Below are 72,089 nucleotides of genomic sequence, written 5' to 3' on the forward strand. Positions count from 1 at the left end.
AAAGGAGAACATGGACTTGGTTATTGTGGGGTTTAGTTACTGTGGGAGTTGGAACATGTTGTAAGGGGGCTCTGTTGTATGCTGTAACCTTTTCCCCCAGCAGGGTCTCAGCAGGGACTGAGCTAGAAGCAGCGCACAGGCTGCATGCAGAGAGGAAGGGCTGCTGCACTGTGATCTTGTCCTATGTTTTTGTATAGAATAAAGCGTGTTCCTGGTGGTTTGTCTGAATGGGTCTGCTCTGAGGTGCACATACATAATATGCAACGCAGAGCACACCAAGGAGCCTCAGGCCTGTTCTTCCACAAGGCTTCTCCTATGCTGAGTAACCTCACACTGGGCTGGTGAATAGGAGGGGTTACATGTGCATCAAGTGTCAGTTGATGAATATGTATCGTATGTTCTAAACATTGCCCACTTTTTTAAAGCTCCAGATTTTTTTCTCCTCTCTGAATTAGGCTGATTCATGAAAGGAAAAGTCCCTTGAGAATTGACAGGCAGTCCCGTGGCTGGCCACCCCTAGATTCTGCGAAGGAATCCAAGCCTCTGAGTTCTTGAATCTCTGGATGTTTTGAACTTCTGGGCCTGAATGGAGTCCCTAGGCAGGCTGTTGTGGTACAGACCCTTGGTCTAACTCCTTTTCCTAGGAGCTGAAACCGGTAGGGTTGCCAACTGTCCAATTTCTTAAAACCAGATAATATGACATCCCCAGTCAGTCACTCTCTCCTCCCCTGTTTGCTCGCTGGTTCCCCTAGGCCCCCGGAACTCACCTGTCACCTGCAGGTTAGGCTGGGAGCTGAAGTGGAGCCTGCCCATGAGATGGAGTCGGGAGTCAGCCCTGGCTGAGAAGAGGCTGGCATGCCCCAGTGCCCCTGCCCTTAGGGAAGTGCCTTGTTAGGGAAGTGCCCTTTCCTCCCTGCATGGTGTGTGCAAGCTGGAGCCAGGCTTCACAACATGCCCTGAGCTTTGGGCCCTGTTCACCCGCCCTCCTGGATTGGGCTGGGCTGAGCCCTCATCCAAGTCGCACAGAGAGGGAGACAAGTTGGGGGAGATGCTGCAAAGTCACCTCTTCCCTGGAGAGAAGTGAGTGCCCTGTGGGATACCTGGTTCAGGCTGCAGCTCCAATGTTTGTCATGTGTGTCTCATAGTCCCTGGAGCAGCTTCCCACAAAGATGGGGCAGTTCTGCAGCAAGGTGGGCGGAATGGGAACAGAGCCAGGAAGCAGAGAGGAGGGCAGAAAATAGAACGCAATGCAAACACAATCCAGCAGTGTGAGTTGACACTCATCTGGCTCTCAGCCAGGCTGCCCCAGCTCTCTGCCGGTGCCCCCCTGCAGTCCTACATGCTGCAGTGAGTACTGCCTTGCTCCTCCCACACATCCAGCAGCCCCTTGGACAATGTGGAGGGGGCTGGCTCCATGCTTTCAGAAAGGGCAGAGCTTCTGGCAGAAGTGGTGGCCAGCCCCCAGCACTGCCCAGATGGTGCAATGCACCTCCTCCCACCACCGACCTTCACAGCCAGCTGGAGTGCATGGTATGGGACTGGTGTTCTGGCAGCAATTCTAAAGGGCCCGGAGCAATTGCCCCCCTATTGGCAGGCCTACCTACACCAGTGTCCTCCTAACTCTACTTTCTGGCATCTCTGTGGGCAGTAACCAGACTTTTAGCATCTGGTCAATACTTCTGACCAAACACTGTATAAATTCCCTTTCAGCCAAACTTTCCAGTTGAAAACTGGACACCCTAGAAACATGCTGTCCAGCTACTTAGCCCTTCTAGGTGCAGGGCTGGCCTTTCAGACTCCCCTGTACTTAACCTCACACTCTCCCAGAACTCCACTGAAAGACAGGAGCCTTCAGGTTTACTGTATAACTCTCTAGAACCTTGAAGAAGTTGTCAAACATTTACTACACAGAGATACTCTGCCCCTCATCTAACACGGTAGCTCATTTATTTAACCATAAAAGCCCAAACAAGTACAGATCATTTAGAAAGCAACAAACATACCAACTGCAGTGCCTCTCACTAGCTCACCCTTTGCTTAGGAGGCCAATCCTTGGGGACCATCTGGACCCAGGAAACATGCAGGCCTCCTGCCTAGTTGTAGCCAGACAGGAACTCCCACCTGTAACATCCATCTTACTTGCCTGGAGCATACAGGGCACACACAAAGCGGTAAAATCAGCATATTCTTTGAAGCCTTGACAGGAGGCCCGGATATGCTAGCTCACAGTGACCCTGGACAATTGTAAGCAGAGATATGAGGGTGATCGAGCTAATCGCTGACCTCGAGGCTGCGAGAACTGCCTTGGCTGGCACCTATATTGATATGAACACACACTCGTCTGCAGGGGGAGGAATCTTCCGCCCAGTAAAGAATGTCCAGTACTTGCAATTTAGTTATCTCTCTTGCAAGTGTAAATTAAGTTGAAACTCCTTTGTAAAAACTGGCGTCACAAAGACGGACCAACACAATTTGGCATCTTAGATAAGAAAGAGGATACGGGCCCCTATGGGTATAAAGATGGGTCCAGCAGCACACTTAGAGGAGTGTCAATCTACCATCTGCCTGCTGGTTGGGTTAGGTGATTGGCCTCCCGAGGTTCCACGGGAACGCCCACCTCGTATTCATTTTTCCTAGGAATTAAGGGACCGTCCCTGGCCTGATACGCTGGAGTCGAGAGGCGCAGAAGGGGGTAAAAATTGTACGTGGATGTGTCCTTTGTCTTAAGTGTACACATAGACTTAGAGCTCTTTAAAGATTAAGCTGTCACTTGGTACCATTATTTCTATTTTCTATCTTTATTTTCTCTGTAACCATTTTAATATCTGTATTTGCTAGCAGTTAAGAAATAGAGCAATAGCCACTGTAACCATATGCTTTAGAAGTCTCTTTAATAAATGTGTAACTGTTTAAGCTTTAACCTGACTCCTTCAGTTGCTGTAACAGAACCAAACACAATTTAAAAGAACTCCAGCCGGTCATAGGGGCAGACACAGGCAGAGCTGGGCATTTGGATCGTGTCGCCTCCAGGAGGCAGATCCATAGGGGCATCCGTCGGCCTTCCATAGGCTGCCCACTGCAGAGGGACCCCGGCCCTAGCAGCTAAAGACACGGGTGTAATAAGATCTCCCTGCAAACTTTGGGGCGCCCGTCGGCCTTCCCTAGGCTGCCCGCTGCGAAGGACCCTTGAGTTCTAGCAGTTGAAGACTCGGGTGTATAACACACACATACCACTCACTGCCCTGACCATCGGCTGACACTAGTACATGCTGGGCTGCTACTCCTTCATGGAGACTTCTTCCCTGGTGTCTGTGATTTTCCTTTCTCTTTCCTCCAGCCTCCACTATGTTTTCTTATTTAAGCCCCTCCAGATTCCCTACTCTCCTTGCTGTGTATCTGATAACCTTCCACTGCTCCTACTTTTCTCTCCTTTGAGAAGTATTTTTTCCATGTTGTGCATCTTCATTATCTGTTCAAAGCACCATCATTAGTATTAAGTACCTTCCCATTGTCCTCAGAAAGTACCTTCCACCTATCCTGTCAGCATACATATAGGCGCCACATATATATAGGACATAGTAATGTCAGAATACTGTTTTATCATCCGGAATTCATAAGATGTACAGACAGAACCTCCCCATCCCCAATACATCACAAGAATATCACATATCCTTTGGAAATCTCTTCATCTCAGTGCCATCTTTACTTCAGCAAAGTCATTTAAAACTGCATAAAGACTTGTTTAGTGAATTTATTCATAAAAGTGCCAGTGGAGCAGCTCTAGGAAAATAATCAAAAAGAAGCTCTTTCTGTCTTTAAATGGGCTTATTGTAAAGTCAGAATTTTAATGAATACAAAATTTTACACAGTGTCATCTGGTCATTTAGCTCGGTGCCTCTCTGGAGGCATGAGATCTTACAGTATGTGATGCACGGGTTGCTATGGCAATTTAGCATTTTTCAAGGTTTTTTTCCGATTTCTTCAGTTGCTATTAATAAATTTCCTGAAATAAAAAAAACTCCGGTGTATTAACATCTCACTTGTCTTTTATAAATTAGCTATTTAGAAGCTAATTCTTCCTTTCTAAATCTCCTATTGACTTCAATGAGACTATGGCTTGGCCCCAAATATTTGGAATTTTTAATATTATAATGCCTCCTAAATGGTGGGGGTTCAAATCACAAAGAATTGCAAATGCCATGTGTTTTGACACAAAATAATTGCACCAAGGTCCTTCACAGAGAACACCACTCACTTGGGGTATGTCTACACAGCAAAGTTATTTTGAAATAACAGAAGTTATTTCAAAATAACTTTCCTAGTGTCTACACAGCCATTCCATTATTTTGAAATTAATTTGATATAGTGGAGGGATTATTTTGAAATTGGTAAACCTCATTCCACGAGGAATAGTGCCAATTTCAAAATTGCTATTTAGACGCTTATTTAGATGCTTATTTAGAACCCCCTGGGCTGTCAGCTGGCCGGGCGCTCCGGGGCTTGGCTCTGCTTTGCCCCCCCCCATCCCCCTGGTCTGCAGACCAGGAGGAGGGGGGTGAGCAAAGCAGAGCAAAGCCGCGGAGCACGCGGGCAGCGGACAGCCACGGCGCGTCTGGGCTGTCCCGCTGCCCCCGTGCTCCGTGGCTTTGCTCCAGACACCTGTGGTACAGCAGCTGGGGCGCTGCCAGTTGGTCCCGTAGCGCCGCTCTGGGCGCGACTGGACCAACCGGGCAGCACCCCAGCTGTTCTGCCCTAGGCTCCTGATTCAGCCACTGCTGGTCAGATTCAGCAGCGGCTGAATCAGGACGCCTGGGGCAGAGCAGGTTGGGTGCTGCTGGGTTGGTCCAGTAGCGCCGAGGAGCGGCGGCGCTACTGGACCAACCCAGCAGCACCCCAGCTGCTCTGCCCCAGGCATCCCCAAGTCAGCCGCTGCTGAAACTGACCAGTGGCTGACTACAGGAAGCCCCTGCCCCGGGCTTCCTGGAATCAGCCGCTGATCAGTTTCAGCAGCAGGTGACTTGGGGATGCCTGGGGTTCTTAAGTTGAATCTGTATGTAAGTCAGAATTGGCGTCCAGATTCAGCCGCTGTTGAAACTGATCAGTTTCAGCAGCGGCTGAATCTGGACGCCAGTTCCGGCTTACATACAGATTCAACTTAAGAACAAACCTACAGTCCCTATCTTGTACGTAACCCGGGGACTGCCTGTACCTTGATTTGAGTTTCTCCGCCGTTCTCACAGTGGAAGACCAATGGGATCAAAAGCTCCCATCATCTTCCCTTACACCTCGAGGAGTACCAGCTGCCAATGGGGATAGTTTCTGAGTTTGATTTAGCAGGTCTTTGGTGCTACGAGACCCGTTAAATCAAACTCCGGAAGATCAATTGCGACAGCATCAATCTTCCATGGAGTGAAGACATGGCCTAAGCTCTCTATAACCTAGTCTGTGCTTGCAGCATGTAGGGTATGTGTAGCTATATACTGCAGTAAAAGGGTCCCGGAAAAAGGGAAAGAACCGGGAAAAGGCTCCAGTGGCAGGGAGTAACAAAGCCTTTCCCTGTTATCGCCCCACTGCCAGAAACTTGCCCCACTGCCAAGGTCTCTCACTGCAGCAAGGAAAGGCTCCAGTAGTGGGGAAACAATGGGACACTACACTGCTAAAAATAGCAGCATAGATATGGGAGGCACTATAAAAAGCCTTATACGGTATATACCTTAGGTTCAGGTGTGTAGGGCACTCTGCCCGCTCTATTTTCCTGAGCAGTGCCTCACTAGCTACATGTGATATCTGTGCTAGCTGTATATGCAGTTTCTATACATTACATACCACTGCAAGTGTAGACAGCCTATTAGTGAACTGCCCTACTGAAGTCAGTGGAACTGTGAGCCCAGGATTTAACTATAGGTATTTTAAATACAGGAATTGGGAGATCTACATCAAATAGTTACTCCGGCTGTGTCTAGACTACATGGCTCCATCAATGGAGCCATGTAGATTAGACAGATAGGCAAAGGCAAATGAAGCCTCGATTTAAATGATCGCAGCTTCATTTAAATTTACATGGCTGCTGCGCTGAGCCGACAAACAGCTGATCAGCTGTTTGTTGGCTCAGTGCGCTAGTCTGGACGCTCCCCTGCCGACATCAAAGCCCTTTGTCGGCAGCCCCGTTATTCCTCGTGGGATGAGGTTTACTGGGGCTGCCAACAAAGGGCTTTGATGTCGGCAGGGGAGCGTCCAGACTAGCGCGCTGAGCCAACAAACAGCTGATCAGCTGTTTGTCGGCTCAGCGCGGCAGCCATGTAAATTTAAATGAATCTGCGATCATTTAAATCGCAGCTTCATTTGCCTTTGCCAAAAAAACAAATCTACATGGCTCCGTCGACGGAGCCATGTAGTTTAGACGTACCCTCTGTGACTGACAATATGCTGGTAACCAGTGTTACTTGCTTTTTGACACACATCAAAACTGGCTACCCACCACAGGTTACTAATATATCAAGCCCAACACTAGTAATTATAAGCTTCAGAGGGGTAGCCGAGTTAGTCTGTACAGGATAAATTTAAAAAACAACAAATAATATGGTAGCACTTTAAAGACTAACAAATCACAATGGACACAAATCAGATATCCGTAAAGTGAACATACAGAAACCTGTTGGTGAACACTTTCATTTGCCTGGTCATTCATTAAGAGATTTTCAAGTTGCTGTTTTATTATACAGGCAGTCCCCAGGTTACATGGATCCAACTTACATCGGATCCCTACTTACAAATGGGGTGAGGCAACCCCGCACTAGCTGCTTCCCCCCAGCAGACCAGGGAGACGCGAAGCTAGCACCCCCCTCAGCAGATCAGGGAGATGAGGAGCAGCTTTTCTCAGCAGACACCTCAGCTTGAGAATAAAGGACTGAGGGAAGTGAGGTGTGGAAGAATAAAACTGAGCTCTGGAGAAATGTTTGGCTAGAGTTTCCCCTACAATATGTACCAGTTCCGACTTACATACAAATTCAACTTAAGAACAAACCTACAGTCCCTATCTTGTACGTAACCCGGGGACTGCCTGTAGTGTATGTGAATAGACTGGGTCTCTTCTCCCTTACACCATTGTATCAGGATTAATCAGGATTAATTCCATTACTACAGTAATATTGATAAGCAGTGCCAAGTAATACATTATTTGTGAGCCAGTGTCTGATCTTGGTTCCACCAGGTAAATCAGAAAGAATTCCTATTAGTAGTTGTATGTTAGTGTAATATCAGAATCTTGCATCTGACGAAGTGGGTCTTTGCCCATGAAAGCTTATGCTCCAATATATCTGTTAGTCTATACAAGACTCCTTGCTGCTTTATCAGAATCTTTGTATCTTTAGTCCATCCATCCTGTGCTTTTCAGGACATTGGGCTACCCACGTTCTCCATGCTTGCTTATCAACTACCATGTGACCTAATCAAATTAAATTTCTCTATGTCATTGATAATTCTACCCTCCCAAGTCATCCTAGGTCTCTACTCCCCTTTCTTGTTGGATTTTCTGGTTTCCAATCAGAGCCATAATCGGTAGTCCTTTATGGTACTTTCGGAACACATGTTCTAGTCATTGATGTCTTCTCTTACAAATTATTTGGGATAGAGAACTCACTTTAGCCATTTGTTTGACCTCATTGTTTGTTTTTCTTTCCTCAGAGCTTACTCCTAATATTCTCCTCAAGCACTTATGATGAAACACATCTAATTTCTGATCATCTGTTTTCTTAAGTTGCCAGGTTTCACTGCCTTATATTGCTATGCTACAACGATGACTAAGTAGACACTTAATTTTCTATTTAAGGATAAAGTATTAAGTTTCCAAATGTTCCTAAATTTACCAAAGGCTGCGTTTGCTTTGCCAATCCTTATTCTTATTTCCTCAGAACATGTACCATGTTGGCTTATTGTGCTTCCAAGATATTTGAATCCATGTATCCTCTCTAGCTGATCATCGTTGATCCTGATGTTTAAATCCATATCTCCAATTATTAAAATCATATTTCCAATGGTTTTACATTTCTTTACATTGAATCATAGTCCTACCTTCTCCATCATTTCTTTAACTTCATTTGTGCATGTTTGAAGTCCTCCAGCATTTTCATGTAGAAGAGCAATGTCATCAGCAAAATCAGGATTGAATAATCTTCAATGATTCCCCCTTAAACCATATTGATTATGGCCTCAAGTGATGTAGGAATAATCAGTGATGGGCAAGAACAAGAATGGAGACAGTATGCAGCCTTGCCTTACCCCTGTATTAATTTCAACTAACTGACTCAATCCTCCATGCATTTTAATGCAGTATTTGGTGTTAGTGTAAAATGCCTTTATTATGTTAAAGTCCTATTTCACTAAATGGAAACTATATCTCATAAGAAAGAGGCCATTTAGTTTTTGGCTTCTTTTTCTGCTACTAGCCTATGTGGGGTAATGATGAGTCAAAGTGCTTTACTGAATCTAAGATAGTTCATCGGGAAGAAACTTATCCTTCTCTCTACTGAGAAGAATTAATAACCCAGAACAAATTATTCTTCAAGAGACCTCAAGTAGTTTCTCCCACCATGTCTTTTACAGCACTTATAGTCTGACACCTGCGTCAGATATGAACACAGCCAAAAACGTGTATGCTGATATGACTGAGAGATTCACTGATAGACTCAACTCCAAGCATCTTCTTCTGTCTGATATTTTAATTAGCTGCCATCTGGTGCAAATTGGTCATTAAAACTGGTCATCATAATATTTTTATATATTTCAGGATCAATTCACTCTGTGAAGGGATATTAAGACCTATCCAGAGAGGTGAAATATATCAGTAGAAGTGCAGTCACTCCAACTTTTCCCTCTGTTGGTGGTAGATTTTTAATTATGGGCTGTGTGGATCATCCAAGAACTCTTCTCTAGCACATAAGGGTATGTCTACACTTGCAGCTTCTTGCGCCAGAAATATGCAAATGAGGCTAAGCGTGGAATATCGCTGAGCCTCATTTGCATACCTAATGAACCACCATTTTTGCAGAAGAGGCTCTTCTGCCAGAAGGAGCTGTCTACACTGCCCCTTCTTGCACAACAAAAACCCTCTTGCGCAATGCCATTCTTCCTGAAAAGTAACTGGCATAACGGTGCTGGTGCCATTGACAGTGCCATTGACAATGCCACAAGGCCTGTGTAATACAGCATCGTGGCAGCCAAGACTGGTTCCGGGAGAGGTCCCAGCACCGACGGGGTTGAGGCCAGTTGGGCACTGCGTGAGGCCTGGCAGCCTGTGTCGGGGCTGGCACTGAGGTAGAGGCAAGCGGTACTGGTCCCACAGGGGATGGTCCCACTGCAAATGTGACTGGTGCCGACCGATCCAACCGGTGCGGAGGAGAAGCCGGTGCCAACATGGCTCCCGGCATCGAAGACCTCGACCTCTCCGCCTCTACTGATGACGGAGGGGAGGTAATGAGGCTAATTAGGCACTGCGCTGCTTCAAAAGTGTCCGGCATCGAAGGACGATGTGAGGGTAGCTGACCTGGACTTGATGGTCGTCCAGCTCTTTTACGCCACACTCCAGCACTCGGAGACGCCTGCACCGGGGATTCAAGGCAATGGTGTAGGCCAGACCTGGACTTCCGGCTCGGAGACCTACCCCACAAAGACCTTGACTTCTTCGGCACTGAGGAGTGAGAGTGGTGCCAAGGCCTCGGTACCGAAGTCAGCGCATGGGATGGAGTGTCATGCATTGACGTCGGCGCACTGCGCACTGTGGAATGTCCAGTCGGTGCTGGCTATAAAGCCGCCTTCACGAGGAGAAACTTCAAACGAGAGTCCCGCTCCCTTTTCGTGCGCGGCTTAAATGACCAGCAGATCGTACAGGCGTCTGCTAGGTGACCCTGACCCAAACACTTTAAACAGCTATCATGAGGGTCTCCCTTGGGCATGAATTTAGCACATACAGCGCAAGCCTTGCGGCCCAGACATTCCTCACTCCTGAAGGGGGAGAAGGAAAAAAACAAAGAACTGCCAATTATCTAACTAATTTGAACTATTTACAACTATCTACAACTCTAAGAGAAACGGGAACTATTAACTACTCTAACAGAGAGATACGCTCCAACGACTGTCACGGGTGGTAAGAAGGAACTGAGGAGGGGGAGCACCGGATGGGGCAGTTATGCTCCGCCATAGCAGCGCCACTCCAGGGAGCGCCCTGCCGGCGCTACGGGTACCACTAGGGAAAACGCTCTGGAAGAAACGGTGCACGCGGTGATTCAAATGGACACGAGCAACCACGCGAAGAAGAAAGGGGATTAGGGATGTTTAAATTTTGTTTGGTGGCCCAGCTACAACTCTGAATTGAAAAGAATTATGACAATGTCTTTCAGTTGTTACAGAGGACTTGAAATGTGTTTCCCACATTAACAGTGGTGCTTTGTTAGTGTAACTTATGTGCAGCCCAACCAGGAATTTCTCTCTCCTTTTGAGGTCTTTTGGAACTGAGTGAAAGTAGCATGTGATGGTGAGACCCGCAGAAAATTCCAAGATGTAACAACTTAAGTTTTCCCCCTTTGACTCCCACCTTCCTTTACATTTTGAAGTCAGCCAGAGGTTACACACTATCTCAGAAATCTCTCTCTCTTTCCTTCTGTGTGCTCCTTTTTCTTTTTCTATTCCCTTTCTCCTGATTAAAAAAAATGAGTTTCTTTGACTGGTTTGTGCAAGAGAATGAATCCAAAATAGCAGACCTGCCATTTATAGAACTAGCCCTTCCTGCAAGTGGGATTACACTAATCAGATGGCCATGCTAAACAGTGAGAGTACAGATCCTCTACCTAACATACCCTCTTGAGGACTGTTTCCTAGTCCCTTGAACTAGGGTGGCCCATCAAGCTTGCTTGTAACATAAACACACCCTCTCCCACAATCTCACTCAAGGGCTGTGTCTAGACTGCATCTCTTTTCCGTAAAAGGAATGCAAATTAGACATATCGCAATTGCAAATGAGTTTGTTGCCAGGTGATTCCTTCCCTCACAAATCAATTCTCCTGCATAGAAGCCAGCCTATTACAAAGAGCTACTCCATTTCAATAGGAGAGCACTTAAGTCAATGACTCTATAGCCAACCGTGTATCACTAACACTTGGTGTTTTGTCTAACATTGAGACAAGCAGACAGCAGAGAAGGCAACTAACCCCTACATTCATACTGGAATGGGATACGGCCGTGGTCCCCAACCCGGTGCCCGCGGGCGCCATGGCGCCCGCCGGGCTCTTTACATGCGCCTGCGGAGCAATCTGGGCTGGCAGGTGCCAGCCCCGGGCGCATGGCCGGTCCCGGCCCCGGGTGCGCCGCGTGTGCTGGTGCCGACCCTGACCCCCACCCCCGGGAGCGCCGCGCGTGCCCTTGCCGGCTCCGGCCCCGGCCTTGGCCCCGCCCCTGGGGGCACCGCGCGTGCCCTTGCCGGCTCTGGCGTCGGCCTTGGCCCCGCCCCCGGGGGCGCCGCACATGCCCCGGCGCCGGCCCCGGCCTTGGCCCCGCGGCGCTTATGGGGGGAGCGCCGGCCCCGGGCGCGCGGCGCTTATGGGGGGGGCGCCGGCCCCAGGCGCGCGGCACTTGCCAGGGGGCGCCGGCTCCGGGCGCGTGGCTATAGGGGGGGCCCCGGCCCCGGGCGCGTGGCTATGGGGGGGGTCTCGACCCCGGGCATGCGGCTGGGGGGGGCCGCCCCCGGGCGGGCAAGTGTCCCCGCTCCCTGGCGCCCGGCGGGCGAACGGCCACGCCCCCTGGCGCCCGACAACCTGAAAAGGTTGGGGACCACTGGGATAAGGAGACATTCAGAGTGTTCATAAACTAACCCAGAATTCATAATCTGTACAGAAAGATTTCCCAAATCATCACACCATTTGTGCAGCTCCAGACCTGATTGTAGTACTAGCTCTGCAGGCGCAGGGTGCCAGAGAGAGCCAGAATATTTACTCATTTAGAATGGTTAAAGTCAGTCTTTGTGAATATCTACTAAATATTTGAGGGTAAGTCTACACTAGCTGTCCTAGTACGGACTAGGGTGGCTAATGTAGTCATTTGAACTTGCAAATGAAGCCCGGGATTTAAATATCCTGGGCTTCATTTGCATGTTCCCGGGTGCTGTCATTTTTAAATGCCCGGTAGTTCAAACTACCTGCCCACGGCTACACACGGCACGGGCTAGGTAGTTTGAACTAAAGCTCCTAATTCGATCTACCATTACTCCTTATTGCAGGAGGAGTAACGGTAGTTCGAATTAGGAGCTTTAGTTTGAACTACCTAGCCCGTGCCGCGTGTAGCTGCGGGCAGGTAGTTCGAACTAGGGGGCATTTAAAAATGGCGACGCCCGGGAACATGCAAATGAAACCCGGGATGTTTAAATTCTGGGCTTCATTTGCAAGTTCGAATGCCTACATTAGCCACCCTCGTTCGAACTAGGGTGGCTAGTGTAGATATACCTTGAGAGAATTTGTGTGTCTTTCTGTGTATCTTTATGTCCGTGAGTCTGTTTGTTCAAGAACTTCTTCTAAGCGGTCAGATCCAGGACCACCACATTTGGCATGCAGCTTCCTCCTATCATAATTTAAAGCAAAGTCAGAGTTTGGTTGTGCCAGGACAATGGGATTTGCCTAGAATACAATTATATCCCTTAAAATGCAGAGGAAGGGGTCTGCTGGCAGGCACAGTTACACTGCAGACTGACCACAGAGGGCACACTTTTAAGACCATGGCTGGCTGGAGGAAGGGCTCTGAATGTTGATGGCCACTGGTCATTGGTAAGGTTCCCATGCTGGTGTTGCTGGGTATGGTTCCCCCCTCTCCATGCTGGTCCCCAGGCTTCATAGCTGCACCCAATCTACTCCCCTGCCTTTGGCCCCAGTGTCAGACAGAAGAGAGGGGGAGGAATCCTGATCAGGTAACGCTTCCATAGGCAGCCCTAGAAAGCTGCCAACCAGCTGGGCAGTACTGCCCCTAGTTGCTGCTGCCAGCCAGCCAGCCAGTGTGGCCCCTGCCACTGTGGGTGCCCCTGAGAGCTATTGCCGGCTGGCCAGCACCACCCCTAACACAGAGTGGCCCTGGCCAACACCACCCGTATCATCGACAGTGGTCCCCACACACCCCCTGCCCTGACTCCTGCACTCCCTCTACTCTCTGCCCTGAGTCCCCCACCCACTGCCCAGATTCAAGCACCTCCCACACCCCAAGCCCCTTGTTCCTTACCCCTTGCCCTAACTCCTGCACTCCCAGGCCCACAACCCCCTGGCCTGAAAGACCTGGGCAACATTGGGTAAATCTTCTAGTATTTTCATATGCAATGTATCATATCATCTTATATGCTTTTCATCGTATTTCTTTGCAGGCTGTGCTATGAGTGATAACAATCACCATGTGTGCTCCTGAGCAAGTCTGGGTATATTATACTGCAGAAAGAGAAGTGAATAGGATAATTATCTTTTGCCAGAAGTTCATTTTTAAAATCAGAGTCTACAGTGCCCTATGTAGGTGTTCTCCAAATCAGCATTCTCCACTTATACTCGTGATAACATTTTGTACCCACTTGGCACAGTTGTAAATGACTCCACAAAATACAAGACAGATGACAAACCCATCCTGTGTTTTATATCCATAAATTATCACAATACAAAAAGACTGTTACACAGAAAGTTATACGTAGCAGGGATCTGATAGACTTCTCAACTCCATTTTGAGAACTCAGTAAAAATCTCTGACAGGATTAAAGTATAGATTGGTAAAAATAAAACTACTTTTCAATGTCAATGAAAAAATAAACAACCTCTTTAGTTTTTTCGGTAAGAATACTCTTGAATTTCATCTCCCTATTAAACTGAGGAAAGGAGAATTAGGATACTGATATGTCATAGTTCTCAGACTATGTGAGCAGACTAAGGATTATTATTGATGATAATAATTAAATTAAATTTAAATGTAGAGGACTGGGGTGGCTCTGCGGGCTCCTCGGGGTGGAAGCTCTCCTGCAGCCCCCCGATTAACCCCCCTGGATGGCAGCCTGCAGCAAGTGCAGCCAGGCTGGTGGCTGAGTGCTGTGATGTGCCGAGTGTGCACACTCAGGGCACTCCAAACCAGGACTGCTTTTCAAGTGGGGAACCCCTGAGAACTGACTGTCCGGGGTGGAGGTCGGGACCCTTTAAGCACAGCCCTCGGCTAGCCTGAAACAGTAGCTCCACGCTCTAAGTCCTATTCTGATGCCCTGCCGGCACTGCTTCCGGCCATCCTTAACCTCGGTTAAGGGTCCACTCAATGTGGACATGCTAGTTCGAATTAGCAAAACACTAATTCGAACTAGTTTTTAAGTCTAGCTGCGCTAATTCGAATTAGCTTAGTTCGAATTAACTAATTCGAACTAAGTTAGTTTGAATTAGTGCTGTAGTTTAGACATACCCTAAGTGATTTAACAATCTTTCTGTGCACATACTGCAGAAACAAAAACAAGAGGCCAACTTTCACAATCTGTCCATAACATTTACCAGCCAGACAAGGGAGTTAGTGGGATGATACATGACCTATACCAGATTTTTCCTAGGCTTGCATCGTGTCACACCTGTGCAAGTCAGATGTGACACTTTCCACTGATGACGCTAGGTGCAAGGCAGTGGTCCAGGACTGACTCCAAGTTGACACGTGGCTGCTCGCAACTCTCAATTAAGTCTTTCATTTCAAAGACCCTCTGTGACCCTTGTCACTACCACCACTCCTGAAAGCTTCAGAGCAGGGGTGTTTTCTGGGGAAGTTCAGAGGAGGGAGTGAGAAGATGATGGTTATGGACTGCTCTAGCCTGTATGAGATGGTACACTGATCCATGGCAACCTTTCAATAGGGGAAATAAAAGCCACTTCCCTTCTATCGCTGCACTGGCTTTAAGACACTTACCTCCTTTGGGATCTTCAGATACAGAGAATAATAATCATGCAACCTTCTCTACAGGTTGGACCTCCCTGGTCCGGCATCCTCGGGTTCTGACTGGACCTGGATAAGGGATTTTTCTAGACAGGGGACATCATTTCAGCCCCCCCTACCAGCTTCCTGGCTCCTCCCACAGTCCAGCTGAGCTGAGTGCTAGCTCATGGCCCCTCCCCAGCACATCTGAGCCACATGACTCCAGCCCCCCCTTGCAGCCCATCTGAGCCATGCGCCAGCTCTTGCACCACCACCCCCCACAGTACAGCTGAGCCACGAGCTGGCCGGACCCCTACCATGCTACAGCTCTGGGGCTCTCTGATCCTGAAACATCTGTGGTCATGCTGGACCCTGGATGTTGCCAGACCAGAAAATCCCAGAGTTTAGAGGCGCAATCTGTACTAGCATATTTGTTGCTAATTATAAATCTCACACTTCAGTTGATTAACATTTTCTCAATTAACAGAGTATCTTACAGACATATAAAGGTGCTATACCAACAGTTCTCTTAATTGTTTATGAACCAGAATATTTGAGTGCTGTGCATGTTACACTTTTTCTCCTCTCATTCCAGTGGCATTGTTGTCTTTTGGAAATATTCCTTATCTCATAAACTATTATCCAGCATGAACATTAATCTTTTAACAGCTTTCATAGTGATAAAGGGCACCACCAACTGTATCAAGGCAGGGCATATCCATTTTTAGTGTATTGCCAGTTCCTGCAGTGATGGATTTTTATAGCAGTCTGTGAATTCTCTGTGGGAGAGGTAGCTACTGAAAGCATAATCCACGATCACAAAAGGACAACCAAGAGAAATAAATTCATGCAGTGTTACACTTGCAAGCAGATCTGCAACTTCTTTGTCCGGAAGGAATATGATCAGATGACTGATCTGAGATAGGTGAAAATATATTCATAAACATCTCCCTCAGCCTAAGAAAGAAAGACAGAAGTCAGTGGAGGGAAGAATTAAGAGATGTTAGAGTTCCTGATTGCCATTAAACCATATAAAAGAGAAGGATACCAGATGTCTCCATGTTAGACAACTTATAAACAACCATTTCATAAGTATATGCAGTTTACTCCTGCAGTTTACTCATTCTTGTCTTTGTTTGCCTCAAGAAAATATTTTTCCTGGTAGTAGACTGATGATCCAAGCAATATACCCTTTAGAAGTCTTAAAAACATCAAGTAATAACCAATCTAGTATAAACAGGAACTAGTTATCTTTATTTTCTCTCAAAAAGCTTGTCTGAACACTCTCTCAACACATTCCAGTGATTGTAGGATAACATTGCAAGCATCTATCAGGTGCCTAATAAACAAAAATGAACAGAGCCACCTCTTTGTCTCATCCAAAGGCGACTGCCCGCAGCACAAAAGCTCCTAGCACTTTGCCAATGCATTAACACATTGTTATTCACACAGCCTGTGGAGGAGTGAGGCAATCCAGGAAACAAGCCAAAAAAAATCCTTTTAGGCTTTCCCCAAAAGAATTGTGTCTGACTTTTCCTCCTGTGAGGAAAAAAAAATCAAATTTTGACTTATCCTGATTTAGGATAAAAAAAAATTCAAAAATTTAAACATTTTTTGTTAGTGAAAAAGGCCTTTTTCTGGCCAGTTTGCTTATTACACCATCTGTTGAGTCATGTTTTAAACTGAATTTATCAATGCATACCACCATGGAGCCCTGACCTGGTAGGGGTCTCTAGGTATTAATGTAATGCAAATATTAAATCAGAAGGAATGAATTCACTGTGCAATGTATTGGCACTAGCAAACACTCTTACACGTACTAAACTGGACAGAGCTACATGTAGTTCATTTCTTAGGCTCCAATAAATGGGAGATGGGGCAATTTTCTTGCATGGTGCATATTACTCCAGTATTTGCACTGATTGCCACTGTGATCTTGGGAAACTGCCTCTGTCCTCATGTGATACTGTGACAGTTGAAACCTCTCAGACCAGTCAATCAAAAGCCCTCCCTCATTGAAACACCAGGAGGATGGAGTCTGTCAGGGAGTGAGATCTGTTGACTTTTAAGACAATAACACCCTTCTGCATGAGTTCCATTGTTTGAGAACAAATAACTGTTCTTAACTAATTTTGGGGTGCTGAGTTAAAAAATTATATCAATTTTTGCCCATGACATACAGATTTTCTGAAAACATTTTCAAAAATGCTAATATAATATGATATACATTATATGCAGTGACTTATTTTCAAGAACTTAAAACTATATGCAGCGACTTATTTTCAAGAACTAGCATGCAAAAATACCTCAAATTAATTGAATTCATCAAAATGAATGCCATCTAGCTTAATTTTGTTGAAGAGGATCGCCAAATTATTATATTATATATTATAGGAGTAACAAAACAAAATGGTTTAATTGTTTTATGTTTTTAATCGTATTTACAACGGTATTTTCTGCATTTTTTTCTGCATTTTCAGGTAATCCCCTAACATGGCATAATTTAATAATTTGGCGATCCTCTTCAACAAAATTAAGTTAGATGGCATTCATTTTGACTAATTTAATTAATTGGAGGTATTTTTGCATGCAAGTTCTTGAAAATAAGTCGCTGCATATAGTTTTAAGTTCTTGAAAATAATTATTTTCCTGAAAATCTTGAAAGTGTCAGTGAAGAGCAAGGGGAAAGATTTCATCAGGATATCAAGATGATGTAAAAGAGATATCAAGGACGCAGGTATGTCAACATGATGGCTGATTACTTCTGGTCCCTGAAAAGAAACTGATGGTGAAATGCATAAAAAGTTATCAAAAAAGCATTGATTCAGTTCCATCTAATCATTTAAAATTACTCAGTTGTTAAATTTCACACTTTGCTCATTTGTTCTTTAAACAAGGACTTACAACAGACCTTCTAAAAGAACTATAACTTATGATTTACCAAGTTTTTAATGCATGAGGTGGAATAAAAAGCATGAAAAACGTCAATTTTTTTCTTTTTGATTTGTGAAAAATCCTTACATGATAGAGCAAAATAGATACCATTTTTGAAATCATAATAGCAAAATTATGTGAAGTCACCTATTTTATAAAAACAACTGAAACTTTGTTTCAATTTGCAGACCAGTGTAATGTGTTGCTCATTTCTTCTCAGGCTTCCTGAGAGGAATTGCAAAGAGCTGATGTTTTGGTTTAATGGATCCACAGTTTAGGACTAGGGAAAGCAAACAAAACAAAACTGAATTAAACAGAAAACCTCCCCAACATGGGGTTCAACTAAGTCCTCTCCAGTCTGGTTGTGGAGCTTTCCCTCCCACAAGGGTTTTAGAGAGGAAAGATAGTCTGATGGAAAACAAGAGATCTGGATTCAATTCCCTGTTGTGCTATAGACTTCCTATATGATCATGGCCACGCCACTTTTAGTCTGTCTGACCCCAGTTTGTCACCTGTAAACTGGGGGGAAATGGCACTTCAGTGCCCCTCAGGGATGTTGTGAGAAGAACACTACAGCATTATTTCGAAATATCTTATTTTGAAATAGTTAATTGGAAATAAGTTATTTTGAAATAATGCATCTACACACAAAATGCATTTTGAAATAGCGTGTCCACACTGAGTGGATGCTGAATCGCATTTAAGGCTGGCAGGAACCAGGGCCGGCAGGGCATCCAGTCAGGAGTTACTCCGTGTGGCTGCTGCCTGAGGCTATCTGAGGCCTGTGCTTAAAGGGATCCTCCCCTGGACAGCCAGTTCTCAGCTTTCCCTGCTTCCTTGCCTACCTCGAGGAGGGACAGCAAAGCATTTTGTCTCTGCGTGCCCTGGTAGCCCTCACTCGGGACATGAGCTAGAGCTGCCCCTGGGCACTCTGGTGCTTCTCTTTGATGCATTGCTGTGATCCTGGCTGCACTTTCTGCAGGCTGCCATCTGGGAGGTCCATCAGGGAGCTGTCAGTATCCAGGAGGCCCTGCGGGAGAGCTGCCATCCTGAGGAGAACTAAGAGTCTCCCTGGTCTGCCCCACTGGGGGCTTGTGCCTCATTCCTCCCTCACGTCCTTCCACTTACCCCTCCCTAACTCCCCTTCCTGATGTCAAATAAAATACACGTATTTTCATGAACACAAACTGTCTTTATTTAACAAAACTCGGGGGGCGGGGAATTAAACTCTGGTGAGACTTGGGAAAGGAGGCGAGAGAGGGGAGAAGAGCGGGTAGGAGAGGGGAGGGGGAAACCTGAGAGGAAGGAGCTGGAAGGGGGAAGCAAGGGGAAGAAGAGGGAGGGGAAGCTCAGGGCCCAGGGTTGGGGGTGTTGCCAGACCATTTTGATTTTCATGCAAACCTGCTCCTGGGTTTGCATGTGGCCTTTGGTGGCCAGGCAGGCAGCTATCCTGCCATAGATGGCCATGTTCCTTCATCTAGTGTGGAGATCATGGACGTTGGGGGCATCCCCTCCAAACCTGAATAAGATCCATGATCTCCACCCTGGTCTAGGAAGGTGCCCACCTTCTCCTGGCAGGCTCCTGGGAGCTGGCAGACTGCTCCTGCGGAGTGGTGGAGGGCTGGCTGGCACTGGGTTGCTGGCTCATGTTTTGGGGCCACTGGGTGAGGGGCAGTGACTGCTGGCTCTGGGCTGGCAGGCTTGGAGCTGGTACAGGCACTGTGGCCAGAGTCAACCCTTTTAAGGGCTGTTATTTCACAATAACTTTGCTGTGTAGACATACCCGTATTGAGTGGGAAGAGGTATATAAGTATCTAGGCGAGACAGAATTGTTCTCCCCACCTGTTTCCCAAACCTAGCCTATTAGCTGAACATCTGTACAAGCAAAAGTTTAACTCCTTGTTCAATGGAGACAATAAAGTTTCCCTACACTTTATCTCACAGTAGTATAATTCCTAGAGAGCGTGATGGCAGATAGATCTGTTTAGACAGATTAAACAGAAGTTGAGATTATCCAAAGTTTAAGTGTATCCCCCAGCTGCACTGGCTGAAGCTTTGTTCCTAACTAAGAGCTGTCCAAGAGTGGAGCCTCTGGAATTCATCCTGTGGAGCTGCTAATCTTGAGGTTGAAGCTAAGGTCAAATGCAGCTGATAAGCAAAATATGGATGGAGCACTACAGGAGTTCTGCTTCGAATGGTGTTTACCTACTTTTGATGCCGTTATTTTAGGGTATGTTTACACTACAAAATTAATTCGAACTAACAGCTGTTAGTTCGAATTAACTTTCATAGGCACTACACATACAAACTGCTAGTTCAAACTTAATTCGAACTAGCGGAGTGCTTAATTAGAATTAGGTAAACCTCATTCTACGGGGACTAACGCCTAGTTCGAATTAAGTAGTTCGAATTAAGGGCTGTGTAGCCACTTAATTCGAACTAGTGGGAGTCTAGCCCTTCCCAGCTTTCCCTGGTGGCCACTCTGGGTACCACCAGGGAAACTCTTCTGCCCCCCTCCCGGCCCCAGAGCCCTTAAAAGTCCATGGCCTGGCTACGGTGCCCATGCCAGTTGCAAGCCTGCCAGCACCCAGCCAGCAGACCCTGCACCTGGCACGGGATGAGCCAGCCACTCACTGCCACCCAGCCCTCCCTCTCTTCCCAGGACCAGGCTGGAGGCTCCCAGGAGCCTGCCCAGGGCCACAAGAGGCAGGCGCCCGCCTGGTCTAGTGTGGAGATCGTGGACCTCATCGAGGTTTGGGGGGAAGCCTCCAACATCCACAATCTCTGCACTAGCCACAGGAACGCGGCAATCTACAGCTTCATGGCTGACAGCCCAGCCCCCAGAGGCCACATGCAGACCCAGGAGCAGGTCCACTGCAAGGTCAAGGACCTGCAGCAATCCTACTCCAGGGCATCCCAGCCAGGGGCCAACCCAGAGGCCTGACCCCACTTTGAGGCCCTGGACTGCATCCTGGGGGCTCACACCATCCACGCCCCCCGGGTGGTGATCAACCCTGGGGCAGAGGGACCCATCCTGGACATGGAGGAGGAGGACGCTGAGAGCCAGGAGCCTGCAGGGAGCCTGCCCAGGACCCAGGACCCCCGAGATACCCCACAGAGCACATCAGCTGTGTCGTCCGAGGCCAGGGAGGGCTCCACATGTGAGTGCCATCATGCTCCCCTTATGTGTATGGGGAATGTGGGGAGAAAGGGAGCCCAGGGGCCGTGCGCCTGGGCCTTGCCCACCATGGAGCAGCAGCTGGGTGTCATGCAGGCGCCCTGGACCATTTCCCACATGCCGACCTCACCTTGCAGAGGGGGGCTGGGTTTCACCCACCGTGTCCCCAGGGAGAACTGACCACTGCTCTTGTTTCACCACAGCCGCAGCACCTGGGACTGCAGGGCGCACCCGCAACAGCCACCCGCACCCAGACCAACAGACGCACCAGAAACTTGGAGAACTACCAGAAGCGGCACCTGCAGCTATTGGAGCACCAGATCTGCATCCAGGAGTGCTGGGTCTGGGAGGACCTGCGGCTGCGGCAGCGGAGCTTGGAGGTGCTAGAGGAGCAGAGCCGTGCCCTCAGAGGTCACCTCCAGACCCTGGGGGACAGGTTCCTGCCTCCTCCTGATCCAGCCCCTGCGGCCGCCCCAGCTCTCGCTCCTCCTCCCACCCCTGCTCCTCACCCACTTCCTCCGCACCCCCCGTCCCTCCTGCCACACCCTCCACACCCACTCCCCCCCGATGCCCCCTCACCCGCAGTGCTATGAGATGGGAGAGCCAGCAGGACCTCCTTCCTCCCCTTCCACCCCCTTCCAGCTCCCTCCTCCCAGGTTCCCCCTCCCCTCTCCCACCCTCACTCCTCCCTCCCCCCATCCCAGTTATGTAAAATAAAAAGAGATTTTTGTTGGCAAAACAGGTGTCTTTATTTGACATTAGGAAGGGGGGTTAGGGAGGGGAAAGGGGAAGGTGGGAAGGGTGGAAGAAGGCCCCAGTGGGGCATGCAGGGAGAGTTCAGTTCTCCTCCTCTACCTGGAAGCTCTCCCTCAGGGATTCCCGGATCTGGACGGCCCCCCGCTGGGCTTCCCAGGTAGCAGCAGTGCGGGGCTGCGCGTACGGACCAGCTATGCGGTCAGCCTCAGCCATCCAGGCTGGCAGGAAAGCCTCCCCCTTCTGCTCGCACAAATTGTGCAGCACAGAACATGCTGCCACCACGGGAGGGATATTGTTTTCGGCAAGATCGAGGCGGGTGAGGAGGCACCTAAATCTGGCTTTCAGGCATCCGAAGGCCCCCTCGACCACGATGCAGGCCCTGGTGAGCCTGGCATTGAAGGTCTGGCGGGAGGGGTTGCGGTGTCCTGTGTACAACTTCATCAGCCAGGGCTGTAGGGGGTAGGCTGCATCCCCCACCAGGCACACAGGCACGTCCATGTCCCCGACCCTGATGTGGCGGTCGGGAAAGAAGGTCCCAGCATGCAGCCTCTGGCACACGGAGGAGTTGCGGAACACCCTGACGTTGAGTGCCTTGCTGGACCATCCCACATTAATGTCCATGAACTGGCCCCGGTGGTCACACACGGCCTGCAGGAGCACGGAGAAGTAACTTTTCCTGCTGATGTACTGGGAGGCCTGGTGTTCCGGGACACGGATGGGGATGTGCATCCCCTCGATGGCCCCCCCACAGTTGGGGAAGCTGAGGGCGCCGATCCCCCGGATGACGGCATCTAGGTCGGCAAGACAGACCACCCTGCGGAGCAGCACCCGGTTGATGGCCTTGACCACCTGCAGAGGGACACAGCAAACCACGAATCACTGGGGCGCCCGGGTGGCTGGGAGTGTTCTGTGAATGGCCATCAGAGCTTTCTTGTAAGAGTGTCCATGCAGTGTGGACGCTCTCTTGCGGAAAAGCACATCACTTTTGCAATGCACTTTGAGGTGTGGACATGCTCTTGTGCAAGAACCCTTAGAGTGTTTTAAGTATAGACTTAACCTTAGGCACCCAATGCAAACCAAAAGCTTTAGGCTCCTTTGAATATCTTAGACTCCTGAGTCAGCTCTCTGTGAGGATCCCATTCAGGATGAATTAAAATAACCTGCATGCATTGTAAAGGAAGTCTGTACTAGCAGCTCCCCATCAGCATTTGAAAGGAGAAGATTAAGCCCTGGTGTGTCTGGGAGATGATACAGAGCTATTTTCGTTATGCTATTACACTGAAAGCTTTGTTATTTGGCACTCAGTTAACCAGAAAACTTTGTAACCATTATTGCCCTCAGGAGCAATACTTCTGCATCTTAAGGCACCTGACTCCTGCCAGTCCAGCTGGCACAGCTAACTGACATTATCAGCAGGTGCCTCCTTGCCCCTCAGCCTGCTTCAAGCTGCCAGGAACTGGATCTCCTAGTAGGAGGCAGGTGCAGAGCAATAAGCTTTGTTATCTGGCACATTCAGTTAACCAGCAACCTCCATTCCCCATAGGTGCCTGATAACAAAGCTTTCATTGTATTTAGTTCATCTAATGGTTGTCTGGAATAAACAGTTACTTGGACTGTTCTCACTGGTGGAATGCGATCTGGACTGAAATCCATCTACATAACCTGGGGGCAAGGAAAGTGAGACTTAGAATACAGTAAGTAATTAAAAGAGTGGAGCTATAATTAATTAGAATTGTTGATCTATATGATAGAGCAATGCAAATAGAGCTCATTGATACAATGCAACAAGGAACTTCCCCTAGACCAGGCCAGATCAAAGATGTCTCAAACTTTCACAACATAAATGCAACCGTTGTAATATTAGTTGCAATTTTAAAAAGAAAAACACATTCATGAGGGGGTACATCCCTTGAGATTTGAAAGTGGTAATTAAGAGGAGAATATCTGAACTGCTTTTGTATATATGTCATTACATAATGAGATATATTTTGGGCTCAAAGACAAACTATTGCGTGCAACATGGACTGTTTAACTGTGTTTTGCATTTCTTTGTGCTATGATTTTTAACTTTGCAGTATTAATATTGTTAATGCAGTTTTATGCTTATACTTTTAAAACATCCTATTTCTTAAAAATAACATTTAAAATATCCCAGTAAGGCTTCGAAGTTCACAATGCATCTAGGTCTTTATAGTCAGCAAGGGGCAAGTCCTTTGTTGAGTACAGTATTTGAGGAATGCTATATTTGGAAAAAATGATGCCAATACAACTTAAATATGTTCAATTAATAATTTTCAAGTAACCCTAACAAGTGTTTATTATAGAGGCTGTTTTCAACTTCACCTTTACTGGTGACTACGAGTCACTGCTACTGTAAGTTTATAGTAACATAAGCACTTAAAATATAACCCAATATACTTTTAAAATAATTACACTATAATCTTATGAGAACATATGTTCCATAACTGGCTCATAATACCTGCAATCTCTCCCTACTCCTCAAATATTTAATAGCAGATTACAGTAGAGAGCTCTTCTATTATGATATCTTTTTTTTTTTTTTTAAGATACAGCACTGAACACTATGGCTATGTCGACACTGCAGGCTTTTTGCGCAAAAACTTGCTGGGTGTCTACACTGAACACACGTTCTTGTGCAAGTAAATTTACAGTACAGCGTCGGAAAACAGGGCTTCTTCTGGAAGAGTTATTCCTCTCCTCACGAGGAATAAGCCCTCTTGCGCAAGAGCTCTTCCACAAGAAGGCAGTGTAGACAGGCAACATGAATTTCTTGCACAAGAAACCCCTATGGCTAAAATGGCCATCAGAGCTTTCTTGCGCAAGAGAGAGTCCACACTGCCATGGACGCTCTTGCGCAAAAGCACATGGCAGTGTGGACGCTCTCTTGTGGAGGACATTTTGCACAAGAACTCTTGCGCAAAACAGTTCTTGCGCAAGAAGCCTACAGTGTAGATGTAGCCTTAGGGTACATCTAGACAGCAGGGCTATTTGGGGATACTGGAGGATCCCAAAATAGCTATGCCGCGTCTTTTAAACACACCCATATTTCAAAATATTTTTCAAAATAACTGGTGCGCTATTCCAGCATCCCTGCAATTCCCATTCTACCCCTCTTTCCCCCCCATCCTGATTCCTTCACCCTACACCCTCAGCCTCCTATCATGAGTCCCCCTCATCCCCAAGCCCCTGCCCTGACTCCTGCACCCCGTCTCCAAGCAGCCTCCTGCTCTGAAAGATCCAAGCAATGCCAGGTAAATCTTCTAATGAGTGAATAATAACAATAGCAAGCTCTTACCTAGCATTTTTTCTCATACCTAGCTATCAAAATGCTTTGCAAAGAAGGTCAGTATCATTTATCTCTATTTTACAGATGGGAAAATGAGGCACGGAAAGATCTGAGTTGCCTAAGGTAACCCAACAGGCCATGGTAGGCTGTCAACAAAACCAAGGCCTTCTGAGTCCAGGTCCAGTGCCCTATCCAGTGGGAAAAATAATGAGGAAAAACAAAGGCAATGTGGCTTCATGCTTTCAATCTACTAAGTCTGAATGGTTTTGCAAGTATATGCATTTAATATACATAGTACTGAGACATACATAGAGATAGGGCCCAAACCACACACTCCCCCCTTGACTTAAGATATTCAGTTCTAAACTTCTTGACTTTGAAGCACGGCCCCCTTTCTAATTATATATAATCATTGAGTGCAGTCACTGGCATAATTGGCCATCTGTGTATTTTCATATGTGTGAAATGAATGCCAGGAAAGGTTATTCATGCTGGTACCACCCCTGTTCACAGAGAGGTGATGGATAACAATCTTAAAGACTGAATTCCAGATCAGATATAGTTTCTTGATTAAATGCAATTTTCCTCAGTTTTGTGTGTGCTATTAAAGGGCCACCGGCATGTCTGCAAAACCTGGTGGCAGGTGGGGCAAACAGGGAGACCAGAAAGATCCTAGCTTGTTTCTAGGAAAAATCCAACACCATTTGCCATCCCTGCTGTCCTGTTTTCAGTTTAGTGTTCAGTCTTGTATAGCTTCCACTGTTAACTATAATATAGTATTTCAGGGTGATGTCTTCCTGGCTACCTCTTTGAAGAAAACTGATGCGATGTATTTACCACACGTGGCATTTATGGATACAGAAACTTTCAGGGAGGATTAAAATTAAATCAATCAATCACCATCCCTACTTGAAAAAGCACAATATGGAAAAGAAATCACTGCACAGCATAGGCCAAATTTGGGTAAGGTATGAGAAGCATTTTACTCAAGAGATAACATTGTGTTAGTATAAATGGGGGTGAGTCACATGCCACAATTGAAGTCTTTGTTATCATTAGGTTTCTGCATAAAATCCATGTCTCTATACAAGCCTTTCCACAGTAAAAGTGGCTCAAAAATAGCCTATCAGTCTTCTGAAAACAAATAAGAATAATTCTAGATTAGAGTAAACAAGGACGAATGTGAAAATTGTGGTCCATACAGACAATACTAATCCTTTTCAGAATTGTTGATCTGGTGCCTTAACACTGTGGTGATAGCTGCTTTAGAAATGTCTGGATAGATGTTTCTTACATTTTTTTGCGTCATCTGCCCATCTGCACACTCAGGAAACCCCTTTGCATTGGTGCACATTCAGAGGGTTTTCTTTACACCCAGAAGCATTTGAAACTTTAATAAAATCTCACATTTTGCAGAAATCAATAGGGCCTACAGAAAATTGATAATATGACATACCACCCATACCAACCCACATCATCCTCTGTGTGAACACAAATAAAAGGCTTACATTTGCTTTCATGTAGTCAGTTCTTTTCTACATTTACTTCTCAGGAACATCAAATAAGTATGTTTCCTTTTCGCTTTGTGCTCACAGGGTACTCAAGAAGTCTACTGACATTTGAAGTGGCTGATCAATTATATTTGTTCTCATACCACCTTCTGTTGTGACCTTATTTGATCTTACAGGTCAAGCAGAATCAGTATTTGGATGGGAGAGCCTTTGATGGTACAGGAGAATCAGTAGCTGTCAGTCTTTCTCTTGAATTGGTATTGAAATAATGCCCAATTATGGTGCATCTACACTGTACCTGTAGGTCGAAATAAGATACAAAATTTGAGCTACGCAAATTGCGTATCTTATTTTAATCTAATTTCAAAATAGCTTATTTCAAAATTTGGCGCCGTCTACGCAGTGCCAAATTTCAAAATAAACCACTATTCCGAAATGTCCCTTTACCCTCATGGAACTCGGGTTACAGGGATGTTGGAATACCGAGCCCATTATTTTCAAATCTATTTCAAAATAACGGGCTGGTTCAAAAGACGTGGAATAGCTATTTTGGAATACCTCCAGTATCCCAAAATAGCGTCGCAGTCTAGAGGTACCAGTGCTATTGAGCACTGCACTGACAGAGGAATTTTGGATCTTGAAACTTTGGGCAAAAGTAACATTCTACCCATTTGGGATCCTCTAGGGTCCCTGGAATGTTTTGGAAGAGAAGATACCCTGGTCAAATTCCAATTTCCGCTAACCAGAGTTTCTTCTCCACTTTTAGTGGAGAAATTACTTATCGTGTCCTAAACCATAATAGTTTTTTGTTAAACAACTGTGTTCTATGCCGAAGGTAGCTGCATGTCAGTGATTGGTAAAGTCTAACTTTAATTATTTTTCAGGTGAAGCTTAGAAATCAGACTCTGTGTGCTTGCTCCTGACAGAGTGGACAGCAGTATAAGCAGTCCAAAACATCTTATCTGCTGGAGGAGTCAAGGCAGCTGGCACAGTGCTGAAAGTAGACAGGACAGAGTCAGGTAGATGTCTCCTGAGGAATTCCTGCTATAAATAAAAGCTACCCCAGTGAAGGACAGTAGAGGGTCCAGGGCTATACCAAGGCACAAATTACAATGGACTAATGAGGGAGTGATGAAACAAGCCCATTTTTTAAAACTTGCTTTGGAATCCTTTGAGGTAGAAGACACTATGCATTTTAAGATATTGTTTTAATCTGGATTATTTTCTGTCTTCTCACACAGTTCTAACAGAAGACTATGGAGAAATGTCCAACTAAACTAATAACTAAGTGGTAATTACTATCGTTTCCCAGAATTCAATAATATTTTTTTCTGTTAGATTTTGGCAAAAGGAGTACTTTGCCTTCTCGTGTTTAATGATATTCAAAGCATGTAAATGGTAGAACTGGAAGAAGTTTTCAAGAGATCTTACTACACTGTTGAAATTAAAATGCATAAAAGCAAAGTGACTCTTAAAGTACTTGGAGAGGGAATTTCTTGTGTTGTTTCTTAAGGTATCAGTACAATATTTGGATTGTCATAGTTTCCTTAAACCATTTGCATCTACTTCAGTGTTTCCCCAGTGTATATTTCTTTTTCTAACGTTAAACTATTTCATGTATTTTCTTGGAAATTGCAGTTTTAAACAATATACAATTTTTAATTAGTTTTAATTTTTAATTATTTCAAATCCACTTCCATAAATCCAGGCTTTGAATGCACAATGCAAGTTGCAAAATAAATAAAAAAAATATAGGGCCTGTAGTAAATGGGCTTTGGATTAGACCCAAAATGCTTTGAATTTACACACACACACACACACACACACACACACACACACACACACACACACACACACACACTTAAATTTAAAAATTGGCTAATTTGGCTTGCGGTCAGCTGTCAGTCATCTTGTAATACAGATAGAGCCACTGATCACAAAGTAAAATTGCAAGCATATACCCACAAATAGATTAAGGTGAATCACAGCAATTGTCATGGAGATTAGTTAGGGCAGGCCCGATCCTGACTTCTGTCAGAGTGCAGGGCGTTCAGTACTTTATGAAGCATTCAGAAGCTTGCCCTTCAATTAGATGCTTATGGGTTCTGAGGCTCACATTTCCTGCCCTGTATGTACATTGGACAAACATCTCAGACACTTCGCCAAAGGATTAATGCCCACAAAACAGATATCAGACAAGATCACAAAGAGAAAACAGTTTCTTGCCACTTTAACCAGAAAGGACACTGTCTAAATGACTTAGCCACCTGCATTCTGCTACAAAGACCTTTTACATCTGCACTTGAAAGGGAATCCTCTGAACTGTCATTCATGTTAAAATTCGACACTTGCCAACAAGGACTTAACAAGAATTTGAACTATCTCACCCATTACCAAGACAGTTTCCCCAATTATCACCTGTAATACCATTAACTCACAAACATCCCACTCTCCCTACCTTTAATATCATCAATTCACAGACACTTACCTTCCTTCCTCCCGCTCCCCCCCCCCCCCCCGCATCCCCCTTCTGTTCTGCAATGTGATTTGTCCTTTTCATATTTGTTCACTTTTTTAATTGTATCCTTTGGTATATATGGTTGTGACTACTTTCTTCCACTATTTGATCTGAGGAAGTGGGTCTGGCCCACGAAAGCTCATCATCTAATAAACCATCTTGTTAGTCTTTAAAGTGCTACATTGTCCTGCATTTTGCTTCAACTACCCCAGACTAACACGGCTACATTTCTATCACTATTTCCTGCCCTGTTCCTGCCCTGCCCAGTTTTCCAGATATACTGTTGTTCCTGCCCTGCCCAGTTTTCCAGATATACTGTAAATGAGAAGTGTTCTGCAATGTATAATTCAAAGGCTGTGTGCAAAGAGAGCACTACTGTGATCTACTCACTGAATTTCCCATTATTTTAGGCAAAGATTGCTGGATATTTAAATATTCCTAGAGAAGCCAGTTCAAGAAAATGCACAGCCAGTGAATTTTGAGATGAATAAATTATGGTCCCAGAAACTGTCTTTCTGCTTTCCTCCTTTATTTAACTTAGTGCAGACAAACAACTAGAGTGGAATGAATAGCTTAAACATTTTTCTATACATCCAAAGCCAAATCGACTGTGTTCATCAACCTTTTGGATTCCACATCTGACTGGCTAAGCATTATTAACCTGAACATTCATGATAAAAGACTATTAAACTTGCATGCTCAAATATTGGTTGGAAATGAATTTCAAATTGCATTTTTTTATAATAATCAAAGCTTGCAACTTTCAGTGTATTGGTTGGTCACATATGTCACCAACTCAAGGAACATCAATGTGATTTATTTATCTAGCCGAACAAAGCAGGAAATTCAAAGATCAAATTGCTGGAATTTGTTACAAATTATTTGCAGCTATGCATGGAGGAAATATTTTTGGGAAGTTTGGAAATACTTTTGAATAATGAATAGAGCTGAGAATTTTGGAATCTGCTTTCAAATATTTCACAAACAGAAAAGCAAGTGAAATGCAACCAATTATTTATTATGAGTTATACACAGAGCTCTATTCCTAGCCATTACATCACTTACCTTTTTCACGTGACAATTTGTATTTCTGCAAACTCTTAAGTTATGGTGTTACTACAGAGTTAGCATAGCCCTAGACTAACCCTCTTCCTATCTACATACAGAATATTCTTACCCAAGTTTGCTGGTGCTTTCAACCCAGCTAGCTGGTTATAGACTAGAGCCCAGGTGCTGCTTTTACCTGGCTTGGTACCTTGCCCAGTTTGCAGGGAGGATACAGGCTAAATCACTCAAGTGCTGATAGTTCTCCAAAGCCTTCCCACAGTTGCCCTTGATGCTGGCAGAGCAGGTGCCAGCTCATTCCAAGGCCCCCAGACCTCACTAAAACCTAACAGATGCAGAGTGGGAAACCAGTCTGGCTCACTCTGTTAGTGTTGTTACAATGGGCATTAATTTGATAAAAATGTGTGAAATACATGCGAGTTGCTGCATGCAATAATCTGACTTTTAGCTATCCCCCATGCTATAAGGTAACATTTAGTTGTTTTGCTCTGTAACTATAAAAGGGTATGGCTACACTAGCCACCCTAGTTCGAACTAGGGTGGCTAGTGTCGCCATGCCCAAAGTGCTTGCTGTGAAACTGGAAACTCACAGTTAGGAGGGAAGCTTTCCCAAATGTAAAATATTACTTGCCGCAAGAGGTGTCATCTCCTGCTCAACAAAAGAAGGCCCATAGACACTGGACAAGCCATTGTGGAACATCAGTGGACAAAAGACTTTGCTGTTGTTCCTCTCTTAAACAGAAGATGTGCACAAACATTTATCCCATCAGCATGAGTCCTGGGGAAAGGGAATAAAAATCCCTGTCAGTAAGAAATTGTTATATCTATGGTGCTTGGAGTTCAAAGAGAGAGTAAGTTTTGCAAGCATAGGCAATGGGGGGAAGGGGGGGAGGGGGCCAACACTGATGGGACATGTGCCCCAAATGATGTGGGCAGGAAGAGGAAGAGGCCAGCCAGGAGCCAGACAAGGGACTATGGGGGGAGGGAGTCTGGCTGCCCCTGCACTCACCAGCAAGTGAAGCAATAGTCCCAGCTCGCTGTGCTCCTCTCATCGCATCACTCGGGGGAGGGTTAGGACCTCCCTGCACTCATCCTTGGGAAGTGAAGCAACACGGCCATCAGAGCAGAGCAATCTGGGGCTGCATTGCTCCACTTGCTCTGCCACTGCTGGTGAGTGCAGGAGGGATGGATCCCTGCTACTGGTGCCAGCCCCCAGCCCCATTAGTCCTCTGGGTTGCACCACTTGCGGGAGGGGAGACAGAGCAGGGGCGGAACAAGGGCAGGGAAGAGGCCAGGGAGATTTGAGCAAGGGCAGGAAAGGGTGAAGGGGGTTTGTCCTGGTCATTCCCCAAGCTGAGGGGAAGGGTCATGTGGCCAGTGGCCCCCCTGCTTTCCTATGACCAGTCACTCATGGTCATAAGCATAAGCAGGGAGCCCTAGCATGGATTAGCTGTAATGAAAGTATAGAGCTTTCATGCTACAGCAGCTTCTATTACTTTCAGAACCTAAGACTGTAACTAATGTGTGTATGTATGTTTATCTGCTTTAACCTTGTACATAAACTCCTCCTTCTTCTTAGTTAACAAATCTTCAGTTAGTTTATTATAGAATTGGCTACATGCAGATCCATTGGTTGAGATCTGAAATGCAATTGACCCAGGGGAAGTAACTGGTCCTTTCGGACTGGGAGTAACCTGACTTCTGTTGTGATTTTTTGGGTGTAAGGGGACATCTATACAAAGGCAGGCTTTCCTGCACGGCAAGATAGAGCAAAGCATGCAAGGGGACCATCTGTGACTCCATGTTAAGGCTGTTATAGCACTTCAGGAGTTCACACTTGATAGTTCGTTGGTGAAATCAAAGTATGAAACTCAGTTTAGGGCTTGCGCTTGGGTTTATTTAGGGTTGCCAACTTTCTACTCTCACAAAACCAAACATCCTTGGCCCATCCACATCCCACCCCACTTCCAAGGCCCCGTCCCTGCACTGCCTCTTCTCTGGGGCCACATCCCCACTCACACCATCCTCTCTCCTGCTATTGCTCACGTTCCTCACCCTTCACTGAGCTGGTTCAGGTGTTTGGGGTACAGAAGGGAAGTGCAGGCTCTGGGGTGGGGCTGGAAATGAGGCGTTCAGCATGTGTGGGAAAGGGATCTAGGCTGAGGCCAGGCCTTGCCTTAGAGCAAGGTGGTTGCCTTGGGCTCCGCATCTTCAGGGCTCTGCTCTGCCCAGCGCCTGCCCACCCGGCTGCTCACTCGCTGCCCTGGCTGGGAGCCGCCCAGGCCATGCGGTGCAGCCAATCACAACATGCCACCTTGGGCCCACAAACTCCTTGGCCTGGCCTGGCCTGGCTAAGGCAGTGAGTTGGATGTGAGTGGGGGTGAGGAAAATGGAGGTAGGCAGGTAGAGCCCCCAGGCATTGGCTGGGAATGAAGAATTTGGGGTGGGGCCAGGGATGAGGGCTGTAGGGTGCAAGAGGGGGCTCTGAGCTACGGTTGGGGCTGAGGGGTTTGGAGTATGTGAGGGGGATCCTGGAAGAGGCAGGGAGTGGGGGTGTGGAATATGGGAGGAGGTGCAGGTTCCAGGCTTGGGCTAGAAAAGAGAGTTTCAGGATGCCAGAGGGGAATCCGGGATGGGGAGGGATTTGGAGTGTGCATGTGTGTGAGGGTTCTGGCTGGGGGTCAGGCTGGGGAGGAGGTATTTGTGGTGCAGGAGGGTATTTTAGGCTGCAATGAGGATCAAGACTGAGGTGGAGGATTTGGGGGGGGGGAGAGGGAAGCTCAGTGGTGTAGGCTCTGGGTGGCGCTTACCTCAAGCAGGAAACACTGGCGTGTCCCCTCTTTGGCACCTACATGGAAGGGTAGCCAGGCAGGTCAGTGCACTGCCCCATCCACAGGTGCTGCCCCCACTGCTCCTGTTGGCCATAGTTCCCATGCAATGGGAGCTGCAGAGCCAGCACTTGGGGCAGGGGCAGGGAGCAGACCCTCTGGGTTGCCCTTATGTGTAGAACCTTATGTGTAAAAAATGGCGACCGGCTGGGAAGATGCAAATCAAGCATGGGATATTTAAATCCCGGGCTTGATTTACAACTTCAGATGCCTACATTAGCATCCCTAGTTCAAACTAAGGGGCTAGTGTAGACATACCATAGGAGAGAATCATAAAGTGTCTCAGCTCAGTGCAGTGCAAAGAACCAACAGTTATTCTCCCAGAAATCTTTGGGTATGTCTAGACTGCATCCCTCTGTCAGCAGGGGGATGCAGATTAGGCAGATCGACATTGCAAATGAGGCAGGGATTTAAATATTTTGCATAAAAATGGCCTAATTTGCATAAAAATGGCTGCCACGTTTTGCTGACTTAGCACTTTGTCAGCAAAAAGTGGCAGTTTAGATCTGTTCAGAAAGAAAGCCTTTTTCAACAACTCCCTTATGCCTCCTGCAAGAAGGTTTATAGGATCTGTCGAAAAAGGCTTTCTTTCTCAACAGATCCCCCTCTAAACTGTCACTTTTTGCAGATAAAGTGCTGAGTCGGCAAAACGTGGAGTCCATTTTTATGCAAATCAGGCATGGGATATTTAAATCCCTGCATCATTTGCAATGTCGACCTGCCTAATCTGCATCCCTCTGCTGACAGAGGGATGCAGTCTAGATATACCCTTTATGAGAAACCCGTGTGAATAGAGCAGCAGTGAGGACACAGTAACAAGTATGCTTGTGCTATGAGGCTGCTCATAATCAGGCTAGTCTACCTTGGATACTCAGAGCTGGTTACCTGAATGAATTCTGCAGTGAAGACATACTATCAGTGTCCACCTATCAGTAACACCATTACACATACAGGGACCTTGAGGTGAAATCAGTGCTTCTTACAGTGATGGTAATGGCGCTGTTTTAAAATAAAGTCACTGAAGGCAGAATTTCAGAGGAAATCACAATTGAAAAAAACCTCTCTGTAACCAGCATGCCACTGAGCTGTGGGAACAAAAGAAGAAAGGCCAAGATAAAATATCTCCAAGTGGTGCTGGGGAGATGGAGAAGGGAGTTACCACCCACGCTCACCATTGCCAAGCAACCTGAAAATACACTGTACAGCCGAGTAACATGGGGTTTTGCAATGAATCTGAAGCTTCTAGCAAAGCAATCTGTTATAAGAACATTGTTAGTAGATGAAAGATGATGCACACCTACAAAAGGAATAGCTGTTGTAGGAAGATTTCTGAAAAAATTCTTGTTCAGTATGTTAAGAAAAGCATCTGTTAAGCAGACTACTGCTGGTGCAATACTGGACAACCCTGGAGGAAAAGATAATGGAAATAGTTAAGGACAGGCAGAAAATGTATCGAGTAATTCTATCTCTGGCAAATGTCAAGATTTCTCATACACTGAACAGTGCACACTGAAAAGTGATATTCTGCCCTGTGTAGTTCCAACAAGTCCCAGATTTTAATAAGTGTTGGAAAAGCTGCTTCACAACATGAATGCCTTTGAAACCCTCTCAACTTCACTTTTTTTTCTCCTGGACTTATGTCTGACCAGAGAACTAATGAATTGTAAACTATCTGCAATGAGTGTGGGATTTGTTTGTGTACCGAGTGTTGGGCCCAGCATTAATTTATAACGCATTAGCTTAGCTAAATCAAACCATCTGCTTTTCTAATTCACCTATCACTGAATGACCAAGTGTCAAATGATTGACCAAACATGCAAATATACAAAAGAGGCTGACCGCTGCAAACGGCAGCTCTTACAAGACATTTAGGGTATGTCTAGACTGCATCCCTTTGTCGGCAGAGGGATGCAGATTAGGCAGGTCGACATTGCAAATGAGGCAGGGATTTAAATATCCCATGCCTAATTTGCATAAAAATGGCCACCACGTTTTGCCGACTTTGTTGGCAAAAAGTGGCAGTCTAGAGGGGGATCTGTTGAGAAAGAAAGCCTTTTTCGACAGATCCTGTAAATCTCCTTGCAGGAGGCATAAGGGATCTGTTGAAAAAGGCTTTCTTTCTCGACAGATCCCTCTCTACACTGCCGCTTTTTGCCAACAAAGTCAGCAAAATGCGGCGGCCATTTGTATGCAAATTAGGCATGGGATATTTAAATCCCTGCCTCATTTGCAATGTCAACCTGCCTAATCTGCATCCCTCTGCTGACAGAGAGATGAAGTCTAGATATACTCTTAGAATATATCATGCATCTGACGAAGTGGGTCTTTGCCCACGAAAGCTTATGCTCCAACACTTCGGTTAGTCTATAAGGTGCCACAGGACTCCTTGCCGCTTTTACATAGCAGCGTTATTTCGGAATAACTGATGTTATTCCAAAATAACAAAGAGTGCATCTACACTACAAGCCTTTATTTTGAAATAATGTTGAGCTGGAGGACTTCTTACTCTGACGCATGGTAACCCTCATTTTACAAGGAGTAAGGTGTATCACGTAAGCACGGTACTAACAAACTTCAACAGGCCTTTATTTACCAAAGGTGAAACCTCTTTACAAAGCTGCTGCTGCACCCCTCTGTAGCTCTCACTCAGCCCGGGCTCATCTCTTCCCCCCTCCTTCTTGTTTCTTGTGCTTCCAGATTCCCAACAGCCAGTGCTCCCAGTTCTAATAATTACAAGCAGCATCTAAAACCCCACATAAGGGAAGTCGAATGAAAAGTGTTCTTCTTTTGACTTCCTGCTGTGTAGACAGTACCAAAAGCTGAATTAAACTATTTTGACTTCAGCTACGCAATTGACATAGCTGAAGGTACACAGGTTATTTCCATTTTAGCCCTGCTGTGTAGACGTGCCCATAGAGGGTCCAGAGCATGGAAGGTGAAGATTTGTTGACTTTAGTGTGGTATGGCTATAAGATGTGTGCTCAGGGAGGAAAGGAGTTAACTAAACACACAAGGAACACTCAGATATTCCCCACGCATGTGTATTCTGCTTCTCTCTGTCTTTTTGCACGGTGCATTGCGTTGCTGAACTTTTAGATAAAGTAAGGTAGAGTCAGACTAGCCACACAGGCAGCCAGGTTCAGCCATTCCTCTGTATTTCTTTATCCAAAATAGCAATTTGAACAAGGTACAAAAGCAAACAGGAACAACAGCAATACTGTCTGCTTTCTCAGTGCTCCTGGAACATGAACCCACTCCATTATTTTGGAGGCTTCAGTTTTTTTGCTGATGACACATCCAGCCCCTTTAGTCCCCTGTCTCCTCCCTCTTGTCTAATCTCTTGTTTTTCAACTCTCATATACAGGCAGTCCCCGACTTACGCGGATCCGACTTATGTCGGATCCGCACTTACGAACGGGGCTTTTCTCGCCCCGGAGCTCACGGGCGGCGGGTCGTCACCCGTGTCCTCTGGGGTGAGAAAAGCTTCTCCGGGTCTCCCTGGTCTGCTGGGGGGGTCCAGCAAAGCCGCTGGACCCCCCCCCCCCAACAGACCAGGGAAACCTGAGCAAAGCCGCCCAGGCGGCGGGAGTCCCGCTGCCTGGGCGGCTTTGCTCGTTTGCCCCGGAGCAAAGCCGCCCAGGCAGCGGGAGTCCCGCCACCTGGGCAGCTTTGCTCTGGTGTCCCTGGTCTGCTGGGGGGGTCCAGCAGCTTTGCTGGACCCCCCCCCCCCCCAGCAGACCAGAGGGACAGGAGCAAAGCCGCGGAGCACGCCCGCAGTGGGACAGCCCGGGCGCGCCTGGGCTGTCCCGCTGCGGGCGTGCTCCAAGGCTTTGCTCCCCATCTCCCATGTCTGCAGGGAGACAGGGAGCAAAGCCTTGGAGCACGCCCGCAGCGGACAGCCCGGGCGTGCTTAGGCTGTCCCGCTGCGGGCGTGCTCTGCGTCTTTGCTCTCCGTCTCCCTGGTCTGCAGGGAGATGGGGAGCAAAGCCTTGGAGCACGCCCGCAGCGGGACAGCCTAGGTGCACTTGGGCTGTCCCGCTGCGGGCATGCTCCAAGGCTTTGCTCCTGTCTCCCTGTTCTGCTGGGGCGGGGGGTGCAGCTAGTCCCCCCCCAGCAGACCAGGCTTTTCTTGCCTACACCTGGGGTAGAGCAGCTGGGGGCTGCCGGGTTGGTCCCGCAGCGCCGCACCAGACCAACCTGGCAGCACCCCAGCTGCTCTACCCCAGGCGTCCTGATTCAGCCGCTGCTGGTCAGTTTCAGCAGCGGCTGAATCAGGACGCCTGGGGCAGAGCAGCTGGGGTGCTGCTGGGTTGCTCCAGTAGCGCCGAGGAGCCGTGCTACTGGAGCAACCCAGCAGCACCCCAGCTGCTCTGCCCCAGGCGTCCCCAAGTCAGCCGCTGCTGAAACTGACCAGCGGCTGACTACAGGAAGCCCGAGGCAGAGTTGCTCTGCCCCAGGCTTCCTGGAATCAGCCGCTGATCAGTTTCAGCAGCAGCTGACTTGGGGACGCCTGGGTTTCTTAAGTTGAATCTGTATGTAAGTCAGAACTGGCATCCAGATTCAGCCGCGATTGAAACTGATCAGTTTCAGCAGCGGCTGACGCCAGTTCCGACTTACATACAGATTCAACTTAAGAACAAACCTACAGTCCCTATCTTGTACGTAACCCGGGGACTGTCTGTACTACAAAATGGCCACCCACTTGATTTTGCCTTCAGTAAGCAATGCTCTCTCTCAGATCTTTCTGTCATTAGTGATCCCTCTTTCAATGACTACCTTATCTCCTTTAACATTCTCCTTTTCATCCTATTTTCCACCTCTCCAGGCAGCTTTTTTATTGTTTCCAAATCATTTAGTCTCCTGACTTCTCAACTGCTCAAAGTCTCCTACCTGTTATTCTCACATCCATTGAGTTAGCTGTTGAGCCCATCCATTTTATTCTCTCTTCCCACTTTGCCATCTGTTACACTAACCCCAATTCTAACTTGTTCTTAACATTTTTCTACTCCTGTTCTTATGCTGACAACTACCTCTGGAGAAAATTCTATGATACTGGAAATTTCCTCTGATACAGATTTGTTCTCTTTCTAAGTAATATCTTTGGTACCTACCAGATTGTGGTGTTATATGTAATTGCTAGTTCTGTTTATACAATATGTATAGAGGTTAGATCTTGAAAAAATGCGTATTGACAGCTGATATACATTTCTTCTTAAAAGCTGGATATATCAGCAATAAAATTGGTTTCTTTCCTATTTTTTTCTGGCTGAATCTCTCTGAGAATCCTTCCAAGGAATAAGTACTGCCAACAGGTTGCTTCCCTGTAAGTGAACAAAACTTTACTAGGTGTCAAAACTTTACTAGAAGCCTTGAAAGTGAAGAAACAAGCCTCAGAAAGGCACGGGACTCCATAACGTATCTGCTCCAAAGGAATTAGGAAAACATGTATGAAGTTTAAGCACAAGCAACATGAACAGCTCATTTTCAAACATCCCAGAATACACAAAAATGAAAAAGATACTGATATCTGCTAATATGGGCTGGCAAGAAGGGTTGTGACAGTCATACTGAAGGTATGTCTACACTGCCACCCTAGTTCGAACTAGGGTGGCTAATGTAGACATTCGAACTTGCAAATGAAGCCCGGGATTTAAATATCCCGGGCTTTATTTGCATGTTCCCAGGTGCCGCCATTTTTAAATGCCCCCTAGTTCGAACTACCTGCCCGCAGCTATATGCGGCACGGACTAGCTAGTTCAAATTAAAGCTCCTAATTTGAACTACTGTTACTCCTCATTGCAGGAGGAGTAATGGTAGTTTGAATTAGGAGCTTTAATTTGAACTACCTAGTCCGTGCCGCGTGTAGCCGAAGGCAGGTAGTTCGAATTAGGGGGCATTTAAAAATGGCAGTGCCCGGGAACATGCAAATAAAGCCCGGGATATTTAAATCCCGGGCTTCATTTGCAAGTTCGAATGCCTACATTAGCCACCCTAGTTCGAACTAGGGTGGCAGTGTAGACATACCCTTAGATATGATAGCTGAAGAGAAGAAAAAAGAGTCAGCATCATATTGAAATAGTTTTGATGAGTGTCATCCCAAAAGCAACCCAATGAAAGTACAAAAGGCAAGTGAACCCAAAGAACAGCTTGTGACAGAGTTAAGTTGCCATTTAAAGACTGTGAATTTACTATTATCAGTAAAATGATTTCAGATAGGAGAATGGTTGGAACTAACCTACCAAAAGTCTGATAAATCAAGGAAATGAGCTTGATTTACATAAAGAAGTGGACACACGTGTAACCCTTTTGGGATTTAGAGAGCATTGCTAGGGTTGCCAACTTTCTAATTGCACAAAACTGATGTGGGTCCAGGGTAAAGGTTTTGGGCTACAGGATGTGGTTCTGGGCTGGGACAGGGAGGTTGGGTGTGCAAGGGAGGTGAAGGTTCCACTCTGGATGGCGGTGAGGGCTTTGGGTGGAGCCAAAAATGAGGGTTTCAGGATGCGGGAGAGGACTCTGAAATGGGGCAGGACAAGAGCTCTGGTGGTGAGAGTGGGCTCTAGGAAGGGACAAGGGACTAGGAATGAGGGGCTCCCAGGAAGTATCCGCCAGGTCCCTGTAACCCTTTGGCACAAGGAGGCTCTGTATGCTGCTTTACGTGGCTCCTTCATTGTTCCTGGCCAAAGGGAACTGTGGAGCTGGAACTTGGGCAGGGCAGCACATAAAGACCCAATACGCCTAGGGGCAGCAGGGACCTGGCAGATGCTTCAGAGAGCCACACAGAGCCAGGCAGGTTGGGATCCTGCCATAGCCCCGAGTGTGCACTGCACCACTGACTGGATTTTTAACAGCTTGATTGGCAGTGCCAATCAGAGCTGCTAGGGTCCCTTTTTGATTGGGTGTTCTGCTTAAAAACTGGACAGTTGGCAACCCTATCCTGTGTATGCCTTTTCTTGCCTGGATCTGTCTGTCAATCAGGCTCCATCTTTGACAAGGTGCTCAAGTTACACTGGGAAAGCCCATGAAATGGCACAGTCCCCACTAAAATCCATGTCTAAGAAAAGTGGTGTGTGAAATAGCAAAACCTCATTATCACAATTTCTTTGTGCTATGATTGTGCCCAGGGTTGACAATCAGAATCTGAGTGCTGGGCACTGAACAGGCTTTTTCTTATACAGTCCTTGCGCTGAGGCAATTTACTGTCTAGATTTGTACAAGATGCAATAGCTGGCTGTAGAGGTGATGAACAAGGTTTAGAGGTAGTAATCAATGTGAGGAATGCAGGTTACATATTGTGATCCTACATTTGGTATCTATTTATTGAACTCCCATGGATATAGATGCTGTATAGGACATATCATACCTACAGGATGAAGTTTAATAAGGACAAATGCAAAGTGCTCCACTTAGGAGGGAACAATCAGTTTCACACATACAGAATGGGAAGTGACTCTAGGAAGGAATATGGCAGAAAGGGATCTAGGAGTTATAGTGGACCACAAACTAAATATGGGTACGTCTACACTACAGCGCTAGTTCGAACTAACTTAGTTCGAATTAGTTAATTCGAACTAAGCTAGTTCGAACTAACGCGTCTAGAACTAAAAACTAGTTCGAACTAGCGTTTTGCTAGTTCGAACTAGTAAGTCCACATTGAGTGGACTCTGAACAGGGCTTAAGGATGGCCGGAAGCAGTGCCGGCAGGGCATAAAAGGAGGACTTAGAGCATGGAGATGCTGTCTCAGGCTAGCCGAGGGCTGCGCTTAAAGGGTCCCGACCCCCACCCCGGACACACAGTTCTAAGGGGTGCCCCGCTTCCAAAGAAGTTCTGGCTTGGAGTGCCCTGAGTGCCCACACTGGGCACATCACACCACACCACTCGGCCATCAGCCCGGCTGCACTTGCCGCAGGCTGCCATCTGGGGAGAGGGAGTAATTGGGGGGCTGCAGGAGAGCTTCCACCCCCAGAAGCCCGCAGAGCCAGCCCAGTCCTCCCCATCGGGGGCTCGTACCCCATTCCTCCCTCACCTCCTTCCACTTACCCTTCCCTAGCCCCTCTTCTTATTGATGTACAAAATAAAGATAACGTTTCTTCCAACATTGACTCTGTCTTTATTGAAAAAAACTGGGGGACACTGGGAAAAGGAGGTGGGAGAGGGGAAGAGAAAGGCTGGGAGAGGGGAGGGCAACTAACATGATCAGGGGTTGGGAACAGGTCCCAGATGAAGAAAGGCTACAGAGACTGGGACTGTTCAGCTTAGAAAAGAGGAGACGGAGTGGGGACAGGATAGAGGTCTCTAAAAGCAGGGGTTGGGTGGAGAGGGTGCATTCAGAAAAGTTCTTCCTGAGTTCCCATAAAGAAGGACTAGAGGACACCAAAGGAAAGGAATGGGTAGCAGGCTTGAAACTAGTAAGAGAAAGTTGTTGTTCTTGACAAAGCAAATAGTTAACCTGTGGAACTCCTTGCTGCAGGAGGCTGTGAAGGCTACAACTAGAACAGAGTTTAAAGGGAAGTGAGATAAAGTGATGGAGGTTGGGTCCATGGAGTCCTATTAGCCAGAGGGTAGGAGTGGTGTCCCTGCCCAAAGTTTGTGGAAGGCTGGAGAGGGATGGCACGAGACAAATGGCTTGGTCATTATCTTCGGTCCATCCCCTCCAGGGTCCCTAGGGTTGGCCGCTGTTGGCAGACAGGCTACTGGGCTAGATGGACCTTTGGTCTGACCCAGGACGGCCATTGTAAGCTCAGGGCTCAGTGTCGGGGGTCTCAGTGGACCCCCTTGATTTTCATGCACACCTGGTCCTGGGTGGCCAGGCTGGCAGCTCTCCTGCCCTAGACAGCCACTTTCCTGTGCCTAGTGCGGAGATCGTGGACGAGGTCCACGATGTCCGCACTAGCCCAGGAAGGTGCCCGCCTCTTGCGGTCCAGGGCAAGCTCCCGGGAGCCGCCAGCCTGGTCCCGGCAAGAGGGGGTGGGCTGGGGGGCATCGGGTGGGTGGCTCTGTGCCGTGCCAGATGCAGGGTCTGCTAGCTGGGTGCTGGCAGGCTTGCACCTGGCACGGGCACCGTAGCCAGCCCGTGCCCCTTTAAGGGGTCCGGGGCCGGGAGGGGGGCATAGAGTTTCCCTGGTGTTGGCCAGAGTGGCCACCAGGGAAACCTGGGGAGGGCTAGCCTCCCACTAGTTCGAACTAAAGGGCTACACAGCCCTTAGTTCGAACTAGCTAGTTCGAACTAGGCGTTAGTCCTCGTAAAATGAGGTTTACCTAGTTCGAACTAAGCGCTCCGCTAGTTCGATTCAAATTCGAACTAGCGGAGCGCTAGTGTAGCACCTATTAAAGTTAGTTCGAACTAACGTCCGTTAGTTCGAACTAACTTTGTAGTGTAGACATACCCTATGAGTCAACAGTGTGAAAAAAAAGCAAACATGATTTTAGGATGCATTAACAGGTGTGTTGTGAGCAAGACACGAGATGTCATTCTTCCGCTCTACTCTGCGCTGGTTAGGCCTCAGTTGGAGTATTGTGTCTAGTTCTGGGCACCACATTTCAAGAAAGATGTGGAGAAATTGGAGAAGGTCCAGAGAAGAGCAACAAGAATGATTAAAGGTCTAGAGAACATGACCTATGAAGGAAGACTGAAAGAATTGGGCTTGTTTAGTTTGGAAAAGAGAAGATTAAAGAGGTACATGATAGAGGTTTTCAGGTATCTGAAAGGGTGTCACAAGGAGGAGGGAAAAAACTTGTTCTTCCTGCCCTTTGAGGATAGAAGAAGAAGCAATGGGCTTAAACTGCAGCAAGGGAGGTTTAGGCTGGACATTAGGAAAAAGTTCCTAACTATCAGGGTGGATAAACACTGGAATAAATTGCCTAGGGAGGTTGTGGAGTCTTCATCTCTGGAGATATTTAAGAGCAGGTTAGATAAATGTCTATCAGGGATGGTCTACAGTACTGGGTCCTGCCATGATGGCGGGGGACTGGACTCGATGACCTCTTAAGGTCCCTTCCAGTCCTAGTATTCTGTGATTCTACTTATTTAGCACCCTGACAAGCAGTATGCAAGCTGGCTTGAGACTCTTGTCGGGGAGTAGATTCAGTTAAATGCATTTCATGGCTCTTCACAACTATTTAATGTCACCCAAAAGATGCCCGCCTGCATGCCATTAACATGTGGACCTCCTATCAAGTCTGCAGAGAGCTCTGCATGCCAAAGATTTCTGGATAGGCTCCTCAACCCAAAAGCAATTCATTAAATTAAAATAATAACCTACCCCACAATACATTCCTGTGAAACTCTGGGATGGCCAGCTAACTGCAACTTCCAGTGAGGTGCGCTACTTCAAAGAGTTCTGCTGTGTATCTTCCTAAGCCTTTTTGAGAAGATCACAAAATTAATCTTAGCCAGATCATCCTGCTCATATTCCAGCTGTTAAAAAATGTATGTGCCCAAAGCTTGTGAAATTACTTATGATGTTACTGAGCAATTTTTTTTGCATTAGATATTTTCTTATGAGATTACCTATATGGACATTTATTTCACAGCAACCCAATATATGAGTCTAACCTGCACTAGCCTGCTGCTTATAGCCCCTTCTGACACACTATAAAGTTCTTCAGAGCTCTTTGATGTATCCCACTTTGAAATAGGAGAAGGTTAAAGTGCAGGAATGATCTTTGGGGCCCACATGAATACTTAGGTCAGGAGATGCACACTCCAACTTGCTGCAAACTAAATGTTTAGTTAGCCAAGATTTGAGATCAATTATTTTACTATTCCCCCACACAATAAAATTCTTGTATTTTGTGGCTACTAACATAATATGAGTGTTCAGGGCATGAAATAATACTAGCTCTTATTATTCATTAATAGGTCTCGAAGCACTTGCAAAAAATACCCCCTTTTACAGATGGGAAAACTGAGGCACAGAGAGGCAAATTGACCAGTCCATAGTCATCAAACAGGCCAGAGAAAGAATCTGGAGTAGAACCTCTGTTTGCTGAGTAATCACTGATCCCAATAGGCCTCCGACCTACAAAGGTGTCAGTGAGCTAGTCTGAGCATTGTCGTAGCCCTGACCTGATATCCGTTTTTTTACACGGTCTGAAAACAGGATATGAATCTTGCCTGTGTGTTCAATACCCTTATAGAGTCATTTTCTTGTCTTTCTAGTCCAATGGTTCTCAAACTCTTTAGCTTATGGCCCACTCCACTCAATGTAAATCTTTCCACAGACCACCAGCCAGTCACCCATGATGACAAAATTCTTTTGCTTATTTCTAAATACCTTAAATACTAAATTATTCCAATTAGGCTACTGTAATATAAAAATATAAATACACAGCTATACCATAAGGATGCATGTAACTGGCAAGAAAGGAAGTATTATAAATAGACAAAGCACTTTAACTTTATCATGTTAGTTTACCAAACTTCATTCTAAATAAAATAAAGTAACATATTTATGTCCAAAACAAAAGGTTTCAACGTTGTCTTTAATTATGGTAAGGGCAAGGAAGTTTTGGGGACCACTGACCCACTGAAAAATTAGTCAGGGGCCACAGAAAAGAAAGAAGCAACAAAAAACTCCACCTATACAAAACCCCAGCTCTCACTAATGTGGCCCCTGACTGAGACATTTCATTCCCTCATGCTCCATCCCCATGAGGGGGAGAGGGAGGAAAGAGGGAAGTAATTACTGAAGTTCAGGGCTTCCGACAGGCCAGATTAACTCTTCTGGAGTTCCAAAGCTATTAGATTTTGTGCCCCTCCAGGCTCTGGGGTGGGCCAAAATGAGAGGTTTAGTGTTTGGGAAGGGACTGCCAGACAGTGGGATAGGGATGGGAGTGCAGGGTGTAGTGTCTGGGTTCAAGGTATGGGTGGGAGGTGAGGTACAGGAGCAGGCTAGAGATTCAGGGCCTTAGCAGGATCGGGATGCATTAGGGGGATGGGTGTGGGAATTAGGGTGCATGAGTAGGCTAAGGGGGGGAGGTCTGGTCTGGAGGTTGGATATAGGAAAGGCTCAGAGTATGGGGTCTAGGCAGGAAGGGGGTACAGGTGAGGGTGCAAGGTCTGGGTGAGGGGCAGGGTACAGGAGCAGGTAAGGGCATAGTATTTTGATGGGAGGGAGTACATGAGGACAATGGTGGTGTGGGGGTCTGAGTATGAGGGGTATAGGAGGTGTTTACCTGGCTCTGCCTACCCCTCTGCTCCCAGACACCGTCTCTTGCTGTTCTCACTGGCTGGTGTGGGGAGGAGGGAGAGCAGCCAAATGCGGAGCCGCTTCCTGCCCTGTAAGCTGGATCTGACCCACAAGGATCGGGTCGTCCCTCCTCACAGCAGGAAGCCGGTGCTGGTCCTCCAACCACATATGAGGGAAGCTCCCCACTGAAGGACGGTCTGCAGACCACATTTCGAGAACCACTATTCCAGTCAGTGTACCTCTATATTCAGACGATAGAAAACAACCTCAGATGTTGGTTGTGTTAGCTTCGCTACTCCATTCATTTCATCCATGTACTCATTTTCAGATTCATTAGGTTTTATTACTCCTTGAACAATTTCATTGTCAGTCATAGTCTGAGTCATTGGTCATTGGCATGGAGCCACTTTTCAGCTGCCTTGCAAACTTTGTGCCAATTCAAGTCTTTCCATCAGTCTTCCAATTTCCTACTCCTAACTAATGCTTTCTGACACTCAAATGACCCATATTGTGTCTCATTCCCCATTTACAGAAGCATTACATAGGCTAATGTGATGAAACAGTTACTGGGGTGATAGTGCATGAGAAATTCTAAACATCTGACTCCTCACTTTTTTGTTCAGAATACATACCAAGCAAACAGTGCACCCAGTAGTTTGCACACTATACAATTCAGTTCACACTGATGAAGCCTATTACAAAGTCAGTTATCACATGTTTAAGGTTAAAGTCTCACAAGACAGAAGCCAAACCTTGGTCCAGAGATCAAATACAGAATTTGGTATTTGGGTGGTAGAATGACTGACCTTCTCCTTTAAGAGTTTTCATGGGCAGGATTACTGAGCGGGCAGGACTCTTGTCTCTAAGCAGAATGGCAGTGGCACACATTTTGCCACAGCAGAGAAAAACATCTTGAACAGAAGGCACCTAGTTTTTCTTAATGTCCTCAGTAGGTCTTCTAGCTCAGAGTTTCTCAACCTTTTTTTATAAAGTACCTCTTTTTTTAAAAAAAAATTATAAGCATCCCCGGTACCTACAGTTTTCAGTCACTCACAAAAAAGTCTACCATTGCAACACATTTGTTTAAACAACTTAATTGTAGCCAGGCGGATGATGAAATTTTTGGGCGTAAAAAGTACAAAAATAATGAAGTGCTGTAAAACTAAAAACAAAAATTCAGTTTTCTCCAAATTTCAGTTGTGTTGATGTACCCCACAGGTTTCTCTCAAGTACCCCTAAGGGTACTCTTACCAGTGGTTGAGAAACACTGTTCTAGCTATTGGTAGTGCTGCTGTGTTATAGGAGTGCTCATACATTATTGTGTTTAGCATACCATGGAGTTACATAACAGCCAGTGCAGAAACTCTCATAGCAACCAATTGTAGGGGCACAAAACTACAGTTGGCCCATTTTTTGTCTAGTTGTAACCCTTGTGTGCTGCTTCCCTGGTTCTCTGAGCTAATGGGTGAGAGTGGATATCATTTCCCAAAACAGAAATTCATCCATTGTGTGCCTTCTCAACATTCAGAACACTTTCCTCCATGATTTTTTCTGCAAGTACAGAGAGCTGTTCCAACATTAGCTACCCGGCCCCCTTAAGCATTGAGGCTCAGATGTGGGTGGAGGTCAGAAGCTTCCTGGCTTTGGATAAGGAACCAGGCACCTGTCCTACCCCAACAGAGATGGAAGAGGCTAGAGGCCTGATGTGCCAACTAATAGGCCACCTGTGCCTCCAAGCTCCCTATCACATCCGTGCCCCAGAATCTCATGCAAAGGCAAACTTTTAAATAGATGAAAATCTAAAAAACACTTACAATAATATCTGTCAAAAAGATAAAAATAATCAAATTCTGCCAAGTCTAATTACAAGTCTTTCTTCTATGAATGTATTGTTATAGCTGTGAGGAAAACATGCAACACAACTCCTATCTAAAAGCATCCTCCTGGCAAACACTGGGGAGGCAATTCCAGGACAAGAGTATTCCAGGCCCAAGGTCAAAGTGGCACAACTTCCAATACTAGGAATGAAGAGGTCAAAAAAACACGGCATAATGAAAAGGTCTCTTGGAAGACAGGGAGCAGCAGGTATTAGTAGTCAGGAGCTCTCAGGGTTCTGTGGGAGAGTATCTAAAAGCAACTGAACTGAGGGCTTTCTGGGCTCCCAGGAAATGGTAAGTTTTAGGGAAAGACTGGCAAGAATGTAGACAGTTTATTTGCTCTTAATGATACTTTGAATTAAACAAGAGGTTGGGTTACTGGATATCATTGTAATTGCTCCTGGATCAGAACTGCAGTGTTTGAGCCTCATTCAGACCTGCTAAGGTAATTATGGTTAGTACTGGGAACCAGCAGCCCATAGCCAGGCTGAGGTTGGGAGAATCATGTGACTGCATCCTGAGATAGGTGACAAGTGTCCTGACACCTGAGAGGGGGTATTTTTGAAGAAACCAAAAGCAGTTAGAGATGAGAAGTCTGGAGGTGTGCCTAACGTAGTGAATACAAGCAGAGAGAGGATAAGTTTAGAAGATAGGATACACAAAGAACAAGTTAAAAATCACTTAGGAAAGTTAGATGTCAGCAAGTCACCAGGTCCTGATGAAATGCATCCCAGGATACTCAAGGAGCTGATAGAGGAGGTATCTGTGCCTTTAGCTATGATTTTTGAAAAATCATGGCAGACAGGGGAGATTCCAGAAGACTGGAAAGGGCAAATATTGTGCCCATCTATAAAAAGGGGAATAAGAACAACCCAGGAAACTACAGACCGGTCAGTTTAACGTCTGTCCCAGGGAAGATAATGGAGCAGGTAATTAAGGAAATCATATGCAAACACTTGGAAGATAATAAAGTGATAGGGAATAGCCAGCATGGGTTTGTGAAGAACAAGTCATGCCAAACTAATCTGATAGCTTTCTTTGATAGGATAACGAGCCTTGTGGATAAGGGAGAAGCGGTGGATGTCATATACCTAGACTTTAGTAAGGCATTTGATACGGTCTCGCATGATATTCTTATTGATAAACTAGGCAAATATAACTTAGATAGGGCCACGATAAGGTGGGTGCATAATTGGCTGGATAACCGTAGTCAGAGAGTTGTTGTTAAGGGTTCAAAATCATGCTGGAAACGGATAACAAGTGGAGTTCCTCAAGGGTCTGTTTTGGGACCCGTACTGTTCAATATCTTCATCAATGATGTAGATATTGGGATAGAGAGTACGCTTATTAAGTTTGCAGATGATACCAAACTGGGTGGGGTTGCAACTTCTTTGGAGGATAGGGACATAATTCAAAATGACCTTAGCAAGTTAGAGAAATGGTCAGAGATAAACAGGATGAGGTTTAATAAAGAGAAATGCAAAGTGCTCCACTTAGGAAGGAACAATCAGTTTCATACATACAAGATGGGAAGCGACTGTCTAGGAAGGAGCATGGCGGAAAGGAATCTAGGGGTCATAGTGGACCACAAGTTGAATATGAGTCAACAGTGTGATGCTGTTGCAAAAAAAGCAAATATGATTCTAGGTTGTATCAACAGGTGTGTTGTAAGCAAAACTCGTGAAGTCATTCTGCCGCTCTACTCTGCACTAGTTAGGCCTCAGCTGGAGTACTATGTCCAGTTCTGGGCGCCACATTTCAAGAAAGATGTGGAGAAATTGGAAAGGGTACAGAGAAGAGCGACAAGAATGATTAAAGGTTTAGAGAACATGACCTATGAAGCCAGGCTTCATGAACTGGGCTTGTTTAGTTTGGAAAAAAGAAGATTAAGGGGGGACATGATAGCGGTTTTCAAATATCTAAAAGGGTGTCACAAGGAGGAAGGAGAAAATTTGTTCCTCTTGGTTTCTGAGGACAGGACAAGGAGTAATGGGCTTAAAGTGCAGCAGGGGAGGTTTAGATTGGACATTAGGAAAAAATTTCTAACTGTCAGGGTGGTCAAATATTGGAATAAATTGCCAAGGGAGGTGGTGGAATCTCCCTCTCTGGAGATATTTAAGAACAGGTTAGATAGACATCTGTCAGGGATGGTGTAGACGGAGCTTGGTCCTGCCTTGAGGGCGGGGGGCTGGACTCGATGACCTCTCGAGGTCCCTTCCAGTCCTATTATTCTATGATTCTATGATTCTATTGTTCTATGTAGTTAACCTAGTAACTGCAACACATTTCTTGTAACAAAAGCCCTTCTTGAGACTTGCAGTGGCATTTAGTCTAAAGCCAGTAGATAAGGTATTTTGCAGCTTTTTTTTCCCCTCTGGACTCCATTACGATGATAAAATCTGTTCTGTAAAGGCACAAAACAGAAGATCTTCACAGATATTTGACGAATTTGCCTCTTTCTCTGGTATCAAAAACTTGAAATTAATGCTGGTCAGGAAAACTTTGCCAGTACCATTTTCTATTGGAGAATAAACTTCTGTTGACATCAATATGCTTCACAAAATAATGTAGATTTCACTGAAATTCTGTTTACAAGAAATAAAACAGGAAAATAAAATGCTGACAGTGTTGTAGAAATGGGACTGTTCATTGCCACGATGAAAATATTGATTTTTAAAATTTTGTATTAACATGATAGTAGCAGGGTCGGACTCCCTGCTGTGTTGCCCCCTGCTTGTCACTCCAGGAATTAGCTCTGACACTCAGCAGGGCTCCCTCTTTTGGCCAGTGTCTCTCCTGTTTTAATTCTCTGCTCTGCTTGTCGTCTCCACCATCTGGCTCAGGACCAAAACAGCACAACATGTTAAACAAGGGGGAAATGTAATTGTTTGTGACACATTACTTTAAAGACTTGACGTGTCATTCTGCTGAGGCCATTTGTCACAGATAAACTTCCCACTCATAGGACAATTTGCAAAATTGCTGTAGGTGAATGGATTCATGTTGTGTTTTTTTAAAAAGAAAATAGGCAAATGTCCTTTCCTCCATGATTTCATGCATATATCTAAAGCTGTAAAATAGGGTGACACCATATATATAGTTGAACTTTATATTTTTTCAAATGGGCGTGCTGAACTAAAAGCAATCCATTTATTTAAATTCCACTTATTTCATGTTCAGAGACTGAGCAGTAGACTGTAATTAATGGCTCTGTAAATAGACTTAGTAAAGTAAAGTATAGGCACTTTCCTTTCCATTTAGAGAGCATCTGGTAGAGAATTTAATTGACCTTCTCTACTAGCTATACATTGTCAATGTGCATAGCATCGGTCTATAGACTTCTAGATGGTAAAAACTGAAGTATTTACTAATTTATGGCTATTAGTCAGTTCTTAAGAAGCAGACAAAAGGTAATAGTGTACAATACTTCACTGTCAGATTTTTCTGTGTGCTTCAAAATAAAAGACATACACAGAACACTATCAAAGATTAGAAAAATAATAAGATGAATGCCAACTGCTATTTTTAACTTCTCCCCAGCTTTTCTATTGTTCTGAAATAGGTCAAGAGTTGGTCTGATCTTGACTGAGAATCAGAGGTTGTGTCTAAACAATGACAACAGAAGGAATAACATACTCGGGTCATGGTCATAGGAAAAGCAATACTAGCACCCAAAACCAAATTCTGGCCCGTTGAAGCCGAAGTCAAAACTCCTATGTGTATGTCTTAAAACAGGATTTCTTATGCTATTCTATGCCTCTTAAATGCAGAAATATTTTAGCAGATGACCCTAAACCCACTCTCCATTAGCTAAATGTCACATCTGTGATATAAGTGGAGGGCTAATTTTCTCCAAAGCTAGGATTTAAAAAAAAAAAAAAGCGCATGGGAAATATTCCTGACTTTCAGCAATTTAAAGAAAATGAAGTAAACCAAAACCAAAAATGCCATCTCCAAAATATTTTTACTCTGACAACTGATAACCACAGTCTTGTTCCTGTGAACATTTGGCAGTCCCTGAGCTCCAGTCACTGAACATTCAGCTGCTAGCCCCACAAGGATCTGGTGCCCACATGAGGGTTTGAAACTTTAAAATCTGTCTGGTTATAAAATGCTTATCTGAGCATAAACATTGTCCAGAAAAGCTTTTTCACAGTGAAAATTATGTTTTTAAAGCTTACTTGTATTCTCATAGATCAACATTTCATGTTGTAGCTCTCGGAAAGAATGTGTGTAATTTCTGGAAGATGAGCCACCTATATAATTTTAAAATTTGTTTTGCTCTCATCTTAAGTCTATAACTTTGTATCTGATGACAAAAATGATGTGCTTGTATAATTTGCCTCCAAAGTTTGTTCCAAAGAATAAAGCTAAAAGCTTCAGATTCATTAAACAAATCAGGGCCTGATTCAAACTTCATTTACATTGGAGGATTATGGCTCTGTCTTCACTAGAACTGCTGCAGCAGCACGGCCGCAGCACTTCAGCTGTGTCATAGTAGCTCTTCGGTATAGACACTCACTACAGTGATGGACGGGCAGGGTTCTCCCATCTCTGTAGTTAATCCTAGCCTTTGAGCGCTGGTAGCATGGTTGACAGAACAATTCTTCCATCAATCTAACACTGTCAACACCAGGGACTAGGTCTGCTTACCTACGTCTCTCAGGCTATGTCTACACAGCAGCATTAATTCAGAATAACTGATGTTATTCTGAAATAACAAAGTCCGTGTCTACACTAAAAACAGTTATTTTGATATAATGGCGAGCTGGAGGACTTCTTATTCTGACTCCTGTAACCCTCATTGTACGAGGAGTAAGGGAAGAAGTCAGAGGAAGAGTGCTCTTTCTCAGACTTCCTGCTGCACAGCCAGCACAAAACGCCAAAATAAGCTATTTTGACTTTAGCTATGCAATTGACATAGCTCAAGATGCATAGCTTATTTCAGCTTTATGCCTGCTGGGTAGATGTGCCCTCGTTGGTGTGGATTTTCACACCCCAAATATAGCTGAGTCAACTGAAAAATTCATTGTAGACCTGGCCTATCTCACCTGATCTCAGTTAATTTACCTCAGTGCAAAATTGGTGCAACTGAGAGGAAAACAAAACTTTCCATTTAAGGGAAATTTTTTTTACCCAGTTATGTCAATACATAGATATTTCTAAAATTATAATCTGATGCAGATTTTTATTTGATTACTCCACTGACAGCATTGTAGGTATGAATTCCAGACCAGCATGTGAAGCAAAATTATGGAAATTTTAAGAGCTATTGTGTTTTCCTTGAGGTGTCAGGCACATTGTTTTATGTCTGATGTTTATCTGGCACATTAAAAAATAAGGGTGCACCACCTTCCTCAATTCCAAGGTATCTAATGAGAGAAGGAAGGCCCCAACTTCAGACCCAGAAATTCTGGGATAATGGGGCAAGGGTGTTTGGGAGGTTCTATTTGGTATGAAATGGAAGTAGGGGTGCCATGTGGTGCATACTGGTTTGGACCCCAAAATGTATTTTTTATATATAGGAACAGAAGACAGTTTCATCCCTCTCCCTTACTGGCATAAAGCCTTTGAATTTACTCAAATGTAATGACAAGGCAATTTCTCATTTGCTGTTGTATGCAACGCACAATACTTATTTTATCTAAGAAATCGACAGACATGTTCCTCTGCACTTTTTTTCAGCTAAATTCAGAAAGGAGTTAAAAGATGTTCTTAAACATGCATATTTGTAACTCATCCACCCGGAAAAAGTAATATAAGCTCATGATGAATTAATTAGAACAGCAGTTCTCAAACTATTTACCATCCAGCCCTTTTATGAAAGGAAATAAATTAGGAGGGAAGGGAGTGAGGACAGTAACAGGAAATGGAGGGTAGTTCATCTATCTCCCAGTGGAAGACACAGTCAAGTCTGCATCAGATGATCAGCGAGGGAGAACTGTGCATTTTCTTTTGCTGTCCTGATTGACTTTTAACTTGCAATTATCACACTTCACACACACACATTGGCAAAAGAATAGAGGGGAGTTAAAGTCGAAGACAGATAAATGGTTTTTTCACATCTCATGATTTTTAGGCCAGCCATGATTTTTACCTCTCGTGAATGCCCCCATCTGACCAAGTGCGTGTGCCTACACTCTCTCCTTTTAAAAGCTTTTCAGCAACTCAGCCCTCCAGCTGAGTCACATCCTGTGTGAATCAATGAACCCCTTCCATGGTACACCTCTAATAAGCGTCCATATCAGTGCCCCCTCTATAATGACTGAGTCTATTCCCCTCTGTGGAAGAGAGTGGCGAACCCAAGGCCTTCCCATCCTGGAGTCAGCATCTTCACCCTTACCTCTCATCTTTCCAAACTCCCAGAATAGTCCATCACTCTCTAACCAGCCCTCGCCATGGAGCTTTCTACAGTGCTGCTGTTCTCTCAGCCAGCCAGCCTCACGTTCTGCATACCTCAAAGGCTCCAGAGACACTGATTGCTGTCTGGTCTGTCAGCTCCATTTATAAGGCCTTCCTGGCCCCTTTTTGGCTGCTTCCTTCATTGTCACTCTAGCCTGCTTGGAGGACTTCTCTACTGACTTTTGGGGTAGGATGTGGCAGGACCATAAGGCCTTCAACAGGGGGCCTCAGAGCCTGGTTCACTCCATTACAGGGGTCTGACTCATGATTTTTTTTATCTCTTTTGAGGGTGTTCCGCTTATGATTTTTGATCAATTGAAGTTAGCAATACTGCTGGGGCTGCCTCTTCAAAACCAACAGTCATGGGCGGGACCTGGGAGGAGTTATGGATTGAGATGATTTCTAATTCCTATTTTTTAGTTTCAGTAATGAACATTTTGTTCCTGTATTTTTGATCAAATCCAAGCCAAAAAGTAGGAGGTGGATCAGGATCAACAGTATAGATGCAAACGCTCCACAGGTGTTTGAGGCCATCTTTAAATCAAACTGTGACCTTACAGGTCTTGATGCATCTTTGTCCACTGTTTGGTGTTTCAGAGGGCACGGCTAGACTACAAGTTTTGAAAAAAGGTTCGCAAAATGCACTATGCATTAAAATAAAAATGGCTGCCGCATTGTGCCAGCTCAGCTGATCATTGGCACAGCGCGGCAGTCAAGACGCAGATCAGTCAACAGGGAACGCCTTTGTTGACCACTCCCTTATGCCTCGTGAGGTTTACAGGTCTTGACTGCCGCGCTGTGCCGATGATCAGCTGAGCTGGCACAACGCGGTGGCCATTTTTATTTTAATGAAGTGGGGGATATTTAAATCCCCACTTCATTGACTATGTTGGTATGTCCAATTTACATGCCTCTGTCGGCAGAGGCATGTAGTCTAGACATACCCTATAATACTAATAAATGATGGTCACATAAATACCACCCTATTCTGGAAACCTACTGACCTCTATTCTTATCTGCATGCCTCTAGCTTCCATCCAGGACACATCATACGATCCATTGTCTACAGCCAGCCCTAAAATACAACTGGATTTGCTCCAATCCCACAGAGACAAACACCTCCAAGATCTTTATCGGCCATTCTTAAAACTTAAATACCCACCTGGGGAAGTGAGGAAACAGACTGACAGAGCCAGACAAGTACCCAGAAGTCACCTACTTCAAGACAGGCCTCCAGTGCATCATTGCCAATCTACAACCAATCCTGGAAAATGATCCCTCACTCTCACAGACCTTGGGAGACAGGCCAATCCTTGCCTATAGACAAGCCCCCAACCTGAAGCAAATACTTCCCAGCAGCCAAACACCACACCTCAGATATACTCACCCAGGAAACTATCCCTGCAACAAACTCCATTGGTAACTCTGGCTACATATCTATACAAGTGACACCATCACAGGACCTAATCACATAAGCCACAACATCAGGGGCTCATACAATTGCACATCCTCTAATGTGATATATGCCATCAAGTCCCTGCAATGCCCCTCTGCCATGCATATTGACCAAACTGGACAGTCTCTGCAACAAAGGATAAATGGACACAAATCAGACATCAGGAATGGTTACACATATATACCTGTAGAGGAACATTTTAACTTCCCTGGACATTGAATAATGGATTTAAAAGTAGCCATTCTTCTACAAAGGAATTTTACTGCCCAATTGCTGAGAGAGACTGATGAACTGGAATTAATTTAGAAATTTGACATTGTCAACCTGGGCTTGAATAAAGATAACAACAGGTTAGCACACTACAAAGGCAATTTTCCTGCCTTTGTCATTCACACTTTTACAACAAAAGCTATGAATGGGAAACATCCAACCCACTTAATTAGCTTCATTAACATGGGTCCTTCAATTGGCAGGTAATTGCTTTTGCTGTTATATACACCTGGGATTCTGTTATTTCCATTCCAGCTCATTTGATGAATTGGGTTTTACCCATGAAAGTTCATGATCCTATATATTTGTTAGACTCCAAGGTGCTACAGGACTACTTGTTGCATGGTGTATTGTTAGGATTTCCTCCCTTATGAAGTTTGACTTTACTAGAAACTTAAAAGACTCAAGTGAGACTTAAATGGCCTTGTATAAGCTCCCTTGCAATCATTTCAAATCTTTGCCCATGTTAATCAGTCATACAGGTCAACACACACACACACACTGCTACCTGTTTGTTTTAAAGATAAAGGACTTCCAGTGGCCAAAGATAGTATAAGATGGGGAGCTACTGGAATTTAGGGGTGACTTGCAGTATACACTGAATTTAAACTTCTTGGTTGCAATTATCATTAGCCCATGTCCAACCAGCATCCAGCACAACCGACATTCTCTGCACATGAGATATTCATGCTGAAATGGTAAAGATGTTGCAGGTCTGGTTTAACTGTGTGGCTCAGGTTGTAGTGTCTAACTAGAACTAAAAAGGGTAGAGAAGCTGCCCTCTTTTCCACTTTGCTCCTCTCTGTAACCCTATTCAATGGGGTGGCAATGGGTACACAAAAGGCAGAGTGTAATTTAATGTAACTTACTTTCAGAATCACTAAAACAAAATTCATCCATAAAGGAAAAGACAAACTAATGTCCTACAATCTACAGAGCATTTGTGTGACTGCTACTGAAAGCTTACAGAAGTACGTCAGTCAGTTTTTGAGAAGTGATACCTACTCAGACTCATACCCGTGGAGATTGTCACAACATGGAGATTGTGACTGCATAGTCACAGTGTATAATCAATTTGGACTTTGCAAAAAATAGGATCTGAACTCTGATCCTAACCCAAAAGACTATAGAAAAGATACTCCTGAAAGCCCTGTTTCCAGGGAAATGAAAGGTAACATTTCCTTCTTGCCATAATGGTAGTTTATTAGAGTGAGTTCAATAAGCCAGGTATTTTATTCTATTTCACTCTGAGAAGAGATAAGGATTAGCTTTGAAATCTGCACATGGCATTATAACAGTATGATTTTGTTATTACTTCAGGCTTTATAAGATGGGGAATTATTGTACTGTATTATGTGGGTAGACAATGACTGATTCAGCCTGCACCATTTGTCTGCTCATTGTTACACTCAGAAGAGAACAGAATAAATCTTCAAAACATCTTTATTGAATTGGCCAAACAATTAAAATGATGTGATCTACCAAGTACATTATTTTTTCAAAGTAAAAAAGCTAATAGGAGTCATTTCAATTACTGTTCTGATTTTTCTTTATGGATCGATCTCCCATGTTCATAAATCCTCTTGCATTAAATCATTAAAGAATCTATGTTAAATTCAGACAAGATATTCTGAGTAATAATATTAAACAGTTGAATTAAATTCCAGCATACATTTGGGAACAAATTGTTGATGAGGTGCTAAATTCATACAGATTCTTGTACTGTATACATTACCACTACTGCCTAATATGTCTGTGTTCCATATTTTGTCAAGTTGTCAAAGAACTTGTAACCCTCCAAGGAATATTCCAGAGAGAAAAAAATAAATAAATCAATAAAAATGAGGATAACCTATTTTCAAAGCATGGTGGATCATTGCAGCTTGACAGAATGAGTGCAGTGGTTACTTTATTTTCATGCTGCAGTCTTGTTTAAAGTGGCCAGTAGAGTGGCTATGTAAAAAAATGGGACTTTTTTACTCAGTAGACCTGTTCCCTTTTCATACCGTGAAACCAAGACATCTGTTGGAGAATGAGCTGGATTGTATCCTGGCTCATGCATCATCATCAGAATTGTTAATGAAATTCCAGACACAGAATTCTTATTACTGATGACATTATAACAAGATAGTAACCAGTCTGCTGTTTGGTTCACACATAGTTTATAGGGGTGGGTTCACAGTTAAGAGGGGTGTTTGTGAATCTTTTCAGTAAAATCTAAGTGAATTTGAAAGCAGTAAAGCATGCATTTAACTTTAAGGACATACTTAAACTGCTTTAAACTAAGACCTTGGTAATGAATACGATAGATTCCTGGTCAACAGCCACTGTGCCACTACTCTGATCACTGTATCACCAATTAAGTCACTATTGTGGGGGGGATAGGAAACCCGAGGGGCAAAGATGGAATTAATTGTTAGATTAGAATGGCTGAGGTAAATTAAAACATTCAAGAACCATTTAGCTCTGGGAGTAGAAGAAGATGAAGGAGAATGAGAAAGAGTAAGAAAGCCTGAGCAAGGCATGATCTCAGTCAGATCTTCTCCGTCTCCTGTCCTTTAGCTAACAGGGCTAAGGATTTACATGCTTTTGTAGATTAGGGGCTGCACGATACTTTATGGGCGAGGGAGGAATATAATAAATAAACCACACTGGGGTGTTTACAAGCACAGTCTCCAAGCAGTCTGTGTGCTCAGTGGAACACAGGAGCAGAGGTTAAGCACCCTGTTGGAAAGAGCCACTGAGCAATAGGGAACATGGTCAACACAATATTTTATTTCATTATTGGCTTATTCAGAGCTTAGGTGTCCACCATCGCTAAACAGAACATAAATCAAACAGAAATGCAGAACTCAATAGTGCAATGTGATGAGCATTCCTGTGAGGTTCTGAGAGCCCTTACCTCCCATGAACTGTGGTAGGAGTGAAGGTGCTTCTCACCTCATGCTTGTGCTCAACATCTTGTGGAAGTGAACCCCTGATGATCAGTGAAGATCCATGCAAGCTTCTGTAACAAACAAGACAGCAGTTAACATTGAGAATCAGTATTTTCATTTTTGTTTTTAACTTAAGGGGATTTTTATGAAATCCAGCATTCTAAGGAGTTTTATACAACACCCGTGCCTTACATATACAGGCAGTCCCCGAGTTACGCGGATCTGACTTATGTCGGATCCGCAGTTATGAACGGGGCTTTTCTCGCCCCGGAGGACAGGAGCGGCGGGACGCCCAGATGCGCCGCGGTCTGCTGCCCCCGTCCTCTGGGGCGAGAAAAGCTGCTCCCCGTCTCCCTGGTCTGCAGGGAGACGGGGAGCAAAGCCTTGGAGCATGCCTGCAGCGGGACAGCCCGGGCGCGCTTGAGCTGTCCCCCTGCGGGCGTGCTCCGCGGCTTTGCTCCCCGTCTCCCGACCAGCAGACCAGGGAGATGGGGAGCAAAGCCTCGGAGTATGCCCGCAGTGGGACAGCCGCGGCGCGCTTGGGTTGTCCCGCTGCGGGCGTGCTCCAAGGCTTTGCTCCCCGTCTCCCTGGTCTGCTGGGGGGGGTGCAGCTAGTGCCCCCCCCAGCAGACCAGGCTTTTCTTGCCTACACCTGGGGTAGAGCAGCTGGGGGCTGCCGGGTTGGTCCCGCAGCGCCGCTCCGGACCAACCCGGCAGCACCCCAGCTGCTCTGCCCCAGGCGTCCCCAAGTCAGCCGCTGCTGAAACTGACCAGCGGCTGAGTACAGGAAGCCCGAGGCAGAGTTGCTCTGCCCCAGGCTTCCTGGAATCAGCCGCTGATCAGTTTCAGCAGCAGCTGACTTGGGGATACCTGGGGTTCTTAAGTTGAATCTGTATGTAAGTCGGAACTGGCGTCCAGATTCAGCCGCGGTTGAAACTGATCAGTTTCAGCAGCGGCTGATGCCAGTTCCGACTTACATACAGATTCAACTTAAGAACAAACCTACAGTCCCTATCTTGTACGTAACCCGGGGACTGCCTGTAATAGTCTTGTAATGTTATAACTTCTTAAGCAACCGTTGTGTAGTCTTTGTTCTATATTGTTATTCCTTTCCTTGCAGACTTCAAACATAATAGAAAAATGTCCCTTGAAAATGTATTCTTCAATCAGTGTAAGTCTTCATATATAAAAGAACAACACAGCTCATTTAAAGATCCCACACATCATACATTTTTTAAAATATAAATTGGGTTACATCAGTATTCTAGTCTAATACAGCTAATCCTGCTGGGACATAACTTGATCTCTTACCCTCCACCCATAAACTGTGTAATCTACCCTTTTTAATTGGATGCTGATGAAATTCATCTTCACTTCATTAAAGCTCATTCTATTGAAGTAGCTAATAAAAGAATAAATTGGGACATAGCCCAGCACCTCCAGCTTCTTGAAGGAGTTCTGACATTTTATCTTTTGGTAATGAAGTATATGTGCTTTGGTTAGGGCATGCAGCAAATTCTGCAGTTAAAATGTGGAATAAGTTTTAGAACTTTGGGGGAGGACTAGATGAGAAGAGAGGAACTGTAGTTTGTTCTGGACATTGTGAACCAATCCCCACCAAAATGCAGTTGGGGTCCACAGAGAGAGAGGGAGAAAGAGAGAGAGAGTGCATAACCAGCTAAATATGTTATAGCTACACACTGTCTGGCTTGCCACACACTAACTTGCTGTGTAGACAAGCCCTTAGTGATTTCAGTCTAATACCTAGTAGATACATCTTCATCGTAAAAGCCATCATTCCAGCTGTCATATTTTAGTTGGCCTTGTCAGCAGGGAAACTAATGACTAAAAGGAGATGGATAGTAGGTGCATAGCTCACCCCCCAGAAATATCCTTCCACATCCCATCTCAGGTTGGAAGTACACTGGAAGGACAGTGTGGGAAGCTTGTTCTGTCTCAGCATTCACCCATTTTGTGGTTAAAAATACATCTTCAGTTCTCAGCACCGGTGACATGGTACCTTTTGCAAGTATTAAACTCCACAAAAAGAAACATTTTTAAAAAGAGCACTTGGTATTTCACAAGTCAAAGTGTTAATTGTATTCAGAAGAGTCCTGGGGATAATATATGTGAATTTTTAAATCATATTCTATAATGAAAAGGTTAAATAAAAAAATTGCAGATTGGAGGCACTACTGTCAGTTTCATGATCATGATGGTGCTATAGAATCTTAAACAGCTGAACAATATGGCTACGTCTACAACTGCAGGCTTCTTGTGTAAGAACTGTTTTACGCAAGAGTTCTTGCACAAAAATTCTTGCGCAAGAGCGCGTCCAGACTGTCATGTGCTTTTGCGCAAGAGTTGTGCTTTTGCACAAGAGCATCCATGGCAATGTGAATGTTCTCTTGCACAAGAAAGCTCTGATGGCCATTTTAGTCACAGGAGTTTCTTGCACAAGAAACCCCTATTGCCCTTCCACACTGCCTTCTTGAGTAAGAGCTCTTGAGCAAGAGGGTTTATTCTTCATGAGGAGAGAAATAACTCTTGCGCAAGAAGCCCTTTGTTCTGACGCTTTACTATAAATTTACTTCCTCAAGAACACGCATGCAGAGTAGATGCTTCGCAAGTTTTTGCACAAGAATGGCTGTTCTTGTGCAAGAAACCTGCAGTGTAGATGTAGCCAATGGGTTTAAAAAGATGATAAAGAGAGTAGTATTCAATCAGGCTTCTATAAACAAGTAACGAGGAGGAAAAACTATTTGCACAAAACACCTAATTACTTTCTAAGAAAATCCTGCTTTGCACACAGAGGGGCTGATCATGTGTTAGCTCTAATTTATGCTCATCCTTATATACCATACAGTAGGGCTATTCCTTATCCCTTGACTGGTCCTATGTAAAATGCAATGTTACAAACATATGCAATGATTTGAAGTATCCAGAAGCACTTTGGCATGAAACACAATATCAAGCAAGAAATGTAAAGTTCTACTACCTCATGGCAATTCAAATATGTTATCAGAAGATGTAATATCTTGAATATTATTTAAACACTGCTACTGCTTGCTCTCTGACCTGCTGCAAAACCAGAAAGAATGTTTACAACGGGTCTTACATCTTTCAGCTCCCTTTCCTCTCAAATGCACTTTTTCATCTTTTTTTTCTTTCACCTTTCCTTTTTGTGAACGTGCACTAGTGTATTAAGGAAAGAAAGAGAAAATGTAATATAACATGGTGTAAAACTATTATCCAAAAGAGCACTTGACCAAGAATAGACAATTCATATTTATTTTCTTTTAAAAAACAATGAAAAAATGTTTAGCTGATAGCATTCATATAATAAGTGTGAATGTTTTAGATATATCTTTGTATTTCCAGGCTAGTAAGGAAAATGTTTAATATGGCAGTTACTATAGTGACAGCTTAAGAGAGGAAAGACACTCTTATGGTCAATGTATTAGACGGGGATTCAGATCTGGTGGTCATAGACCCTCTTGAGCAAGTTATTCATATTTCTCTGAATTTCAGCCCCTCATCTGTAAATGGAGAATGGTATAAGGATAAATCCATTCATATTCATGAAGTATATAAATACCACAACAATACAGTATAAAAAAGCCTGTAAACAATATTTGCTTCTTTATTATTGACGGACTGCGGTAGCTCTTAGGAGCCCCTCTCACGTACCAGAGCCAATGTGCTAGACACTATACAAACACAGAACCAAATGACTGTCTATGTCCCTAAGAGCTGAAAATCTAAGAAAGGAGATAAATTATCCATATTCCCTTTCAAAAGATTGTGTTACGACTTTCCTAAATATACCACTCTTCCTTTTAAATAATGTTTGTTATGCATCAATGTCCCATAAGGGATGGGCTGTTGCTCCTGGAAGACATGCAAAGGGGATATGCAAATAGGCACTTCCAGTTTATTTTGCATATTGTGACTGTAATTCCCTTGTTCCTGACCTAAGGGATACAATGGCCTCTTTTTAAATGAGGGGTAACGAAACTCTGATTTTGAAGGATATATGATGTAGTATAATAATCTAGCCTCAGCCATTACAATTAGCACTTCCTGTCTGGAATTCTTCATCTAGCCCATGTGGGCAAGAATTGATATTGTTGTCCTGTAATACAGTGCAGAAGGGTTTGGAAGGCATATTCTACGTGCTTGAGGTAAGGATTCATCACACAAGACCCATTATAGTCCTGCTCAGATACGATGTAACTTTAAAACCCAGTATTAGAGTTTAATGTTTTTCTCTTCATATCTGAATGCCTTGGCAGGAGGGTTGAGAGAAATATTGGTATCTCCTGCGCTTGTCCCACACATTAACTCTTTAAAGCACTAGAGAATATCAACAGACACAGAGTGAAATATTTGGTATTTAGGTCCTGGGAATAGAATACTTTCTCAGTTAGTTCTTCAGCAAGAACTGTAATATTTAGTAAATTAGATTCTACCGGAGTCACAGTATCTTGGGAGAGTCCATTCACAATAACACCATGTTCCATTAGTAACCTCTGTGTTTCTTTTTTGCCTTCTTTTCCTTTTAAAAAAGGTGGCTTGTTTTTTACCTTAGAAATATTACGAATTTCAAGTCTGGTCTTCCCTGATTTTGCTGAAGACCTACTAAATGATTCAGAAGATATATATTATGAATTCTTATACCTTCATTGAAAGAGCAAGCAGTTGAAACTCTAAGAACATTTTTGTCCCAAATGTTACTTAGTCATTAAAGTTGAATAGAGTTAAGAATAGGATTCTTAAGTAGTCTAACTAAAACCCCTTTTCTCCTTTCACTTGCTCATTTTTCACTGTCTTAAGTTTTGTGATGTTATTTTAGTAGTGTCCCAGTTGTACCAGAATCTTCTGAGCTAGGCATAACTTGAATGTGTAATGTAAAAATCAAGTCGAAAACAAGCTATTTTTAAGTTTCAGGAGCCTAGGTTTCTTTTAAGATGAAATCCCGAAGAGTGCTGAAATATTATTTTTAACTGCTGTGATGCACTATTTGAATCTATTAATATTACAAACTCATGCATAGTATCTCCACCTATGTATGTGTCTGTAATATTAATAGATTCAAATAGTGCATCACAGCAGTTAAAAATAACATTTCAGCACTTGTATATTGAGCCAAGAATGAAATTTTTGATAGGAGGAAACTAAAGTTGTACGTGTGAAAATGAATCTTACTACCAGCCATAAAACAGAGGGTTAATGAGACTCATGGGAATCCAAGGACTCCTGTACTTCTTTGTTTCCACTATAATTGCTACTAGCAGCAATTGAAGGCTTTCTAGCTGAAAGGCCTTGGACAAACGTGAATGACTATAGAGGGCCTTTTTTACTGTTATCTTCCCACTGTCTATCACTTCCCAGACTGTCAATCCATAAAAACTGAGCATACAGCAGAGAGACTGTTAATTTTTCTGAAGAGATGTAAAGAGCAAGTAAGACACTGATGGTGACTCATTTCACTTGCATTTGGAAAAATTATGCACTGTGAGTTCTGAGTAACATAAGTTTTCATAGGCTTCAGGGGGTACCCAAGTTAGTCTGTACAGGATAAACTTAAAAAACAACAAATAGTCTGGTAGCATTTTAAAGACTAACAAAACATGTACTGTAGATGGTATCATGAGCTCTCATGGGCACAGCCCACATCTTCAGATTACCGTAATAGGGCAGAAGGCCGGGGGGGGGGGGGGGGACAGGGTGGAAGAGGAAAAAATGGGAGGAGGGGGAAACAAGAAGAAGCAGTGGGTAAAAAATATCAAGGGGAAAGCTGAGCTGGACTGTAATAGGAAAAATGAATAGTCTATAAGTACCTAAGACTGAAGAGTCAAAAGAGGCAGATAAAGACCATTAATTAGCAAACAACAAATAGTGTGGTAGCACTTAAAGAGTAACAAAACATGTAGATGGTATCATGAGATTTTACATAGACAAAGAACCATTGTCACTTCCATTGTTTAATAGGTTGATAATGACCCAGCCATCAAGTATCTTTATTCAAACCAAGGGTGTGAGAATTAAACTTGTGAATGAATTGTAGTTCCAGTCCTTCCCTGTGTATTTGGCTTGTGGAATTGGCCTGTAACAAAACAGCTACTTAAAGTGTTCCCCAACAGGTTTTTATATGTTCCCTTTATGGATATCTGATTTGTATATTCTTTCCCATAAAGACTGTCCAGTTTGTCCAATATATATGGCACTGCTGGCATTTGATGGCATAGATTAAATTACTAGATGTGCAGTTAAATAAGCCTCTGATTTGGTGGCTTATATTGTTTGGCTCCAGTAATGAATTCATTTGTATAGATATGTGGGCAGAGCTGGCACCGTGGCTGATTGCAGGGCTGGGTTCCTGGATGTTTATGATGTAGCTGTGTAGCATGATTACCAGAAATAATTCATTTCAGGTTGAGGAATTGTCTGAAAGCAAGAATAGGCCTTTCCCCCAAGGCCTCAGAGAGTAGGGTTGCCAAGTGTCCGGTATCCTACTGGACAGTCCGATATTTGAGCCCTCTGCCCGGTAAAAAAAATCAGACAATACCAGACACGTTCATTGTCCAGTATTCTCTGATTTTTCTGGCTGGGTACTGGACAGAAGCCCGATGTGGGCGGCCCTTCCCTCACCAGGCTTCTGCACAATCACAGGCTCCCAGCGGCGTTCGCGGCCCCTTATCCCGATCACCTCTTATCCTGCGTTTCTTTTTTTTTTTTTATTGCTCGGTCCAGTATTTTTCGGGAGACCATCTGGCAACCCTATCTGAGAGTGAGGGATAATTTTCCAAGATAGGTTGTAGATTGTGGATAATGCGTTGTTGGAGAGGTTTGAGTTGTAGACTGTAGGTAATCACAAGTGGAATTCTGTTATTTTCTCTTTTGGGTCTGTCTTAAAGTAGTTCATGTCTGGGTACTCTTTTGGCTCTGTCAATCTGTTTTTTCACTTTTCCAAGTGGGTATTTCAGTTTTAGGAATACTCTTTAAAGATCCTGTAGGTATTTGTCTCTGTCAGCAAATCCAGTTGTATCTTAGGGTTTGGCTGTATACAATAGATTGAGAAATGTGCCTGGGATGGAAGCTGGAGGCATGAAGTTAAGTGTAGCGGTCGGTGGGTTTCTGAAGAAGTGGGCTGTGCCCACGAAAGCTCATGATACCATCTACACGTTTTGATAGTCTTTAAAGTGCTACCAGACTATTTGTTGTTTTTTAAGTTTATCAGTTTTCATATTAAAGTTAAAAAACTGGTTGGAGGAAAAAGGAAAGCTAGAAAACAATGGATACAAAGGCTTCCTGTCAGTGCAAGAGGCATTATCATGGACAAACACAACCATAGGAGAATTAACGTGAACATCTGTAGTCTCTGCGGTATTTGAAGTTAGGAAGAGGATGCTTTACAATGTTCTGCAGATATAATTATACTTATAAAGATGTAGGACACCGAGAAAGTCTAATGATTTACTGAAGGATTTAATATTATCCCACTTGCACAAGCTGTTCATCCCTTAGGCACTGAAAGATATTGCTTGTCTTTTCTACTGATGCCTTACTTGTGCCATTTAACCAAATATAGGACATACTATGTATACAAGACAGCTATTGGGACTCTATTATGAAAAATGCAAAGAGGGCTTCTTAAAATGAAAGGCTGCTTACTGCATTGTGGATATTTATTGCAGTGAAGCTTTGTGTCATATGGATATTAGTTAATAGATGAATCATATTATAGTATTAAAGGACGCTGTTAAGATTCTTTTAGAACACTTTATATTTTGTGTCTCTAGAAAGTGTCTGTGTGTGTGTGTGTGTGTGTGTGTGTGTGTGTGTGTGTGTTTACACACTTCTGTTTGCAACTGCCTCTAAAATTATAAAGTAACGTTCTTGGGAATTCTGGTCAACTTCCAGATCAACTTCCTTTTCTCTGGAACCAGATAAGGAAGTTGATCTGGGTTTACTAACCATTCCTAGGCTCAGGGCTGCTCTAGCTTAAACCAGTTACCAATACCAATATGGCTTCTAGGCTTGCCTAAGGAATGCCTTGGCTCTCGACATATAGAAGTGGAGGTGAAGGAGTCACAGTGGTGGTTCTGTACCACCAGATGATCCCAATCTGCTAAGTCAGTCCTTTCAGGGCTGGTGCAAAGCAGCAGCTTCTGGGCTGTTAAATTAAAATTGTGAGTATATTTATTACATCTACAAACCTTTTTCTTTTTGCCCTTTGGGAGAATCTGGTGCTTTTCTTACATGAATCTACTCATCTCCATTGTATTTTTTATGTGTTGGAGCTCAGTGAGTTTGTACTAATTAGTACTGATCACTGTGTTTTTATATAGCCTTCTACGCAGAAGGAGACATTGGGATGTATATTCTTAGATGGTTATGTTAGTTTGGATGGCTTGTGTGTGAGATTTTAAAATGCTACTTTGACATAATGCCAATACATTCATAAAAAAATTAAAAATGAGTAGTCCTGTGGCACCTTACAGACTAACAAAAATATACACTCTCTTGGCCTTTTGTGGATAAAACCCATGAAAGCTCATAATATATATTTTTGTTAGTCTCTAAAGTGCCACAGGGCTGCTCATTTTTAAAGTTACAGACTAAAATGGCTATCCAAGTATTTTCTTTTACCTCTGGCAAACATTTATTTCTTTTTCCCTGCTTTTTTTGACTGAATGTGACACGAACACAGTTATTCTGTATAATAACAAGAAATTCCAATTGAATAGCACACTCACATAAAACCTTCTTCTTTATGGACAAGCATCGTTGACTAATGTCAGTGCAGGACTTGGAAGAGAGCTTGTTCGTTAACTGGTGATGAGGAATCAACAGAATAATGCAAAATGTGGTGGGGAGAGCAGGGACTCCAAAAGCCCAGGCCAGTGCCTCAGCCACCAGGATGCACATTGATCTTCATAGGCACCAACTGCATAACAAAGGCAAAAATTAGCAGGTGAAGAATAGCCATTGGCAGCCAAATTCTGCCCTTTGTATCCACCCCCACCTCCCACCCTAAGCAGCCCAGCTAATCTACTTCTCTTCCTTCCTCCCTCCCAGCACCTGTCCTCTGCTGACAAACAGCTGTTTTCAGAAGCTCTGGAAAGGAGGGGGAACAGCTTTGACACAGTGTGTTTGGGGGAGGGGGTGGAAAGAGGCAGGGCAGGAGCTTGGGGGAAGGCAGAATGGGTCTGCAGTCTGGGGCAGGGGCTGAGCACCCCCTAGCTAAAGCAGAAGTCAGCACCTATGGTCTTGACACAAATCTGTTTCCAGGAACAAATAAAGGAGCCTCGGTATATATGAGAATCAAGCATATAAGGAAACACACATGCATTTGGGACTATTTATAATGGTAACTAACTAGCTTTCTTCCCAGAACTTCTCCTTCTCCCTTCCCCCAAAATAACACCTGCCTGAAGTATAGGACAAGTAAGACTCAGTCTTGCACCAGTAACAGCTTGTCTATACATAAACATGTCATGAATTTAATGCATATGTTATCTCAGACCTTCCAGGACTAGAAACAGGAGTTTTATCCACTTGGGAATGAGAAAGTCATAGCTTCCCAATGAGACAAAGTTTTAGTATGCCCCAAGATGATGGGATTGAAAGGCATTGGGTATTTTTAGAGATTTGTATGCTTCCTCTGTACTTTCTGTAGGTGCACAGAGAACTGGAGCATCTGGATTTACAGGGAGAGGGATATGAAAAGTAGGTCAATGACATTTCTTAACACTTTGCTAAAATGTTCTTTTTGTAACATATGTAGTATCTCACAGCATCATGTGTTCGGTATGCGGTATGAAGGTTTTAGGATGAACTGCGTGATTTACTCATGATTTGACACTTTGTGTAACACTGCCATCCCAAAACCATGCTATTTTCTAGATACTACTACATACCTTTATACTACTACCATGTGCTATCAAATATTTTATATGTAGTACCTGGTTCTTAGTGTCTTAAAATGAATACAGTGAAATTATACATGTGTGTGTATGGTCTGCATTCATGTTTCATTTTAAGAAAATAAGACATACAGGGCAATAACCTGCCTTTGATATATGTACACACAAAGGAATTCTGGTCTGGATTACTTACAAGTGAACATGGAGAACTTTTCCCAGTAGAGTGACACCTTCAGTGAAGATGAAGGTTTGTGTTTAAAACCTTGATAGTGTCTCTTTAATCACATTTGAAACATATAAACATGGATGAATCGGAAAAAAGTTAATGTTGCATGTTTGCTGGAAGGAGATTGGACAAACATGGCTCAAGTATATAATTTTGTTTTTAAAAGCCAGATTTATAGATTACATCTCAATGAATCAATTATTTCTGTAAATACAAGGAAAATAACAGACTTTACAACTAGAAACATCTGTGTTTTCCAATAGTATTGAAATTTGAATTAGTAGTAAAAGGAACAAAGAAAAAATGGAGTAAGTGGATTATAAACATTTTTTGTTCCAAGTGACATAATTCCGCTGTGGATTCTTCACAGAGTATCTATGGTAAAATGACACTTTAATTTTAAACCAGTATGGCTGAGCTATTTTCCCTATTTCCAGTAAACTCTTCTCTGAAGACTTGATCCCTTTTATGGGCAAGCAAAAAAAATAATTTAAAAGACTGATTTTTGTTTTAAAATCAGATTAGTTTAATTGCAACACTACTCACAATAAGGTAAGAATACTTCATGAAATATGGAAATGGGATTAGACTAGATGAGTTTTTCAGCCCACCCTGCCTCCGTTCACTTTTTGGTCTGTTTGCTGGTAACTCGCTTATTTATAATTGGTGGAATTTTTATTGGCACATGTTTAGGCTCCTGCAGGTTTATCTATATCAGGGTGATATGTGGTTTCAAATCTTTAAACCTAGTTCATTAAATTGTATACACATTTACAGGAAATGAATGTATACTGAAGACCTAATCCTTCAAGTTATCTCTCAAATGAACAGTTTTACTGGAAGCCTCAGGGGGTAGCCAAGTTAGTCTGTACAGGATAAATTTAAAACACAACAAATGGTCTGGTAGCACTTTATAGACTAACAAAACATGTAAATGGTATCATGAGCTTTTGTGGGCACAGTCCACTTCTTCAGATGACCGGAGTTTTGAGTTTAGGATGTGCAGACCCAAAATAAATAGGGGAGAAAGGGGGGAGGAGACAAGGAAAAAAATGGAAGGGGGCAGGAACCAAGGAGCAGAGTGTATGAAAATATCAAAGGGAAAACCAAATAGTCAGAACTGGTAATCTATAAGTACCTAAAGATTGGATAGTTAAAAGAAGCAGATAAGGCTCATAGGTTAGCAATTAGATAGGAAGGGTACTAACGCAAGAATCTATACAGACAAAGAGCTGTTGGAACCTTCATTGAATGTTAGGTTGATAATGTCCCAGCCATCCGTTATCTTGATTGAGGAGGTCACCAGTGTGAGAAGACAAGGTAAGTGAGCTAATAGCTTTTATTGGACCAACATCTGGTGGTGAGAGAAACAAGCTTTCATGCTATACACAGTTCTTCTTTAGGTATGGGAAAGGTAACCAGAATGTCATAGCTAAATACAAGGTGAACAGAGGGCAAGTCTATACTACAAAATTAAGCCAACCTAAGTTATATGGATATACAGTCACTGCAGTATTGAAATTGGTTTTACATGGCCACAGTATGTCCCTCGTGTCAGAAGTGTATGTGCTCACTAGGAGCACTTGTACTGATTTAACTGCCAGTGTGGGGCATTGTGGGATGGTTTCTGAAAGGCAGCAATAGTCAACGTAGTGTCTGCATTGATGCTGTGTTGACCTAACTATATTGACTTAAGTGTTATACCTCTTCTGGAGGAGTCAACTTTCATTGGTGGGAACTTACTTTTATTATAGATGCTTACAGACAGGGCTCAACAAACAGCTGAATCTACTTGCCCGTGGCGAGTATATTTCAGCTGGTTGCTCCATGCACCCCATTCACCGGCACTGCACATATGCGCAGTGCCGGCCTGGCACATGCACAGTGCGGGGCTGGCGAGTAGCTCTCACTGGGATTTGTCAAGCCCTGCTTACAGAGATAGGTCAAAATAAGCTTCCTTACATTGACCTAGCTCTACAGTGTAGAAAGGCTAGAGTAATTGAGCATAAGAGGAGTTAGAACCTGTTTCAAGAGACCATTTGCCTAGGAAAGTTGTGGAATCTCCATCATTGGAGATTTTTAAGAGCAGATAAGACAAACACCAGTCAGGGACGGTCTAGATAATAGTTAGTCCTGCCCTGAGTGCAGGGGGCCAGACTAGATGACTTCTTGAGGTCCCTTCCAGTTCTATGATTCTGTGATTCAAGATGAAGGGCATGTCTACACTAGGAAATTATTTTGAAATAACTAAATTCAACATAACTCCCAAAATAACAAAATCAAAATAGTGTGTACCCACTATGGGGGAGCCTTAAAATTAGTCTGAGGCAGGCTCTGGTATTGTGGATGTACTACCTTGACTTAAAGCCCCAGGAAGCACTGGCAAGTAATTACTTCAAATTACTCTGGGGAATAGTTATTTCAAAATAGCCACAGCAGAGCATCCACACTAACACTATTTCGAATTAACTATTTCAAAATAAGCATTATTCCCCGAGGAAAGCAGGAGTATAGATTTTGAAATAACCAGCCCGTTATTTCAAAATAACAGGTTTGGTAGTGTGGATGCGCTGCTTATTATTTCAAAATCAGGGAGGTTATTTTGAAATAACTCCTTAGTATAGACCACGACAAAGTGAACAATTCATGCCTCTACAGTTATAGGACAGTGGGGTACAGGCTGTTGTAATGAAGGTGCAATTGAAATCCATGACATATTTTTTTATATAAGAAGGCACAATCATATAAATAAAGGTCTCGCCTCCAACGACCCTTCACTCAAAATATGTCTCAACCTTAGCAAACAGACAACTGAACATTTTCATATAGGAATTATAATTAAACAATATTTTAACTTAGCCTCCTAGGGAGTAGAGTAAAATTTCAATTTCCATTGTAGCTGTATGGTGCACAAGAAGTTTCTTAATTATTAGATAATTTGAAAGCCTAGACTGGAGCACTGTAGGAGTGTTAATTTTGTGATTATAGGATGTTTTTTTCTTTTTAAAAATATCTTTTTAGCACGGCTATTGAATATCTGATAAGTACAATATTTAATTCATCTTGCTCCAGGGAAAAGGTGGGAAGAGAATAGGAAATTCCACAGTTCCTTGTATGCTGAAAAACATACTGGAACCTAAAGTCAGATCTCACTAAGGATTCAGGATGTTTGTTTTACTGGTATAAGAGTTGTGCATCTCCTTGCCACTGCTAGGATGATGAAGTCAGCTTTCTAACATTCTCTTCAAGATTTTACCAATAATCAGGCTGGAACTCACCAGTCAGAAGAGGACTTCTCAGAATTACCATGAAACAAACACAGTGAGGGTGTGTCTAAACTACACCTCTCTGTTGATAGAGAGATGTAGATTAGGCACATCGAAATTGCTAATGAAGCAGGGATTTAAATATCCCGCACCTCATTAGCATAAACATGACCGCCGCTTTTTTCGAAACAGAGTTTTTTTTAAAAAAACGAGCAGTCTAGATGAGGATCTGTCAAAAATAAAGCCTTTTTCGACAGATGCTGTAAACCTCATTTTTTGAAGAATACAGGATCCTCAAAGCCTTTGAGAGAAAAGGTTTTATTTTCGACAGATCCGCATCTAGACTGCTGTTTTTTTAAAAAACTCCATTTCGAAAAAAAGTGGCGGCCATGTTTATGCTAATAAGGCATGGGATATTTAAATCCCTGC

The sequence above is a fragment of the Pelodiscus sinensis genome, chromosome 1 (assembly GCF_049634645.1).
Source record: "Pelodiscus sinensis isolate JC-2024 chromosome 1, ASM4963464v1, whole genome shotgun sequence".
NCBI classification, from domain to species: Eukaryota; Metazoa; Chordata; order Testudines; family Trionychidae; genus Pelodiscus; species Pelodiscus sinensis.